General features: G+C 41.5%; 1 protein-coding gene across 1 annotated transcript; it reads right to left on the bottom strand.

Moving 5' to 3' along the window:
* Positions 1–26710: 26710 nt before the first annotated feature.
* On the bottom strand, positions 26711–55828 carry LOC135707783 (chondroadherin). Its single transcript, XM_065229665.1, has 3 exons — positions 55586–55828; positions 39959–40444; positions 26711–27457 (listed from the first exon to the last, which is right to left on the bottom strand). The coding sequence occupies exons 1-3, from the start codon at positions 55700–55702 to the stop codon at positions 26711–26713; spliced, it is 1350 nt and encodes a 449-aa protein (XP_065085737.1). The 5' UTR covers positions 55703–55828.
* Between the last annotated feature and the right edge of the window lie 16261 nt (positions 55829–72089).

Raw genomic sequence — 72089 nt, 5'->3', positions numbered from 1 at the left:
AAATGGTCCTATCTGTTTTGATCGATTCTCTACATCGACTTTCGCTTTATATAATCACTGCTATGCAAGCGATTTCGCGCTTATTGTATCGCATACACGGTAACCGCAAAATACCCAATAATGACTACAAAGTAAGCATTTTCGAGGGAAACTGGGACTGGAACATTGGGTATTTTGTGGTTACCGTGTAGTTTGATAAAGGAGGTTCTTATCTAGCGTCCAAAAAGTCAAATACAACAGGGAAAGGTTTTGCAGCTGAGTTATTAACGAAAGAGAAAGTCGATGAAGAGAATCGATCAATGCAGATAGGACCTTTTGAAATGTTTATCTAGCATTTATCCAGCTTTAGGTAATGCATTTTAACCATATTCTGGGTTTGTTCGAAATTAAAACATTACTCATAATTAGGTTTACTGTTTTAAGCGTGTACAAAAAAAAAAAAAAACAACTGTCAAAACAATGATTTTTTTTGGTGTTCGTGACCTTATTTATTTACGGAGTACTCCATCTCACAACCTGGGTCTGGCGAAGTCGAATCGCAGCCAGCTTCAGACACTATCCAAGACGCATTGCAGCAAGCTTTACTCTGTTCGAACGGTTGTCAAATTGATAAACAAAGCAAATGTGTGCAAGATTGTGAGTGACTCTCTTGAAATATCGATTGGTAGTTTTCACAACTATATTTGAGCCTGGTCGAACAGTAACGTGCAAACAATTTATGAACAAAATGCTGATGGTCTTCCAGACGCACCTCGGATTATTGCAAATCACAAATCATTAACATTCCGGGGTCTACTAGATGCACCCTAGCAGATCACAAACCACTGACACCAATATTTCGGCGGTCTTCTAGACACGCCATTGTATGTCGATTTCCGATGGATTTCGAGACACATCCATCTTTAAGTCAAACTGCACAGACTGCACGTTCTTCAGTGGTCTTCCGGACACACAATGTTTTATGCCAGTCTACGAAACGGTTTGGATGAATTCTCCTGTGGTCTTCGAGATGTTGCTTGCATCGTTCTCAGTCATAAACCAGAAATTTGAACAATTCGACAGTGAGCATGCATAAGGGCCTATACGCGATGATCGATTCTCTTCGTCGATTTTCTCTTTTGTTAATAACTCGCTAGATTTAACGTTTCTCGGTGCGTTTGCTGTTGCTTTTGATAGCCAATACAACTTGTTACTACTCTGCATTGAACAAATTCTAGAAAAATGTTTCGCTTAGCTGTAGCAATGCAAAGAGAAAATCGATGAAGAGAATCGATCATCGCGTATTCGCCCTTATGCATGCTCACTGTCGAATTAATATTAAATGCTTTCAATTAAAAGCTCCGGTGGCCTTCCATACACACTTTGCAGCATTCCTAGCCACAAAAAAAATATGCCACGAGGTTTCCAGTCAAAGCTCCGGTGGTCTTCCATACACACCTTGTGGCGTTTTCGAACTACAAACCAAAACAATCTACACATTGTTTTATGCCAGAATACGCAATGCTTGTTATCAATGCTCCGGTGGTCTTTCAGACACACCTTGTGGCGTTCCATAAGCCAAATTTTACATTTTGTTCGGACGAAACTGTATAAAAAATGTGATTCCGTTTATAACAGACCCAGGAATGACCTGGCAGTGATTGCCAATTTGAAGTTCTGCCATCACACTTAGATTATTTTACCGAAATCTGTGAAATTTTACCGACATCTCAACAGCTGAACGTCGCAGATATTCGGTGAAAAATTACAGGAAATCTGTGAAAAATCACCGAACCGTTCACCGAAGGTTCAGCTGTTGAGATTTCGGTAAAATTTCACAGATTTCGGTGAAATAATCTTGGTGTGATTGATTGAGGAATCCGATTACAGGCGTCCACTCGCAATGACGGTACGATGAGAAAGATGACGAGAGACGATCGCTGCGTGCTCTCGTAGTCTGCCGTCAGATCTGCTCAGGAGCGCGCAGGGTTATGTTCGTAGTAAGTTGTGAGTGGCTAGCATATCTATGCGGGGATATTCAATACCGCAAAATTACCTTTATCTTCAGGAAGAATTAAGGTCTTGAGGAGTTTAATTTTCACAAATAACGAGCTCAGCTGAACAGATTGGATCTCCCATGATGGAAAACCAACCCATGTAGCCGGGACCGAATGTCCTGTACAATATTCCTGCTTTCACTGTTTCACTGATTCGGATGAGCTTCCCTCGTGAGTCGTGCGGATCAATATGCACTTGAAACGAAAACTGATAGAGAACGGAATTTATCTGGTCAAATTCGATAAGCCTAGTGTCATTCCGAAAGCGGTGCCTCCCAACGTTAGAATGGAATGCTTATGCAGCATGCAATCGAAGGTCAATCTCTGCGTGAGTGATGCTGTCGTATTTCATACTGTAGCGAAATCTACTGCTGCAACTGCAGATTAATCAGGCACTGCATGAACACGTTCCCCGTGTCCCAGAAGCTGTGCTACTTTGGTGTAGGAGTTCAAGCTTGATCTTGACTTGAACCGATACGTGATGGTTGTCTGAGGGTCATCAGAAGAAACTAAAAACGGTTTCTCAACTGCACTAGGATCTGCCACAGGAGGGATTATGTGGACGTAAGTTTTAAGTCCCTTAACTTTTCTTAAAGACCCCTATTTCAAAATTCCCTTTTCGCTGCCCACAGCTTGACTCATCAACGTCAAGCTTCCCAACCTCCAAATCCTAGATGAATTAAAACTTACACTGTATAATTGATCTCCGTAAGAGTACCGCTGACTTCTGCAGTTCCACGACATCCAATTATCGTTCCGAGATTCGTTTACACTGGTCGTGGATCGGTCAGATTTCATCGCTGAAAACCTCGTTTTCCCTCTGTTGCTTGGTAGCTAACTTTTTTTTTTTTTTATCTTGCACTACTTTTTTTGTAGGTAGCATAGTTCTAGTGGCACAGGAATGGCTAGTGAATTTAATTAAATTTGTCATTTTGATAAATCAGCTGTAAAATGTATTCGTTATTTTGTTTTGAATAAATGTTTCTTTATCAAACTATTTTTCAATTTAAACAAGAATATTAAACAGCAGACAAAAATGAATTTCTACAAATAAATCATGTGTATGCATTTCACATATATGTCTGTTTTATGCTTTTTTCACACATAAACCAAACCAAAACTTAGTTCGAATTCACTCTCTCTTTATATCAAGATATGCGTCGGTCAGGAGAGTTGCGATTTAGTGTAACTTTTAATCTATTTAGATTTTAATATTTTTTGAGTGTGCAGTCGTGGTAAGCACAGTCTGTAAAGAATTTTACTATTCGCGCTTGTTGTATTATATTCGCTCCCTGCGCCGCCACACGGAGTGTACCGCTCATTGTGTGGATCGCTTTCTCACAGATTAGTTGGAAAAGCGTGTGCGAAGTAAATGGGAGAACCACACACTCTTTGTCGAGTGTTGTGAGATGCATGCACAAAGTTGCTTTGCTAACGCTCTGAGGTGCTTTCCAGCCCTGCATGCATGTATAGAAAAACCTCTTAAAAATACTTTATTGCCAAAGCAGGAACATTGTAAAAATACTTAGAATATATCATTACAATTATGGCTGGTAAGTAACTGAAATAGCTGGAGCGCCTAGGTTACAATGAAATGTAATTTAATCTGAATTTGGAACAAATAAAAATAAATTAAATAATCAGTATAGAGGACCGTTTGATATAGAAAATGTCTTACTTCTGCAAAGTTGCTTCAAATAAATAGTTCTACAACTTGGTCAATCATTCTGCTGGTGTTATATTTTGTTAGAAGCTTAATTTGTGCTAAGTAGTTTCAATATCTGTGCTATGTTCTACACAAAACTCCAATTTTTAGAAGAATCAATGAGCTAATGCATGATTCAGGAATTATTTGTGAAACCCGCAGATAACATTTTGGCCTGTATTCTCCTACATCTCTCCACATAATCTCTCTCAAGTTAACTAAGAAATGGTTGAAACCTACCCGTAAGCCTTCGCTAGAATTGACAATTGAAATGCTTTTTGAGTCTCTTATCTACCTTTTTTCCTAAGGCTGTTATGCTCGAGAAATAATCATGCAAAGTATTTCGACGAGCTAATTAATTTCATCACTTAACATCCCATCCAAAATTCCTGTGAACTTTGGTAAATCAAAAGTACAACCTGCAATGATTTAAATTTCATTACCACTGGCACTGGAAGCGGCAGGCTCACGACGCTGACACCGCCTGGCGGCCAATTTCAGCCATTTGTTTCCACGGAACCAGTTTGTGTCGATAATGAACGAATAATTAATTATTGATAATGGGTTAAAACGAACGATCGACACGCTGCCGGGCTGCCACACCACTAACCACCCCCCCGTCACCCAAGTCGTACTCGGGTGGGATGTTTCTGATTTTCGTTGGAATTGGAATTATTTTTTTTTTCATCATGCGTCCCGTATTTCGTTTCCATTTCACACATACAGTCCCCTACAACACATCCTCGCGCGGACATAAATACATGTATGAATTCACATATGAGTTTCCCAGCCTTTTTCGAACCTAATTTGATTTAATTGATACCTCACCTCGCTTCGGCTTTCTGCTTCGCGCCCGATCCGTTGGTAATTCTTGCTTTATCCCTCAGGCATCTTGCGTTTCACTTTGTCATTCGGTTGCATATGTCCTCGTGAGTCAGCAACCTCAGTGCTTCCGAACTCTTTTTTTTTCTTTTTCTTTTTTCGGGTTATAAATATTTCATCCGGTGCGTATACCGGCCGCGATGCGTGGCTGATAATTTATATCCTATAATTATTATTTACAGTTTTTTTTCGTTTCCACTTGTTCCTTACCAGTTTTTTTTGTTTGAGTTTCGTAAATTTTGTACAGGGCGCAGCAGTAGGCAGATAATTTATGAATAAATCATCCGGTTTGCATAATTAATTTGGTCGAAAATAAGCGCACGCGAGAAACTAGTTTTTCTCCGTTTTCCTTGCGTCTGGCTGCAGTGCGAGTTTTTATTTCATTTTAATTTCATAGATATCCATACCATACCATGAGAGGCTTTTTATTTGGAAAACCAATTTGCACTTGCTTGTGTCAGGGTAACGGAAATGAGTAACGGGATTATATTTTTCCTCGTCCAAATGAATGGGAAGGTAATTTACTCGTTTTGGCAGTGATTTTTTTTTGGGTGAGTCATACCTCGCTCGTTACTTTTATATGTATGTGTGGCTTGTGATTATGTATCGTTGCTCTTTACAGTAATTACAAATATTTTGTTTCCAATATCACACTTATTTTTGTGTAGCAGTCAGTTGCGGTTTCCAGATTTGAGCAGTTCCACGCCAAATGACGAATCGATCAGACTCGACGTTCTACGATTTGTGCTGGAGGCTTTGCATAATTCAAGCTGAACATTGCATTAGGTCCTAAGTAACATTGACAGATTTTCTCCTTGATTTTGTTTTCCGTCGATCTTGTTTTCCGTGCTCTGCAACCGACGCCAGGGAGGCAGCTCCCACACCTGGACCCTACCTATTGACCCATCAACTCATGAACCGGCTTTAATTCGCTTTCAAAGGAAGGCGTGATAAAAGAAACTTCTATCTAGCATCTAAAAGGTGTCACATATCAAATTGCATCACGAAAAAAAAAACGCTGTAGAAAATTACCCATTGGGTATTTTTTCTTGAAAATTTGGGTCATAGTAGTTTAGAGTGTATTGTTTACACTGTATTCTTATCGCTGTCAGTTTTTTGAAAGTTGGAAAAAATGGCGTCACCCGAAAAGCAACGTTGCGAATTGATTTTGCGTAAGCACCTGGAAAATCCTCAACTCTCTCATCAGGACATCGGAAAACAACTCGTGCAGTCAACGGTGAGTCGTGTGATTAAACGTTACTACGAAACTCTGAGCATCGAACGGAAGGAGAAATGCGGTCAAAATGGGTGTTCTATTAGTGATCAGGATCACAAGCGTGTCGTGAAAGCGTTTAAGCGGAATCCCAATGCTTCGGTCAGGGATGTTTTAATTATTTGTTTAGGTCAATCATTCACATTTGTATTAAAAATTCGACCATTTTGAATCCTGATTTTTTTTTTTCAAACTGGCGTATTTGACATTTTCTAATGCATCGTAGCACGGAAACGTCCCTTCAATTCGAAATGACGTCTGTGACAAAGTAAGGTAAAAATAAAATTAATAAAATGTTAAAAACTTTATTAACTTATTAAAAGTTTATTAACTGTAGCAAAAAATATTGTTCCATTGCTTTTGAAAATTTTCAAGTGTGACCCAGGCCTTAAACATAAAAAAAATTGGCATGAGCTTTTTTGATAAAAAAAAAAATCAAAAATATTGATCAAGATTTTTTTCTGTTAGTTAAGGTTTTAATACTTTTTTGGACTTTTTTTATCCTAAAAATTTCTAAAATATTTTTCTGTGTGATTTTTTTTCCAGGGAAACTTTTCTTTTCCCTGCAATTTTATCTCAAACGCCATTTCATTTAGAAATGATGTTGTCGTGCTACGAGTTATTGCGGAAATTTAGCACACATATGAACGATTACCCATCACAAACAATTATGCAAAGTTTCATGCAAATCGAAGAAGGACGAGTCAAACATTACTTGTAATTGCTATTTGGTCCAGAACTGCTGTTTTTATGTTTTCTTTCACTGGTTTTCTTTGTTTGATTTGCATTATAGCTAGCGAAGATTTACCTTGTTTCATGTTACGGTCTGGTTTGGAACATGTCTTTACTAGTGGGAGATTGCTTTTGGATTGATAGAGCTTTGCTTTAGCCTGAATAGAGCTTTCATCGGTGATTTTGATTTCATTTTATTTAACATAAGCGTGAAATTATAATAAGTTATCAAGGGGTAATCAACTGTGCACACTGTGCCGAAACACAGCATGGCACACTATTCGGCACTTTAGGACACACGTTGACAACTAGGATACAAACAATATAATATAAAACGGCATCACTATCGAGTGTTGACGTTTTGACAATCGTTTCTAAGGTTGACTTCTTTATTTACTCTATGGGGCTTCACATTGGGTTCGAGCTTTTCGAAAAAATCCAAGGATAAATTCTGTGAGTATTGTCTTATCTCTTCAAAACCAACAAAAATTAGTTTATATCATCCGATTCATAGCGAAAATCCCAGCGACTCGTGGTTTCAGCTCCAAAGTTCTTCCACACCATGGTCGGTCGAGAGGATCGATATGGCAATCAAGATGGCCCTCTCCAGCGACGGTTGGTCAAATGCTTGTAAGATCGCATTCTGTTGGATATGTATCAAAACCTGAGGATAATCCGACGCGAGTGATCGAGTCGAGCCATTTCAGGTGCCATGGGAATGCCGTAGCTAAAGCCAAGAAAAAGTCGTTCTTCTGCACCGTTGAGTGCTCTGAAATGCATGCTCAACTCAACCGTCAACAAATTAACAGCGATGAAATCATCAATGAGCTCAAACTGCTTGAACGATAAGTGAAGCAGGAATCAGCGCATGTTCGAATGGCTGTTGAACAGACCCAGCTACAGATGAAGTCACTAGTTGAGACGAGTGCACCGATTGAAAAATCTCAGGAGTTTCTAGCGAATCAGTTCGACGGATTGCGTGCTGAGTTTGTCGCTTTCAAGTGCGAGTTGACTTACTTAAAGGAGGAATGTTGCAGATCCAAGAAAAAGGTACAAGATTAGCAGAACAAACACCTCGAGCTTTCTCGAACGGTAGTACGTATGGAGCTAGACCTCGACAAGGGAAATCGTTAAACGCTTTCGAAAAACGCTGTGATGCTTGGAGTACTGGTGGTTGAAAACTAAAAAGCTGTGCAGCTGGTTCTGAAGATAGGCGAGATTATCAAATGCCACTCCATGTTACTTCCATTGTTAATGCGCGACGCTTGTTTTCTAAGAACAGTATTAGGGAGGATGCTCCTATTCTTGTTACATGCTGCACTGAAACGGTTAAGGAACAATTCTTCGAGTGTAAGCGGCAACACGGTGTCCTTCTGGCTTCAGCAGTGGTGGATAGTTTTGTCGGGATGACAAACAAGATAGCAATCAGGGATGAGATGACAGAGTTCGGCAGGGATCTACTTCGTGAGGCTAAGAAGCTGCAGGAATCGTATGACATTAAGTATGTCTGGCTTGGCAGAAATGGAGTAGTGCTTCATCAAGTAGAGAGAAAGATATACTATCTCCAATACCCACAACCAGGGTCTGCACCACATTCATATTGGCTTAGATGTTGTGGGATCAGAGTTTCCCATTCATGCAGTTTACCGACTACCGTCGTATAGAGTTTCTGGGTATTTAGAGAAATTAAACTCACTGTAGTCGTCGCATACGTGCAATGCATGCGTTATTGTTGGAAATGTAAACATACTATACAATCAAACCGATAATAGATTCATCCAGAAATAAATGGATCAATTACGTTGCTATAATTTCTCTATAACGAATTCATTCCCGACTAGACCTGCAAGTGGTAACATTTTGGATCACGTAGTATGCTCTGAGGTATAGCAATCAACAGTGATGAATTAGACTGTTCATTCGGCTGTGAGTGATCACTGTTGTCGACATCTTGTCGACGCTTAAATAGATCATTGTGGATAACGCAAAACTGAACGCAGCGTTCGTGGCTGCCCTATCTGTTCTTCCTCAAGGTGCACCGGAGGATAATTTGAAATACGTTGTGAGTCTATATCAGCAGCTGAAGGAAAATTTTTCAAGGAAAGTAACAATCCAAGCCAAGGTCAAAGGCTACTGTCCTTGGATGACCTTTGACGTTTGGAAGCTGATTCGTTTAAAAGAAATCGTAACACGGAACTTCAGGAGACATCCGGCAGATACTCACTTGCAGGAACTTTGGTTGCACATTTCCAAGTACAACAAGCCAAAAGCTTCGCGAAAAGGAACTACTACTCAAAACTTTTTCCACCTCAAATCAAACTAGTGTGTGGAAAAAGCTGATGGAACTTATCGGTCACCATGTTGAAAACAAAGAATCTATAAAACTACATATTGGACAAAATGTAACAACACATGGAACAACGGTCTCAAACACTTCTAATGAGTATTTTTGTACGGTTGGATCCCAGTAAGCCTCGACAATAAATAGTTCCCGTGACAGTTCGATTTTCTTACACCAAACCTCAGAGCAAGAAGTCACAAGTCAAAAAAAAATAAGTTTTCGCGTGTGGATAAGTGTAAATGAAGATCTATCACGTTTTAAGAAGTTTTTTTAGTGATATTGTTATTAACGCGAAAAGAGTTTTGAATAGTTTTGTGTCAACGAGTGCGAATTAATCTCCACGGCTATCGACCGTCCTCAGAAGTGCCCCCCCCCCCCAGAGGGCATCCGTGTTTTTATCACACATGGCTGGAGTAAATTGGATCATTCGGATGGACGGTTCCTATATGTTGGTTTAATTTAATTTTAAACAGGATTAGAATTTAAATTTGGGAACTTATCTAGCTTGGCAGTTGCCGATTTTGCTTACTGAGTAGAAGATCGTGGGTTTACTTCCAAGCTCCTCGAGAACAAAACAATTACTATGGTCGCACCGCCTGTTTAAGCGAATCCTGTCCCATCTCCTACCAAACTATCAAACTCCGTACCATCTATGGGGGCGTCGGTGAGTCACTGGCCTCCCGTTAAGTAGATGCTACATCAACAATATCCTTCCTTTACCCGTAACGGAGAAGATGGACGTGGCCGGCAATGGAAATTGTCATGGTTTTCCTGTTCTGAACTTTGATTGGAGAACTATTCACTCCCAAATAGTTTTCCTTAAGCAATCAGAATAAGAACGTTAAAGTTGATACATGACAGTTGCCAGTATGCAATCTACGAATTACTCCGTTACACACGCAACGCAACACACCAAACATCAGAGCAAGAAGTCATCGTGTTAATAAAGGATCTTGACATCAACAAAAGCTATGGTCCAGACGAAATTCCAGCATCCTTTATAAAGCTGCATCACAATGTCTTCTCTATTTTATTGCGAGATTTCTTCAACCATTCCATCTATACTGGACATTTTCCTGATTTCTTGAAGACTGGAAAAGTTATTCCCTTGCACAAGGGAGGTGACAGTACACTTGTCAGCAATTATAGGCCAATATAAATTCTGTCGGTACTAAGCAAAGTTCTGGAAAAGCTTTTGGTGAGCAGAATGAATGATTTCTTTAAAAGACATGGTGTTCTATACAGTCATCAGTATGGATTCCGCTCCGGATCAAGCACTGTAACTGCGGCCAATGAACTAGTTGATTACATTTGCAACGCGTTGGACTCCCAGCAATCCATGGGTGTGCTTTTTCTGGATTTGTTTTCTATGGTATTCGGGGAACAGCAAACACTTTGATAAGAAGCTATCTATCATCAAGAATGCAGTACGTAGTTGCAAATGATGCCTGTAGCAGTATTCTAAACACAACTGGAGTACCTCAAGGAAACGACCTCTCTTATTCTTGATATATGTCAACGATCTTCCTAAAATTGGGTTGCATGGGAAGCCACGTCTTTTTGCAAACGATACGTCTCTGTCATATGCATCTACTGATTCGAATCAGCTTATCCAAATGACGGATGACATGGAGAAGTTGCAGATATACTTTGCCGAAAGCTTGCTGTCTCTCAACACATCAAAAACGAAGTACATGATTTTCAAATCCACCCGGTCTAGACCACATGTAAACCTTGCTTCAGTTGTCAACTCTGAAACGACAGAGAAAGTTGAACCATTCAAGTACCTTGAAAGTTTTCTCGCCCTGAATGTTTCCCTAGGTATTCTTGCCAGTCATTGGTTTCAATTGCTATGGACTCGATGGGAAATCCACAACTTAATGCCCATACAAGTCCCAGTACTGCAGGGGGATGTCGATACGTATTAACTCCAAATATTCCATCAGATCTGGACCGATGTACGATTGCATTACCCAAACAGTATAGGATTTATAGGAACAGATCGATGCATTCAGAAATGCAAATACATTCTATTCCGTGAGTACACCCCATCATCAACGATCCAATCTGCACTCGTGTGTTGGACTAAAGGGTGATACGGTCAAAATTTGGTCAATATCAACTTGACGTATTTCTTTCAATTTTGCATTTAAAAAACCTGAACACCCCTTATTTTGAAGGTGTGTGTGTGTAGAATGTTGCTCCTATTTTGATTTTGGAATTCACTCTTCAGTTGTCAAAATGCCGTCCAAGCAAGAAGAGCAGCGTATCAAAATTTTGCTCGCGCTTCGCGAAAATCCGAGCTACTCGCACGCAAAGTTGGCAAAATCGCTAAAATTTGCCAAATCAACCGTTACAAATGTAATTAAAGTGTTTGGGGAACGTTTGTCGACAGCCAGGAAGTCTGGATCGGGGGGAAATCGAAAACCGGAAGCCGCTGAGACGACAAAGAGAGTTGCCGGTAGTTTCAAGCGAAACCCTAACCTCTCTCTCCGAGATGCCGCAAATAAGCTGGGTGTATCGTCTACAACCGTGCATCGAGCCAAAAAACGAGCCGGAATATCGACTTACAAGAAGGTAGTGACTCCAAATCGCGATGATAAACAAAATACGACGGCCAAAGCGCGATCCCGGAGGCTGTACACGACGATGCTGACGAAGTTTGACTGCGTGGTAATGGACGACGAAACCTACGTCAAAGCCGACTACAAGCAGCTTCCGGGACAGGAGTTTTATACGGCAAAAGGAAGGGGAAAGGTAGCAGATGTTTTCAAGCACATGAAACTGTCAAAGTTCGCAAAGAAATATCTGGTTTGGCAAGCCATCTGTACCTGTGGCTTGAAAAGCAGCATTTTCATAGCTTCCGGGACTGTCAACCAAGAAATTTACGTGAAAGAGTGTTTGAATAAACGTCTACTGCCTTTCCTGAAGAAACACGGTTGTTCCGTACTGTTTTGGCCGGATTTGGCATCTTGCCATTACGGTAAAAAAGCCATGGAGTGGTACGCCGCCAACAACGTGCAGGTGGTTCCCAAGAACAAGAACCCTCCCAACACGCCAGAGTTCCACCCAATTGAGAAATACTGGGCTATTGTCAAGCGGAACCTAAAGAAGACCAAAAAAACTGCTAAGGGCGAGCAGCAGTTCAAGGCAAACTGGCTTTCTGCGGCGAAGAAGGTGGACAAGGTGGCTGTACAAAATCTGATGGCAGGGGTCAAGCGTAAGGCCCGGCAATTCAGATTTGGAAAAGCGGAAGCCTAACTGAATATTTTTCCTGAATTTTATACTAATTGAACTTGAAAAAGAAATTTAATTTGATTTTTTAAATAAACGATTTCACCGATTTACACGTGTTTTCCCTTGACCAAATTTTGACCGTATCACCCTTTACAGTGCAGAGTATTCGCTACTGCGAAGGCTTACAGGCATACCGCACCAGTAGGCAACCAAATCGATCACTCCAGCACTGTATGACAACGTGCTGACAAAGTCCGGTGGGTGAGTGTTCACTCGGCTGTCAACAGAAGCAGGCCACTCTCGATGTGTGTCACACGATCGTCTGTTTACTCGGCAGCATCCATTGTGTGGTCCTCCTCATTGTTCTTCATTAGCAGTTCTTTCGGTCGATGCGTCGTCGACTTTGGAAAGCAACCGTTTCGTGATGAGTGTGTGAGTGCTGATCATGTTTTGGGTCCATTGCTGCAATGGAAGCGCTCTGCCCCCGTTGGCGATACTGCCATACAATGAAACCACTGGAAGCGGCTGCCATGAAGGTAAAAGGTACAGCCATCAAAACGGCAGCTCATATGAAAAAAATGGTGGAAAAAAATCGCCAAAACAGTGAACGAAAACAGTTGTGTGACGCTTGATGGGTCGTATAAAGGGAAAAGTTCGAGAATTCCTTCGAAAGCGTGACGAATAACTTGTTTTATATTTTTTCTTAAATATAAGGAATAGTATGCACTTGAGTGAAAACCGTTTTCAAATCCGTTAAATCAAATCCGGAATATACCCAAGTGATGTTGTTCCATTACTAAGTGGGCCATGCTTTAACATTTTTAATTAGTGGATTAGCTGTTATCGAAGCTAAATTTTCGGATAGCTGTGCCAATCTCTGCCCTTACATGGCGGAACGAATACCAATGAAAAAACAAAAACAAAAGAAAAAATAGATATTTGGTAGGTCTTTTTTGTTGTTGTTGTGATGAGCTCTTCGTTTCAAAACATCTGCATTCCGCAAGTCAAGCCCACTGGTAGTTTTGATTCTGTTTTTGTTTTCATTTTCATTGGAACAATATTGCTTCTCTTGATTTGTTCCTCTTTGTTCTCCGTTTAGCTAATTGCATGGTGATTCCTGTATGATATGTACACTTGAGTATTTATGAATTATGTTACTGTAGGTTTGCTTTGTTTTCTTCCTTAACTACTTCTATCAAGCTTTGCCAAACTCAGATATTGACCATAATTACACTTTTTTTTTTAATTCTGATCCCAGAACCACACGTGGCAAAATATATATTCATTGCACGGCTTTCTAATCCTATGTATAGTGGTTAGCGGTTTAACATAAATAGAAACTGATCTCTTTTTTTTTGCTAATAAATTTTATCGGGGGAACAGGGAAACCAGTAACATTCAACAAACGGGTTTTTCAATGGAACGAAGTCAATACAAACGTGGATCGCACTTTGAGCAAAATTTCCATTCATCAGTCGTTTAAGCGTTTTAATTTGAGTGATTCCTTTTTGATATAATTCATTCGATATAATCAAAATTAATTAACAATGAACCTTTGTTTCTTTCGCATTTATTCAAACAAATAACAATCATAACATTATTGGATAGGATTCCAAGTGCGGGGGAATATGCAGTTGATTGATTGCAGTAGCAAATAATAGCCTTATTTTAAACCTGCTTTTTACTGACCGTATTCTGTGGACGATGGAAGGAATTGTTCTGAAATGAGTTTTATGCATGTGAATGGAGAATAACTTCCGATGAAGTGAAAATGTATGTATCGTTCGTATCACTTGTCCAATTTACAGTTACAACAGTAGGAAGGGGTTGTCATCTAATGGATACTCAATTTTATCTGGCTCTCTTTTTATGCGAGCCATCTTTATTGCATTGCAGTTGCGGAGCCTGAGCGAATTAAATTATCCATTTGGCATATCCCAAATCAGAATGGCTGACACCGATCAATCATTGTATTGATCGTGGAGAACAATGTGCTATTTTCCAACTCCAATGGCATGCAAAGTGAGTGAATGCTAATAAAAATTACGGTCCTCCTCGAAGCCAATAATTAAAATAAAAACGACAATGGCGAGTGTAACATATTTTCCTTTTTTATGACGCGGCATATTGCATTTTCTGTGTGCGCCATCAATTGTGGTTTCGGAGCTATTTCCAGGCATATTTTCCATGAACCACGGTTTGATTCAATTCGAGAAGCAGTCACTTGTCACTGATTTTATGCCAGGATATTAAACTTTAAAGCGAGCTTCATTTTAATAAACAACCCCCACGCTTCGATTACCGGTGATGAAGAATTTCGGTGAGTTTGAACTTCCGACTCTCGTCCACAGACTAGTGTGCTTTTTAAATTTTAACTACATAGTTGAATGCAACAGACTGACTACCACCGGCCGGGTGGTTTGTACTTACAGCCATACTTTTGGCCTCGCACCTCTCCCGGGCAAGTTCGAACAATTTTAACCCTAGGACAGAGAGGGAGCAAGTGGTATCACTATTCCCACTTGCACACCCGGATGGACAGTAAAGTTGGACGAAAAATGGTAAACAGGTTCTGCTGCTGGGAAAACCGTACCGTTTGCACCGGGGACCACCACATAATAAAATTCACCCCAAAACCACTCTAATTCTGCATCCATTTTAATTAAAAACTAGATTTAAGCTACGCGCTGCCGGGTGCGGAACACGAACAGTGAGGCAAAAACAAGTTCGCTGCTGCCTGGTGGTTACTTCACAAACTGCAGTCAAGTGGACGCTTCATGTAAAGTTAGGGATAGCGGTCGTAATTGCCCGGTTGGTGGCGGTTAAAGTGCAGTTGGTGAATATTTATTAGGGTGATGAACTTTGGCACACATTTTTTACTCTCATTCTAGCAATATGAAGCACAGTTGATTTATGCAATTTCTGTGAGTCTAGTGTCATTTTGGATTCAAAGTGTAGAAAAAAAAGCACGGTATAGTGAAGAGAAGCTATAAAAAAACGATGAAATGCTGCTTATACTTTGGAAAAATGCACTTTTACTGCGTAGCTACTCAGCTTTACTGTCCGTGTTTTTGATGTAGACTACGTGCTACAGGAAGGTACAGAGGGTATACCAAAAAACTAAAATTGCAACCGTCATGAAAAGTTGTTAGGTTTTGAACGGTTCTAACATTGTTATTTGAAGATGAAATTTAAATCCAAATACACCGATCGATAGGAATTAACTCAAAAAATCTGCTGAAATAAACATTTTTAAAATTTAGCATAAAAACTTTTGAAAAATGAGCTAATAAAAATGATACTTGTTTTCACCACATCGTTATGCTTGAACACGAAAAGTCAAAAGAGTAGAAGGGTCTGTGCCTAGGGGCATGAACGGAAGCTTGACGTAAGACCGCTAGTGGACGGAATAAATGTGAAGAGCATTAAGTTCTTTTAATTGATCGATCATCTTAACTCTTAACTCTTTCCGTTTTTGAATTGTATGCGTACCAAATTAGCAGAATTTTTTTTCAAAGAGAAAGTTGATGAAGAGAATTGATCAAAATCACTTGCAGCCCTCCTTCCAAGTTGGGTTACAAGCTTACAACTCTGGAGAGCATTTTGTGTGGTTGATGGGGGCATGTCGTTCTGAATATAAAGATAAATTCTATTCCAACTCTTTACTGGCTTTTTGGTCCTGAAAAGGGCCGTTTTGTTGCCAAAGTTGGTGTTGATTTAACCTCCAAAACCGTACAGAGTGCGTCTCTGTCACTTCAAAGCGTAGATGCCATCCATGGCCGCTTACGCTTTTCGTGTTCAGTGCAGGTGGTAGCATCACTGATCTTATTTTCCAGGAACACCTTCAGCACACCTCGTAGATCAGACCGGAGATACGTTTAACACCCCCACTGCGAACCAGACGACGGATGGCGGTTATCACGAAGAACCTTGCGATGACGCTTGGCGCCTCTTTTAACAAGACCTTTTTCTCCTTTGCCACGACCATGCTTGGCATGCACAGTTGTACACACCAACTTCTCATTTGTTAATAACTTTTTACTCAGTTGTTGAAATTTAATGTTCTTTAAAGTAATTGATAGATTAGGATCATAGTTTACTGTAGACATGTAAAGAGTAAGTAAATCTTATCATTTGAATCAACACCAATGAATTTTTACACTTATAGTCCGAGATGAGCAGCGAGCATTTCTCACATAATTTTTGCAACGCAAAATCAAATACAGCTTATTACTAAAATTAAAATATCACTTTTTTACGTATTTATAAGAAGCTTAAACTCTATTCTATCGACTGCTTCAAACAAAACTATGCTTCATCAACTCTGTGCAAAGTTATTATCAAATGAGCATTTCGTGAGCAAAACTGTGTATGCCAAGAATGGCCACGACCAGTCATTGTTGCTTGTTCGGTAGAAGAGTGGACTACCTAACCTGTCAAATCTGCCACCACCTTCCTACTGCTGGTAATGCTGCTTCTGCTGCCTGTTCACCACGCCGTCCGAAGGGAAAATATGAATTGACTTGACTTTAAATGACCTATATTTCTTGAATTTGTGTGGCTTACATGCATAACTTATCAAGTGACACAGATGCATCTTTTCAACTTTAGTTCTATTGAGGCTGGACAGCAGTGCTCTTTATATCTTTTCAGGTTAAAGCAGAATTATGTGCAACCAAGTAGTACTCGATTATGATGACTGGGTTTGGGAAGAACGTTTATTTCATGAAAATAGTGATAAATTTATCACTTTTTATTTGTACATTGGACAATGCTTGACATTATCACTTTTTCAATAGTTTCTTGTTAAAAATCGTCAGTTGGAAGCATTGCAATTGGTGCGTAGAAATATTTCTGATCGATTGGTGATAAAATTATTGAAATTGGTCCAGGGGCAGCTAAGTTATTAATGTTCAAAATCTTTCATTATTTTGTTTCATGTTCCATTTTCTCAAAGTCTACTCCCATATAGAAATCACAGACGTAGTCCTACGTCAAAAGAGCGAGCCTCCGCTCACTCCAAATAGGTCTGATAAGACTAGAAACTTTGAATAAAGCTGAAAAGACCTATCTGTGTCCCTTAAGGGGTAAGTCACTCAGCACATTGTGCCGAAATTAGAATCGGCACAGCTTGGGCACATCCATCGGTACACCTTCGGTTAGCCTTCAGCACACTTTCGGCACAATATTGTAGGCATTGAATTGTTGTAAATAAAATAGAAGCACTGCTGGACAACTGTCGTTGAAGTTGTTCACAAAATTACATGCTGTTTGACTGTTTCAGGAACATCCTCTAATTGAGTATACCAGAGGAACTCAGACCAGCAGTTCACTTATACAGCTATCCCTCGAAGAACGGGCTACCCTCTGAGTTGCACCCACCGCTTTTCTCGGCCAATGGAGAACTAGTCACTCACAGAAAATCAGAGCGCTCGGTTGAAAATTCACCGAGACAAAGTGGTGGGTGCAACTCGGTGGGTAATGCGTTCTTCGGGGGAAAACTGTAGATTTAAATATGCAATGTAGGTTCTAGAGTGGGCTCAAGAGAAAGAGGCAGTTAGTACCGCATTAGTGCCCTTAGTTCAAATAATGCTGCAACTCACACAAAACAAACTAAAGCAGTTTATTCATCATCCCCTATAGTCGGTCTCCAACAACGCTCCCCACCGGTTCCAATTCTTTCTGGCCGCTGATAGACCGATGCTTTTCACATCATGAAAAGCTAGGTTTCTGTTCTACCTTTGAGGGCATTATAAAGCACTCAAACACAGGACTTTTATTACCCTATGGAACACAAATCACCGAAATTTTGCACACCCTCCACTTCCCGCGTCATCCTCAATCCAATTTATCCTTGCGATGCCAAACCAAAACATTCAAGGTGTCAGAAATACCGGGTTGCCGGGATGGGTTTTTTTTCTCTTCAAACAATCGCTTGCTCTATGACCGGCACAATCGACACACCTGCTGCACACTTGAGGCACACTGACAAAAACTATGACTAAAGATTGGTGTGTGGAGTGACCTACCCCTTAGTGTTCCTTGAAATTTCGTACCACACAAATTCAAGAAATAAAGATCATTTAAAGCCAAATATTACCTCCGCTCATTTTCGCAGCGGATGGTGCTTTAAGTGGTACCCGAAGCAAGTCAGCGGTAAAAGCTGTAATATATCCCTCTGCTGTCGTGCAGTGGACGGAGTGATGAGTAGATCACCTTGACAACCTGCATTGTTTTTGCATTAAGCTCAATCCGTTGCTACACTGTACCAAAGCATCATCCTCTGTTCGAATGAATCCTCAGACCATTCAAATCGAAACTTCGAAATCGTTTTTTCGAATGATAGCTACAATCAGGTGAAGGTTGTTTTGACATCAGATGATGCTCTTCTAGAATACAGGATGAACATCAATAACAGAAGCGAACGGACCTCAGTTGACATACGTAATGCTCTCTGTAGAATTATTGTCATCCCAATTTGAAAAGCATGTGCTATTGGTTCAATAATTCGATCGAACGTCATTTGCTGGTCTGAGCTGACAAACGATGTGGAAGCAAAGTCACCGCTATCAGAGGTGGTACGAACATTGGTAAAGCATGGAAACCGAAGATTGCCTATCTCGTGGTGGAGGATGTTACCTCTACCAACAAACGATTTTTGTATTTATGATGATCCGAAATTATATTGTTAAAGGGCTCGAGTAATGCAAATAATCATCCGAAGTATTGCGGATGGTTTCGTTCAGTGTACCCGATATCCGATCCGACTGGTGGTTTTCTATATTTTTCTCGCTTTCTCATATCAAGCTTGGAGAGCCGTTTCTTGTCACGTTTGTGATATTAGAAGCTAGGTAATAGCTTCTTTCGTCGATCTACCTGTAAATAGCTGGGAATGTCTTAAGGTGATTCCTTGTAGAGTCCACTAATGGCTGCTAGGTAGGCTATACATGCGCTTCCACTTTGAATTTTCAATTACACAAATCTCGAAAATCAGTGCCCCATCTCATTTGAATGGTGCACGTGCCGTAGAAGCTAATATATGTGCACTTCAGGTTTCGAAGTGGTTCCGAGAATAAGGATGTCACAGCGATTCACCTTAACATGGCCGTTAGGATGCAAAGAGAAAGTCGACGAAGAATCTGTCAAGGTTACTTAAGACCTGATGCATTGTTCAGCTTGATTTGTAGAGAGTCGATTGGATGATATTGGGCAGGCGTAGGATCAGTGCCAGCCTTCTGACTCGGATCGAACAATCGGTCCTTCTCAGTACTACCATTTTTTTTTTCAGAAAGAGCAAAGCCCAGGGAAGTTTCCATAGTTACGGCCGTTGCGTTGTAGAGATAGCTTAGAGCCTTCTGGAAACCAGACTGTAGGCCAAACTGGTGGCACTTCAAGTCAGAATGTGCCAGTGGCGAGCGATGAGAGGATTCCAAGTGGCAGTATTTCGCTTCCGGTGGTGCAGAAACTCAAAGGACGGGAGAACTACGTGACCTGGACCTTTGCGATGCGGATGGTGATGATCAGCGAGAGACTCTGGCGCGCAGTAGATTCCCCGGAAGGTGTTCAAATCGACCAGGATTTGTCAGACAGGGCGTTGGCAATCATCTGACTTAGTATTGAACCGAACAACTACAGCCTTGTCCAGCGGACCAAGACTGCGAAGGAGGCCTAGAACAGTCTGAAAATGGCGTTTCAAGACTGCGGACGATACCGGAAACTTGCTGAGGAAGTTGACCAGGCTGGAGCTGGAAGATTCTTCGCCCGTCGAGGAGTACGTCGACGAAATCATGTCCACGAGCCACAAGTTGGGAGAAATTTGTTTCGTGTTGGATGATGAATGGTTGTCGCTGATCCTGCTCATGGGCCTCGCAAAGAACTACGAGCCCATGATCATGGGACAGGATGCCACAGGTATCAAGGTCACGGCGGATATGGTGAAATCGAAAATTCTTCAAGCCGTCGCCATGGATACCAATGTTAAGTCAAGCGGTTCCAGAAGAAGAAGAAGGATAAGTCCGGTGGCACATGTGTAAATCCGAGCAAGCGCTTATCAACAAGAAAGAAGTCGCGGAGAGCATTTTTGTGGCTAATTCAACCGAATTACCTGTTCCGGCCGTCGGCAGCGTCAAACGGGATGCCGATGTAAGTATGTGTAGTACTCTAGATATCTCAGATGTTCTGTTCGTTCCAGACCTAGCGCTCAACCTGCTCTCGGTGAGCCGTATTTGCAAAAAAGGGTACCGGATCAATTTTTCGAGGAACTTTTGCGAGGTAGCCAGAAAGTCCACCGGTGAGGTCATCGCGACCGGTAAGGAGGTGGATGGGCTTTTACAAGCTGAAGCAGTTCAAGCCAGCCAGGGCATTCGTGGCAGAACCCGGGGAGAATCTGAAACTGGGGCATAGACGGTTCGGCCACCTGAATCTGGACAGTGTGAAGCGTTTGCCGTCAATGGTTGCAGAAATCGAAGTCCGTGGCCAAGACATACCAACGTGCATCGAGTGTGCTGAAGGTAAGCATCACAAGCAACCGTTCAAGTTGGTGAGTAGGCAATCCACTGAATTTCTGGAGCTGGTCCATTCAGACCTATGCGGACCAATGGAGAAGACATCGCTAGGAGGAAGCAAATATTTGACGATGCCAGCCGGATGATACGCACTTACTTCCTGAAATCCAAAGCTGAGGCATTTAATGCATTCGTGGAATTCAAAGCGTATGTCGAGAAGCAGACAGGAAAATCTATCAAGCGTTTGCGGACCGAAAACGGAACCGTGTTTGTTGGAAATAAATTCGAGTAGTTGTTGAAGGTATGCGGCATCCATCACGAGACCTCGGTTGCCTACAATCCGCAACAAAACGGACTTGCGGAAAGGATGAACCGGACGATCGAAGAACGCGCCAGATGTTTGCTCTTCGATGCTGGATTGAACAAGCGGTTTTGAGCTGAAGCAACCTCAACGGCGTTGTTCTTGAATAACAGATCGCCAACAAAAGGTAAGAAAATCACACCAATTGAAGAATTCACTGGAACGATGCCAGACGTTTCAAATCTACTAGTTTTCGAATCGAGGGCGATGGCGTATGTCCCAAAAGTTAATCGGAAGAAATGGGATCCGAAGTCGAGGCCGTATATCCTGGTTGGGTATGCTGAATGTTCCAAAGGATATCGAGTGTACGACTCAACAACGAGGCAAGTATTCGTGAATCGTGATGTGATCATCCTGAGCCAAGAGAGGGAGCACCCGGAGTGGACCGGGAACCAGAGCATCTCGAGTTTTGGCCTCCGACAATGATGAAGAAGACGATTATGATGCAGTTGCATTGCAGCAGTTCTGTGCGCTCCCTCCGTAATCAACTCGGAACGTTTCTCAACCTACCACGAGGCGCAGCGCGAGGGAGCGCAAAGTACCAGGCAAGTATTCTGACTTTAAGGTGACGTACAGTATCCTTCCTCGGAATCTTGCCGTTCCACAGGACCATCATGGCCAAGAGCAGCCATCGACGTTCATCACTGCGCTCCCGTCATGTTGGACCGCAACACGATTCTGGACTCCACAGATTGCTAGCGAACCCGAGACGCGTCAGCAGGCATTGGAACGACCGGACCGCGATGACTGGATCGGCGCAATGGAGGCCGAGCATAGGTCGTTGTGCGATAACGACACATGGGACCTTGTCGATCTACCGGCGGGACGGAGAGCACTCAAAAATATGTGGGTGTATGCGCTGAAGACGGGTCCGAATGACTCCATCGAACGACATAAGGCCTGACTGGTGATTAAAGGGTATTCCCAAATTAGAAGCCGAGGATTACGACGTAACGTATTCTCCGGTGGTACGGTATGCAACCGTGCGCTACCTCTTGGGAATGGCGGCCAAATACGATCTGCTGGTGTGCCAAAAGGATGCGGTGACTGCATTATTGCAGTGTGAACTTCATGGAGAGGAGATCTACATGGAACAACCGGAAGGGCACGGGCATCGACGAAGGTGTGCTGACTCAAGAAGGCCCTGTACAGGTTGAAGCAAGCGAGCTGTATCTGGAACCAGAAGGTGGATCGGAAACTCAAGGTGATTGGGTTCCAGCGATCTAACTATGACTCCTGCGTGTACTTCCGGTTCATGGTGATCATCATTTCTGTCTATGTGGACGACTTTCTACTGTTTTCCAACAATCAAGCCCTGGTGGACGAAGTCAAGCAACAACTGTGTTCAGAGTTCCAAATGAAGAACTTAGGGGACGTCAAGCACATCTTGGGACTGCGGGTCAATCGATCCGATGGAATGGTAGCCATAGACCAGGAGCATTACATTGACAAACTTCTGCAGCGATTCCGGATGGAATGATCCAACTCCGTATCGAAACCCCTGGACGTGAACCAAAAGTTGACGAAAGTGATGCAACCCGAATCTATGGAAGAGAAAGAGAAGATGAGAAGCACTCCGTTCAAGAAACTCGTCGGTGGTTTGCAGTTTGGGGCGCAGTCAAGGGGTTGGTCACTCTACACAGTGTGCCAAAATCAAACTTGGGCACCCGCGGGCGTCGTCATTGACGCTGTTTGGCACCCATGGTTACAATTTTTATGATCTTTAAAGTTACTGGCAACACTGAACTTTTACTGCGCTCAGTGTGCATGTGTCAAAATGTGTTATTGATGTTGCCATAATATAATCGAATTATTTTCAAAACAACCGTGAATCTCCACCAAGTCTGGCCATGGATTCTCAAAATCGTTACACCCGTGACAGCAGTCGCATCCACATTTCCTCCCAGACAAAGAACAGATGACAGCGGTATCTTGACCTGACCGAGGTTTCCGGCCATGGCTAAACGAACTAGCGATGCAGCTCTCACGGCTGCGGCTGCTTCCAAATCTGCTGCTGGTCCGTCTTTTTTTTTAAATGAATTTTAGAGGAGACGGACCAGCAGAAGGAACAGCAGCAGCAACAACTAAAGCAGAAGCAGCCGCAGCCGTGGGAGCTGAATCGCTAATTCTTGTAGCCGTGGCCGACGCTGGAAATCTCGGGCCGGTCACGACAAGCGGTGCTTGAGTTTTATCGGAAAGTCAACCAAACAAAAACTATACCATTCGAACTGCTCGAATACATCCATCGCCACCGCTACTACACCACCAGCACTTCATGATGGCGTTCACCGCCAGGGCTACGCTCGGGAACTCCACCAATCCGGAGGAGTAAATTTCCGATATCAGCGGGAACATTCGCACTTGCGACGGGTGGCAGTCCTTGATGGTGAATGCAATCAGTAGCAGATCGTCGGACGGCATACGGGTGGGGTATTGAAGAAGTGGAGAATGCGATTTTTGCTGGCCTGGGAAGTGATTGTTCTTGGAGGCGTTGTAGACCTTGAAGCTGATCGAATTGTGCGGAAGGGTGTACATGGTTCGACAGTGATGGCGTTCCCATCTAGACCATGGCGGCACCCTCTTTGGTCTTCAGGAACTTTATTCTGACAACATTTCCATACAGGAAGGACATATTGAACTGCTTATCGGTGTTAGCTGTGTTGTTATCGAGTCCGTAGACCATCATCACTGCGCCCTATTGCTGTGCGGGTTGAATGAAGTTGACTGGTCCGTTTCGGGTCAGCGGTGCGTCCTTCATCAGTCCGACGTGTGTTCCGGCCGGTGTTGGTTTCCAGTTCTCCGACGGATGATACTCGGGCGGTAACAAATTCGGTGCAAATCCTCCGCTGGCTCCCAGAAGGACTGGTCGACTAATGATTGACGTTCGTTGTGCGGGGTCGGCCTTCCGCCGAAGATGGATGTTTTTGAAAACATTGAAAATCAAAACAAAAACAAGAGCTGTTAAAATACCGGGTTGCCAAACAAGGCATTATTCACAAGCAAACAAAAGTCAGTTCAATTACTTCTTCTACTTCATGGCACTGCTTATACAGCTGCGGCACACTGAGGTACACTGAGAAAAATGTTGGCGCAAAGTAAGTGTGTAGAGTGACCACCCCTTGGGCGCAGTGCACTCAGTCAGATATCAGCCACGCGGTGAGTGTCGTCAGCAGCTTCAGCCATGAACCTGGAGCAGCTCACTGGACGGCAGCCAAACAAATTCTACGGTACCTGAAAGTTACAAAGGTCTACAAGCTGGTGTATCGGGCCAACTACGAGCAGAAGTTTCAAGGATACAGCGATGCGGATTGGGCGAACGACGTTGAAATTCGGCGTTCCATTACCGGCTACGTGTTCCTGTAAAGTGGAGGTGCTATTTCTTTGAGCTCCAAGAGGCAGTCCACCGTAGCACTTTCCACCACCGAGGCTGAATATAGGCACTCTCTTCTACCACTCAGGAAGCGGCATGGTGGAGGGGATTCCTACAAGAGCTTCACGGTGTCGAAATTTTCGTTCCGATCACCTGCGATAACAAGAGCGTAATAAGTCTGGCGGAGAAGGATGTCGGCTACTCTTCAAGAAGCAAGCGCATAGACATAAGGCATCATTATGCACGAGATCAGTGAGATGGTAAAGCTATTACATTGAATTATGTCCCATCTAACCTTCAGGTAGCATATATGTTAAACGAAAGCACTAGCGAACACAAAGCTGTTTGACAATAGAAAAAAATGTTAGGAATTCAGGATTTCCCGTTCAGCGGAACCGGTGGTGTAGTGGTAAGCGTGATTACCCCTCACCTCATTAGGCCTGGGTTCAATCCCAGTCGGCGCCACCGGGATGTTCTGAGGCATAACCTCTCTGATCACGCCTTCCTTCGGAAGGGAAGTAAAGCCGTTGGTCCCCGGTTCATGAGATGATGGGTCGATAGGAAGGGTCCAGGTGTGGGAGCTGCCTCCCTGGCGTCGGTAGCATTGGTGCTCAGCATGGAAAACAAGATCGACGGTAAACAAATCAAGGAAAAAAAAAAAGATTTCCCACTTAAGGGGGGATGCTAGAACTTAGTAAGCGTTGGTATAATTGTTCAATAAAATTTCATTCGTTACTTGCACTCTAACTTGAGTAGACGTTTCTATCAAGATACTTCTTCTGTGTCCGTTTGGTTTCGTGTGGGCGTTTCTGCTTACCGTTTTTTGGCTCCTCATACAGCGCCCAGCTGAATATGATTTGTGAGTGGGACTTGATCAAGTCGTCCTGATTGGATTGACAATTGCTATGTGTAGGTGCCTTGCTACATGAGTGGTAGTCTCAATTGTCATCATCATCATCACTGAGCTGGTTACATCACTAAAATAGTGCCAATTCACAAGTGTTTCGAAGTTTTCAATTTGTTTAATCAAATTTTTAACTTTCATTCGGTTGATTTTTTTTCTGTTGCCAGCTCGAACAGTTTGCTATTATTAACTGTAGAGAACAAAAAGTTCTGGCACTTTTACCAAGTGCCGCAATTATTTCATAATAACCATCGAGTGCACCCACAATTATTGTTGAGCCAATTCATTTTAAAAGTGAAACTCAAGCAGAAAAAAAAAACAATCAAAAATAAATACTGAAACCGGTGCTACCGCTACTATTGCTGGTTAGTGTGGTTGCATTCCGGCGTGAAAGTCACGAACTGTGATTTAAACACGCACATTCCACTCCAAACGATGCAATAATTCCACCTAAACCCAATGCAAAACTAAAAAAAAAAACATACAACATAAAACAACTGTTTGAATAGCCAACCACCCCTCACTCCCCGCTCTCGTCCGGATTGCTCCGTGGTCATGTTGCACTAATATTGGTTGCGCTGATCTCCGGCCACCGGATGATGATTCTTCAAACAACAAACAATTTCTATGATAATTTTTCCTGTTTAGTTTAAGCTTTCGAGAATTGCTCGTCGAGTTTATATTTTAGCAAAACAAGCATTATTGTTTCAAAATTGATAATGTTCAATCATAATAATCCGAAAAAAAAATGCATTATTCAAACGTGTCAGCAAATCAACTGCTACCCGTTTGCCAAGCGATAATTGCGTCGCCCAATTTGCTGCATCGAAATTGCTCCCCATTTCCGGTGCAAAGCTTTTGCAGTTTCGTGTCATTAGTTCTAATCCCGCGCGCTGCAGAATGCGCTTCCTTCAATTCGGAGCGGGACCGACTGGGTTCCGCTATTATTTGCTACTGGCTTCCTACTACCTAACAACACAACACTGTATCTATAGTTTGCGCCAATTACAAGCTGCATTCGTAGCGCGCTGTTTTTTGCTATTGTTTCGCCAACTGCATTTTCCCCGCATCCGGAGTCGTTGAAATTAGTTGCACAGCATAATTATTACAGTCGTTTCGCGTTTATTCTACATTTGTAACGGTGTGGGGGGTCGTTCCATGTCAAAGTACACACCGATGATTGGGTTGCGACCATTTTAGGATATTCTGGTCTGACTTGGCGTGCTCTTTGACGTGGAACGACGCAACGGAAACTATCCCTTTAGCCTTCGACCCATTTCCCATCGTGGAAGCGTCGGGAGGACATAATTATCTAAGCGTGACAACTAAATATACACAATCGGAGGCGATGCAAGCCTATTAAGTTCAACTGATTTTCAGTCTGAAATATTTAAAATAAGCTAACAGTGCCAAAGCGTAATACAGGTGCAGCAGTGCGACGGTTGAATAATTGATTCTATTCCACCACCAGCCGCACCAACTACTGCTACTGCTGTTACTATTGCTGCTGCAGCAATTCCCACTGGCGCTGCTTTCCGGGCGTCGTCCTCGGCCGCCCAGAAGAACGGCCAAATAGTGCTGCCGAGTGGCCGCTCCGGACGCTTCCAGGTTTTCACGCGTCACCTGCTCGTGGCACCGGCCGATGGCGAAGATATCGATCTGGCTCATCTGCAGGCCGTTGACCTCGAGTGGCGAGATGCAGTAGTTTTTCGAGAGGAAATCCTCTCCATTGCCGTAGGTCCCGTTCGCCACTGGGCTCTCCAGCAGGGTGTGAATGTGGCAACCGCAGGGGAAATAGTTACCTACCACGTGCAGTTGGCTGAGCCCTTCCAGGGTGATGCTGCCCGGTTCCGGTGTCTCCAGTAGATGATTGCCCTGCAGCCGGAGCGTTTTGATGTGATTGGCGTACGTGATGTTTAGCTCTTGGATGGCATCTATCTTGTTGTTTAGGATGTTGAGCGTGTCGACGTGCTCCAGCCCGTCGAATGCGTTGGCACTGATGACTCCGAGGTCGGATTCCTGCAGCGACAGGATCTTCACGTTGGTCAGGCCGCGGAAGGTGTATGCACTCACCTCCGTTAGGTCCATGAAGGAGAGTTTTAGATAGCCGACCTGATGGGGGGAGTGAAAAATAGGGGAGAGAGAAATGCGTTATTGGGTGAATGAAAAGTTTAGGGGGTTAGTAGTTATCCTATTTTGGGCTCTTCCACAGAAAGGAGACAGTCTTGAAAATGGTACAGCTGATTAACACCTTAGAAGCTGCAAATTATTTTATAGCTGTCATAGAGTAGGGGCTTAATTTTTTTAATAGTGATACATTTCTTCAGGCCACCCTCTAGTTCGATTCAATACCCCATGATATGAGTCTATGCAAAAAATGGAAATGATTGATCGATGTTTATAGGTCGCACCAATGCACCAATGGACAAAATCGAAACAATGTGTTAAAATTCAATAACTTCGGTGCTCGCTGGAACAAGAGACTAAAAAATAGTCATTCTTATAGAAAATGTCTCAGAAATCGATTGGAGTGGGTTTCATCTTGGGCACGATAGGGTAAGTTGGGGTTTTTCACAGTTTTGCCCTAAAATCTCCTATTTTGCATGATTTAAATGCTGTATCTCAAGACCCTGACTATTTAGACGGATGATTTCTTCGGCAAAGTTGATCAGGAGGTCAAGGACTGTTGGATGATAGACAGAACAATTCGGAAGTCCTCCACTAGGTGGCGCTAGTGAGCATTGAAAGTGAATATATTTGTGCTGCTGTATCTCAAGACCCTGACTATTTAGACGGATGATTTCTTCGGCAAAGTTGATTAGGGGGTCAAGGACTGTTGGATGATGGACAGAACAATTCGGAAGTCCTCCACTAGGTGGCGCTAGTGATTATTGAAAGTGAATATATTTGTGCTGCTGTATTTCAAGATCCTGACTATTTAGACGGATGATTTCTTCGGCAAAGTTGATCAGGAGGTCAAGGACTGTTGGATGATAGACAGAACAATTCGGAAGTCCTCCACTAGGTGGCGCTAGTGAGCATTGAAAGTGAATATATTTGTGCTGCTGTATCTCAAGACCCTGACTATTTAGACGGATGATTTCTTCGGCAAAGTTGATTAGGGGGTCAAGGACTGTTGGATGATGGACAGAACAATTCGGAAGTCCTCCACTAGGTGGCGCTAGTGATTATTGAAAGTGAATATATTTGTGCTGCTGTATTTCAAGATCCTGACTATTTAGACGGATGATTTCTTCGGCAAAGTTGATCAGGAGGTCAAGGACTGTTCGATGATGGACAGAAAAATTCGGAATTCTTCCACTAGGCGGCACTAGTGAGCATTCGAAGTGTATATGTTTGTGCTGCTGTATCTTAAGATCCTGACTATTAAGACGGATGATTTCTTCGGCAAAGTTGATCAGGAGGTCAAGGACTGTTGGATGATGGACAGAACAATTCGGAAGTCCTCCACTAGGTGGCGCTAGTGATTATTGAAAGTGAATATATTTGTGCTGCTGTATCTTAAGATCCTGATTATTTAGACGGATGATTTCTTCGGCAAAGTTGATCAGGAGGTCAAGGACTGCTGGATGATGGACAGAACAATTCGGAAGTCCTCCACTAGGTGGCGTTAGTGATTATTGAAAGTGAATATATTTGTGCTGCTGTATCTATCTCAAGATCCTGACTATTAAGACGGATGATTTCTTGGGCAAAGTTGATCAGGAGGTCAAGGACTATTGGATGATGGACATAATAATTCGGAATTCTTCCGCTAGGCGGCGCTAGTGAGCATTCGAAGTGTATATGTTTGTGCTGCTGTATCTCAAGACCCTGTCTATTTAGACGGATGATTTCTTCGGCAAAGTTAATCAGGAGGTCAAGGACTGTTGGATGATGGACAGAACAATCCAGAATTCCTCCACTAGGTGACGCTAGTGAGCATTGAAAGTGAATATATTTGTGCTGCTGTATCTCAAGACCCTAACTATTTAGACGGATGATTTCCTCGGCAAAGTTGATCCGGGGGTCAAGGACTGTTGGATGATGGACAGAAAAATTCGGAATTCCTCCACTAGGTGACGCTAGTGAGCATTGAAAGTGAATATATTTGTGCTGCTGTATCTCAAGACCCTGACTATTTAGACGGATGATTTCTTCGGCAAAGTTAATCAGGAGGTCAAGGACTGCTGGATGATGGACAGAACAATTCGGAAGTCCTCCACTAGGTGACGCTAGTGAGCATTGAAAGTGAATATATTTGTGCTGCTGTATCTCAAGACCCTAACTATTTAGACGGATGATTTCCTCGGCAAAGTTGATCCGGGGGTCAAGGACTGTTGGATGTTTTTTTGGTAAAATTTAGAGTCGGTAGTTTTTGTTTAGGATTTTTATAAAATATTCATACAAATATCAAAGACAAATCTTCTTCTAATCGCGGTTAATGCTATTGATTATTTAGTAACATGAACAAAAACAGATTTCATCAGTAGTATGTCTTGCTTTACATTAACGCATTTCCACGCTTTTACTAATTTTCATTCAAGTTCAATTTAAATTGGTTTGGAATCCGTTGTTTTTTGAAAATTTAGCGCTTCGCTCAACAGGTACAATTTTTCCGAACTGTTAATTTTTTTTTAATGTTCGACGGTATCGTATTAAAAACGTTTCTTCGTTAATTTATGCTGCTTTCTAAAATTAAGCACGCACAGGGATTCTTACCGCGAATAAGCTTTCAAGCCACTCTGCATTCTTCTTAAAGAACCGATCCTTACTGTGGGTTTTTGACCATCGCAACAGCCGCAGGTGCTTTCGACAGTGCCCTAGACACAAAGTCAAGTAAACGGTTTTTATCTCGACCAGACGCAAAATATTCCTCAACGATATTTTTATTTGACAGCATTTTGCTTAATGAAATTCAGTGGAACACACTTAACACCACGTAAGAACTGCACTACACTGAGCTACTGTCACGCAAGAAACAAGAGTAAACAAATAATTCTTTTGGATTGGGTTTCGATGACGACATTTTCACGTCAAAGTGGTCTTCGTGGTCGAGTGGTTAGCGGCGTCACCCGTCTAACAGCTATTTTGCGTGTGCCATGGAGTGAGGGTTCGATTCCTGCTCCAGCCGGTGGAATTTTTTTAAATATATAATATATACAATAATGACCCGATTTTATCAGCCCCCTTCTTGAAAATATTTTCTAATATTCTACGAAACCCATGAGCTATTTCAATGGTTTTATTGCACCAAAGTTTACCCTTAACATCGATCAAGAAGATTAATGGAAAAGATTTCGAATTATGGATATAGGAAATTACTGAACATTAAAAGAATAATGCGTGAAGGGATGATAAAATCAGGTCATTACTGTAGTTTATATTTTAATGGATATTAAGAGACCAAACTTGCTTATATGTATAGGAAAAATCCCAATTTATTCACCCATGGTCTGACCCTATTTACACTCAATATGACTACCAATGATCTTATTTAAAATTCCTCACGTCATTTGATGTGGCACATGATTGATTTAAAAACAGTCAAATCTGGCCACTTCCCCGGTGCAACCCGGAACATATCCGGATTCGGCAAATCTGGTTCAGGGTACTAGATATCATTGTTACTGAACTTGTTTTCGAATTCTGATGTTGTGTCGCATGATGGGTTTTGAACTTACTCATAAGCTGGTTATTTTCCCTGAGACACTAAGAACTTGTTCCGGCCGTATCTCCGGAATTGTATGACCAATTTTGAAACTATTCCGTAGCGATCTATGTAATCATAATCCCGAGCAAAGTAAAATATCAAATTGATAACAAGTTCTCACTTTTCATCACTTTTTGACAATGTCCTGCAAAATACCTCAGCGGCGAAACCTGCCCAAACATGTTGAAGGAGTTACTGTGCATCGTTTTTGATCTATTTGGATGTATATAAGAAGCTCAAGTGACGTTCTAGGTCATCCAAAGCATTCTGTAGTTAAGAACATGTAACAACCAAGGCCTGCACAATGTCCTCAGCGTCAAAACTTGCTCAAACATGTTCAAAAAGGTTCTGTACATCGCTCATGATCAGTTTGATGTATATATGATGCTCAAGGTTCACCAAATTGTCCTTGATCTCAGATCAAATAATGTACCAGGTCAGTCATAACCGGTACAAGGCTCTTACTGCCGTGAGATGACAAAGTGACGTAAACGCCACCATGGTCAATTTACACTTTTCTTCATATTCATAATCTATACCCTAAGATACACCAGAAAACACTCTCTTCGTGATAAAAATGTGTTTTGGAAGCCTGGAGACAAAGTGACGTAACCATACATTTTCGGAGAAAGAGTAATATTGTGACATGCGCAACTCACATGTCATCAATTTCCAAAAAATCATTTCAGTTTTCAATTAGTAACAAGCATTTTCCCATGCCTCACTCGGACATCGAACTCCTTACGCAGCAAGTGCATGGAGCAGTTCGATGAACGCTAAAACGAATTCAATAACCCATACTCGGCGTCTAAGGATATCGTATTGCTTGTCGCCAAGGCGCACTCCGGGCAGCCGATATTCCTAGTTGCTAAGCCATTTTCAGCGCAACCGATTTAACCAATTTGCCTTCTCCAAACTATCTCTCTCTCTCATTCTCTCATTCTCTCGTTTGTTAATATCGATCGCTGATTGGTGATCGTTTATATAAACTGTCACATAATGACTTCAGGTGTCTCCCGTAGGAAAAATGTGTTAAGGAATATAATTCTGAATAAAGATTATTATTGTTCTAACCACCAACGAGTGCGTTTGTGATTTTCGGAAAGATATCAAAATCCAGAAGAACCTATAGGGACAAAGTGTCCCAAGTTATAACAATATGTTTTCACTGTTTCTACGGATAAGTGACGTCCACGGTATAAGAATGTTGAAAATTCAAAAGAAGTTTTAAACAGTGAGGTTCATATTTTCCGCTTAATTTTGACATTTTTTAACAGAATGAAAAAAAGTTTATGCACCCAGATCCATGACTATAATGCACATCATTTTCGTTGTAATTGATGGTGTATGAGATGTTCTAGGTTCTCCAAGTTGCTTTGGAGTTCAGATTATTTGATCTACTGGATCAACAATGAACTGCACATGTTCATAAAGTTTCTGCGGTTCTTTTTTGATTTATTCTGATTTATAATCAAGGTTCTCCAAATTGTCTTGAGCTCAGATCAAATGATTTATCTGATCAACCATAACTGATACAAGGTCCTTAGCAACTAAACATCTCCAAGCAACATCAATTTAAGGTGTATTAGAAGTTCAGATTGTTGTACTTGCCACACAATATACACATGTAAAAATCGAACAGGCTTGGAAAGCTTTCAATTAACAACTGTGGAAGTCCATCTAGAGCACTAAGTTGAGAGCAGGCGTTAAGTTACAGTTGGGACGTAATAGCCAGAGAAGATCATGATAGCACTAACTAGCGGAGGAATTCCGAATTGTTCTGTCCATCATCCAACAGTTCTTGACCCCCTGATCAACTTTGCCGAAGAAATCATCCGTCTAAATAGTCAGGATCTTGAGATACAGCAGCACAAACATATACACTTCGAATGCTCACTAGCGCCGCCTAGCGGAAGAGTTCCGAATTGTTCTGTACATCATCCAACAGTCCTTGACCTCTTGATCTACTTTTCCGAAGAAATCATCCGTCTATATCATCGGTATCTTGAGATACAGCATTCAAATCATGCAAAATAGGAGATTTTAGGGAAAAACTGTGAAAAACCCCAACTTACCCTATCGTGCCCAAGATGAAACCCACTCCAATCGATTTCTGAGACTTTTTTCTATAAGAATGACTATTTTTTAGTCTCTTGTTCCAGCGAGCACCGAAGTTATTGAATTTTAACACATTGTTTCGATTTTGTCCCCAGTGTGCAATGGATTGAAGTTTGTATGGAGATTTTAGTGAATTACTATGGAAAATTATTGAGTTTCAGTTACATTACTCTAACTTTTGTTGTAGTTATTCAAACGACGAAAATTTTTGATATATGGTTGTCATGACAATGATTAACAAGCCTGCTGCTGTGATGAAATTCGTGTTGTTGTCTTCCATATTTTCATCGGTCAATCTATCCTATTTCGTATTTTTTCGCATTTCTGTAAAACTGATCGTTACAACAACAGGCTCATTGTCATAGCAATAACATGTGCAATGTTTTCAATATTAGAACCAAAACTAGGGTGACATAAGTGACTTTTATATTCTTCCATAGTAATTCTCACCCACATTTAAAATCATTTGTGCGACCTCATGAGTGACCTGCTCATATTTTGAGGTTATGAATCGAACTGGATGCACGGCCCATAAGAAATTTAATACTTTTTCAAAAATGAAGCACGCTAATATAGAGGTAGAGTTAACAATCGAAACGACAACAGGGTGTCGTGTGTAAAATTTTTGAAAACCCACCCGACCGAGAAATGATTTGCATAAAACGTAAGTACTTCTTTGAACGTAGCTTTGGAAGATATCAGAAATTCTCGTCGGAAGTTCTCTGTACTTCTTGTCGTAATTTCTCTAAACTTCTCATCGTAATTTCCTTGAACTTCTCGTTGGAAGTTTACTGAACCTCTCCTTGACATTTCTCTTTTTTTTTCCTCTGTTCGGGATTTAACACTACTGCGACCAGTAATTTGAGTCTTTAGTCTTTAGTTTAGTGTATGTCGTATTACTCATTCACTATTGAAAAATGATGAAATATTCGGTTTTGATACTGTTGTTATTCTTGCCTTCGTCGCAGGGAATCGATTCTAATTGAAAGATCCCGCTATTTGTACCTTTCGGAGTTAGAACACCCTCCAAAGGCGCGCCCCTTTGTCAGACAAAATTGGATCCTTAGCAACAAATTAAACAATGACACCTATAATGACCATGCATCAGAACCCTAGTCTTAACCACTTCAAACTAGGGAACAACGAATAGAAGATTAGGAATCACATAAGTGAAGACTAACTCAGTCCAGGCAACCCGAGGACTTATCACAATCAACAAGGCATAAAAAGTAACAAGGACTAAGATGTGTTCCTTTGATTACTGAAAAATTCTGTTCCCCTAGTTTGAAGAAGTCAGGACTAGGAATCGTTGGTAGATCTTACATCGCGTAACGTACCACGAAAAGTTGATCTACGTTACGAGCATTTCTCTTAATTCGTCGTAAATTTTCTGAACTTTTCGACGGAAGTTCTCTGAGCTTCTCCTAGGAAATTCTCGGAAATCATCCTCTGAACTTGTAGTAAGAAGTTCTCTGAACATCTTGTTGGATGTTACCTGAAGTCGTAAGTTCTCTTATCTTCTCCTCGGAAATTCTTTGAACTACTCATCGGATCTCGTCTCGTCGAAAGTTCTCTGAACACATCCTCACAGGTCCTCTGAAATTTTCGTTGTTAATTTGCTAAAATTCTTGTCGGAAGTTTGCTGAACTTTTAGTGACAAAGTTCTTTGAATTTATAGTTGGATGTTTTCTGAACGTCTCCTTGGAAGTTCACGAAACTTCTGGAAACTTCCGAGAAGTTCACGGAACTTTTGACAAGTTCACCGATCTTCCGACATGTTCCGACGAGAAGTCCTAAGAACTTGTGACGAGATGTTCATAGAACTTCCTAGGAAAGGTTCAGAGAACTTCCAACTAGATGTCCAGAGACCTTCCCTGAGATTCTTTCAGGAAGTTCTCTGAAATTCCTCTCGGAACTGCCATTTGGAAGTTTGCTGAACTTCTCCTCGACAGATCTCTGAACCACTCGTCAAAAGTTCTCTGAAACTCTCCAGGAAAATTCTTTAAAATTTTCGTCGAAAGTTCTCTGCACTTTTTATCGGAAGTTGTTAGAACTTTTCCTCAGAACTTCTCTTCAGAAGCTATCGGAACATATCCTGGGAAATTCTTAGAACTTCTCATCGGATCGGAATTTCTCTGAAATCTTGTCGGATGTTCTCTTAACATCTTCCTGGAAGTTTCCTGAATTTTTCGTTGGAATTGCTTAGAGCTTTTCGTCAGACGTTCTCTGAACTTCTCTGAATTTCTTATCGAAAGTTCTCTGCACTTTTGCGCTTCTGGTAATTTCATGGACCTTCCAACAAGCTCTCTGATTTTCCTACAAGTTCTCGGAAATTCCGACAAGCAAACAAAACTTCCGAGAGGCTTATGACAATTTTCAGCAGTTCATGAAATTGCAGGGTTCACAGAATATCAGAAAATTTCATGGAATTTCAGCTTCTCCTAGGAAATTCTCGGAAAATATCCTTGTAAGATCTCTTAACTTCTTGTTGGATGTTACCTGAACTTCTAGTCGGAAGTTCTCTGATCTTCTCCTCTTTGAACTAATCGGATTTTTTTGTCAAAAGTCTCGTCTCGTTGGAAGCTCTCTGAACAGATCCTCACAAGTTCTCGAATCTTTTCGTTGTTAATTTGCTAAACTTCTAGTCGAAAGTTCTCTGAATTTCTCGTCGGAAAATCTCTGAAGCTATCGATCTCGTCGGTCTCTAAAGTTCTTGTCGGAAGTTTGCTGAACTTCTAGTGACAAAGTTCTATGAATTTATAGTTGGATGTTTTTTGAACTTCTCCTCGGAAGTTCACGGAACTTCTGACAAGTTCACCGATCTTCCGGCATGTTCCGACGAGAAGTCCTTAGAACTTGGACGAGATGTTCAGAGAACTTCCGATAAAAAATTCAAAGAACTTGCTAGGAAAGGTTCAGGGAACTTCCAACTAGATGTTCAAAGACCTTCTCTGTGATTCTCTTCGGAAGTTCTCTGAACTTCTCCTCTGAACTTCCTCTCGGAACTGCCCTTTGAAAGTTTGCTGAACTTCTCCTCGACAGATCTCTGAACCACTCGTCAAAAGTTCTCTGAACCTCTCCTTGAAAATTCTTTGAAATTCTCGTCGGAATTTCTCTGCATTTTTTATCGGAAGTTGTTAGAACTTTTCCTCGTAATTTCTCCGAACTTCTCTTCAGAAGCTATCTGAACATATCCTGGGAAATTCTCAGAACTTCTCATCGGAAGTTTTCTGAACTCCTTTGCGAAACTACCGTATGCATGATAATGTTTGCACCATCGTAAAAATAAGGTTCCCGTTTCACCTGTGCATACAATGCCTTGCTTTTCTTCCGGTAACCCTGTTCACCGACGAGAGCATGTTTACCATCGATCCCGTATCAAATTCCAGAACTGACGAGCACAATAACGTGTATCTGACCAAGCATCCTGCAAGCGTTATGGTGTTTGGATTGGTGGCTTCCGATGGCAAAAAAAATGGACCCGGTGTTCATTCCAGAAGGCGACAAGGTCAACACGGAGGTCTACATCGGGATTTTAAGTAAGTATGTTCTTCCGTGGATCAGTACGGTCCGAAGCCCAATGTTGTATTTCAACAAGATGGGGCTCCGTGCCACACCTCGAACCGCACTCAGAAGTGGTTGCAGGAACATCTTCCGTTCTGGGCGAAGGATATGTGGCCGCCATCCAGCCCCGATCTTAATCCGCTGGATTACTCAATATGGCGCGTAATGAAGGCCAAGGCCTGTTCTAAACGCCACCCGAGTACAGCAAGTTTCAGACAAACATTGACCCGTACCTGTAGAGAAATGGATCCAGACTACATTATTAGAACCTGCCGTGCATTCCGGAAGCGTGTGGAGGCCGTAATTGCAGCAAGTGGAAACTCGATCGATGATTAACATAGTTTAAGACTCTGAGAAACATCCCCCCTTTGAATAAATAAAAAAAAAAACTCAAAAACGAAATTTTTGAGAATTTTTTAAATTTTGAAATTGCTCAATGATGCAAACATTATCACGCATACGGTAGAAGGCTGAACAAGAGTTGGAAAAGACTGTTACTTAATGCCTTAAAAAGCTTATAATTGATATAGCTGTAAAGCTTTCGGCTGATTAAAATCACCAGATTTAGATGTTTAAAAGCTGAACAAAGGTTAACGTGGTCTATGTACAATAATTATTCAAACTAAGGCTTAATTAAAATCGTTTAAGCAATACTTGTTAATCATCAAATTGTTACCTGGGTAGTTTGAATAATTGTTGTACATAGACCACGTTAACCTTTGTTCAGCTTTTAAACATCTTAATCTGGTGATTTTAATCAGCCGAAAGCTTAGCAGCTATATCAATTTTAAGCTTTTTAATGCATTAAATTACAGTCTTTTCCAACCCTTGTTCAGCATTCTAGTTTTATTTAGAAAAATAAACATAATGGAAGACCGCTTCATATCTTATATATTTGTAAGGGACTGCAACAAGGTGCTGACTAATTGGATTTAGATATTTATATTGATATTATAAATATTAAAATTACCTTTGCATTTCGGGATTCGAACTGGCAGTCGCTGATTCACATGCATCAATCATACCTACGGGATCATTTAATCATATGTATGGCAAAAGGTATGATCATTAACTTGAAACACGTCAAATTTAAGTTGAATAACAGCAACCGGAAGAGTCCTATGCATTCCTCTCATTTTCAAGAGTAGTTAACACAATGTGGACACAAGTGCGCGATTTATTTCGATTTAGTACCATAATTCAGTTATATTATGCTCCAGGCTATTCCTAAAATGCTTCTCTACCTTGTCTCTACTGCTGCCGCTGCTTGGTATTAGAAAGGTAGGCAGTGAATTTAGAAGAACTAAAAAGCCGGAAATGCAACGAGTAACACTGGCTACAGTTAACAAATCAGGCAATCAAAATATTTGTAGTGCATTGCTGATTTGTGGAGTAGTGTTAAGCTTAAATAAGGCTTGTTCAATCATTAGATCAGCTAACTTATTGAGGTTGAATTATGGGGATACAATTAGCTTCATGCGCTACTAATCAACTTTATATTCAGTCTGCGCTTAATCAGCTTTGTACACCTTAAATCAACCAATAATCAGCTTCTGTTCTTATTGTTCAGCTTGAATTGTTTCTTAGGGAACTTGTGTAAAGTTGGAAAGAAACTTAAGGACAGTTCCAAGGAAACTTCTTTGAAGTTCCTCGTGAAATGCTGGGAAGTTTTCAGTTGTTTTCTCAGAAATTGTTGGAATTTTTCAGCAGTTCCCTCGGAGCTTCGCTGAACCTCTGAATTCCTCTCGGATATTTCTGAAGTTCCCTTAAAATTTTACGAAAGCTGTTAGAGAAAGTGCTATCGGAACTTATCTTTAGCCCTCCCGGAGCTTTCCCAAATTTTCCTTGGAATTTTCTTGATGATCATCTAGAACATGCTGAGAAGTCCACCCTAAATTTCCCTCTGCACTTCTCTCAACATTTTATTGATGTTGAATCTGGGTACACTATAGTGGTGATAACCTCACAATTATGGACCACCTCCATTTGATTAACACGCTCGACTGACTGATCCATAATTGAGTTTAGCTGAGCATCCATAATTATGGGGTCAGTGTACCTAAAGTTCCCTCTGAAGCTGTCTTCGTAAAACACGTTTGAAATAGTTGAAGATGCTAATTTGAAATTAGCATCTTCAACTATGAAAATCGTTGACTTCACGCAGAAGTAATACTAAACATATAGTCAAAGTACGTTTGAAATGTTCTAGCGTCATCGAAATAATTCATAACCACAAGACTTCCCTCCTGCAGTAGTTTCCCGGACGGATGCTCAATCAACCCACAAGATTGATGCAGAGCCGAAGTCGGACCGTCTGACACTTCACTTCCAGTCCTCACACCACAACCGCCAGCCGCAATCGCGTTCAGACTGTTCTAGTTCTGCAGGTTGTGGCTATTGATGTTCAGATCTGACATGCCCAATTCGATGCATTGATGATTGGGCAGACTTGATCAAGTCCTCTGACGAAACCGGCCGCTTGACCGTTTTGTTAATAAAAAGATTACGCAACGGCAATACGTAGCCCTTAAAATTCAGTTTTCCAGCAATCTTTTACCATACGTATCCATAAAAAAAAATCAAACTGCTCACTTAAAAAAAAATCATGTAAATTTAGGTGCTCTGAGAGTGACATATACGAGCGTCAATTTTGACATAAAGTTGAACGTACTTTTCGTCGAGCAACGAACTTTTCAGTCTCGGAGCACTTAATATTACATGACATGTTTGTTTACGTTTCATTATTTATGTCAAAGACGGATTCCGTCACGTGTAAAAGTAGTTATTTCTAAGTGTGTGCATTAACGTGTCTTTGTCGTGAACGGATTTTATTAATATAAAAGGTGTTTAAAACATCAAGATTTGTACTACAAATGTGCATAATTTCAGATGACTATTGCACTTCATGAAATATGAAATTGGTTCACCGTACTACTCATCCAATCTGTACCTTGAATAGGTGATCAACAGCAGCCAACATTTGAGAAATTTTGCGTGGGACGCTATCAAAGAAATTTTGAGAACCGCTTATTTAGCGAACGTTCTTAGTACAAGCTTAGGACTTCTCATCTGTCGGTTTATTCCATTGAACAGAGTGGTAAACCTTTCTCCCTAGTTCTTAGTTCAACAACAATAAATTTATCTTCCAAACTATGGCAACGAGCTACACCGACGATGTAGCTCAATCGAACCAGCTCCCGCTTACGTGCAGTACTTACCATATCCAGTGCGCTGAACGCATCCTGCGAAATGTTCCGAATCCCCGATGGCAACACCAGTCGTTCCACCGATACCAGGTTGGAGAATGCATTCTTCTCGACCACTATCGTGGGATTGTCAGCCAAATTGAGCCACCGGATCCCGGCCGAGCCGGCAAAGGCGTAGGCTTCGATTCGCAGAATCTTGTTGTGCTGCAGCGTTATTTCCGATACGTTCTGCAGCCCGGCGAACGCGAACGATGCCACCGTTGCCAGTGGGGTGTGCTGAATGGAGAGGTGTCGCAACCGAGGAAGCCCCCGGAAGGCAAACGGTTTGATCGTGGTGATATTGTTCCTATCGAGCGACAGTTTATGTAGGGCTTTCAGTCCTACAAATGCGTCGCTTTTAATTACCAGAAAGATGTTCTTCTGCAGTGACAGCGTTTCCACCGTGAACGGCATGTGGGTGAGTGGAATTTCCCGCAGTTCGCCACTGTTGCACATGACCTGCGATGTTTCCGTGTTGAGAGTGGGAGGAGAGATGGAACGAGAAAGCAAAAGCAATCGGTTAGAGGTCATTCGTTTCTAAAGCTGGGTATGTGGATGATGAACTGGAACTCAGTTCTGATTAATATCGATTCCAAGAATATACGGTTATTGTGATCAATTTGGTCAGGAAAGAAAATTCAAGCCCCATAACATCCAAGTGAGTCTGACCCAATTCTTCAAGGTCGATCTATTTCCCAAACACTGCTCCGTTCAATATAATCTCCGATTGAAGTTAACTTCTTCTATCAAAACCGGAGTTCAATGACGCGTACCAAGCTTCGATAACGTTCCCAGCAGAAAAAAAAGCTTTCAGAACAGAAACAAGCTAAGCTACCAACCAACCTCGATATCATAGCCGACCCAGTCAACCTCAACCCTTTCTGTGTCCTTCTTTCACCAAAAGAAGCGATTTACTAAAATTGGAAAACTTTTCACACAAAGCCTTCATCCTTCGCATCGGTTATCCCAAGTTTTGATCCTCCGACCGGACGCAACAACAGATGTCATAATTTGAAATGTTGATTCGTTCCCATCTAATCACGGGCCAAGCTTTCCTTTTCAGGAATCCTTGTAAGCACTCTCCGCTCTTAATACGATGGCCCATTCTCGGAAATTTACTCCCCTTGCCTTCTAGGCGAATGGAGACGCTCGACGAAATTGAGGGAACGGAATTAGGGGCAGACGTTTGGACAACCCTTCTCCACATAACTTGCATCCTTACTTAAGCGCCCTTACAACCCACCACCACCTCGCCTCTCAGGCTTCGACGACCGTGTTGAAGCATTGTGACCTACGGCAAATGTGTTCCTTCCGACAACCGATGTTTTTCGTATTTCCCCATCTCCGGTTCGGTCGGGTCGGATGAAGGAAAGGAAAGGAATTCACCTCATAAAAGGCGATAAAAAGACTATCCGATTTAGCTCCGGCTCATTTATTATTCAGGGCAAAATAACGATACCTGGATCCCACCTACCGCCGACGTCGCGCCGATTGACTGCTGCACGCCCTTTACTTTACTTTTGGAGGGGAATTTTACCCTGCACCAGCCAGGGATCATCCCATTCTTTTCAGGGATGACGCGGCATTTTTTCCTAGGCAATACCTTTTACTGGAGGCTTTCTATCGGATCTAGCACTTGGTTTTTTTTGTTCCGTAATTCGTTTCGCAGAAGAGCATGGGTCATGGAAATTTTGATTCAATTGCATGTAAATTAATGATGATCATGACCAGATTGACTTTCTGTCTAAGTTGCAGAGCCCTTATTGGGAAAATTATGGTAATACTCATAACTAGAACTGCAGCTCATGTAAGCTTGTGTCTATTTTTATTGGCATTTCAAAAAGATCAAACTAAAATATACAATACCTCGAATGTCACTTCCCCGAACGCCAATGTGACAAGAACGAGCAGCAGACTGAAGTGAACTCCAACATCAAAACTACTTTGCGGATTTTCGTCACATTGCATGTAACGGTCGTCACTAGTGAAACTCGTAAAACTTCTCAAATAGATCAAACTACATCTTAATCGCATCTTTCGCATTGTGCACATTATAAGTAAAAAATATTACCTCCGTACTCACCAGATGGCGAAGGTGTCACCAAAACAATAAAATCCTGCGGGGCGGAAAAATGCTTACATTTTACCAAACTCAACAGAGATTTGGCTACCAATTAGCAAGATGCGTTTGATCGATAATGTCTATAATACAGGAAAGATCGAATATGATTTTCGCTGGAAGATATACTATTTACATATGTACCATTTGCATGTTTTTTGGAATCAATTGATTGATTGTCAAAGGTTATGTTGAAAACATAATTATGATTTGCAAAATTTGGAAAAGCATGTTGTATCTAGGAACACCAAAGTAGCCTTCACATAGGACTACGAAAATTTCAAAAAAAAAAATTTGACTTCAAAGCAGGAAACTAGATATTTGATCAATCTGCATTCCAGGCGAGAAAACAGTAAATGTACACACTTAATTTTACTTATCGAATCTCGGAAAAAATGACGTTTGGTTGCTGAGTCTTGGAAAATGATTTGCCGAATCCCAGCAAACAAACGTCATGTTTATTGATATCTCAGTAAAATTTATTGCCGAGCTGACGAAAACAAAACTAAGTGCGTACACTGGCGTGCGCAGCCTTCTTCATTTGGGGGGGGGGGGGGGGCTGTCTACCAAAAGGGGGCGCTTCATAGCTTTGAGGGCGCCAATAATTTTGAAGAGTTAATGTTTTCTTACTTACATTTTCCTTCAGCTTTCCAGATTTTCACGATTTTCATTGAACAATTTCAACACAATTGAAACAATTGAATATAAACGCCGTATTTTCAATGGCAATGTGATAAATAAACATAAATTGATAATTCATGGAGGAACACTTTTAAAATTAAACTGATTTTCACCAGAAAAAAAAATGTAGATTGGTAGGGGGTGGATAAACTTTTTTTGCATACTGTACATGCTTTCACTAGCAATGTTATTCTGAATTGTTAAAGTTGCTTAATTTTAGTATTACATTTTTACTACATATACATAAATTTGTATAACATTGCAAACGCTTTCCAGTTGTATTAGTTGTATTGCATTATATAATTCCAAATATAAAAAAAATATGAAATTCAATTAAATACCCCTAGCGCTCCTCTGTTGCATCAGAGAAATTTGAAACCACGCATCTAATTTCCTCAGTTTTCAAATGCTCTCCAGAAGCATGCATATCATCAAATTAAAAAAAAAAAATTAATACTTTTACAGACCCCTATCACCTTTTGTAGTTTCGATGACATTAAATCCAACAATCACAATTTAATCATGCATTACAAAAGTCTTCCAATTGGTTAAGTGTCATAAAAGTATGAAATAATATTACAATAAACACCCCTAGCGCCCTCTGTTACAAACCAACAACCAAAATTCAGGAAACAAAAAAAAACAAAATCAATTACAGACCCCTCGCGCCCCCTGCTGCTTTAGTTACATTAAACCAAGCAGTTCCAATTTCATCAAACATTACAAACGCCTTTCAGTTACATAAATGGTTTCAATAAAGACTACTAGCGCCCCTGTTAAAAATCATTAATTACAATTACAGGAAATAACAAATTAAAATAAAATAAATAAATCTTCATCTTAAAATGAATACCCCTAGTGCCCCCCCCCCCCCCCCCCCAGGAACATTAAAACCAACATTTCCAATTTAATCAACAATTATACATGCTTTCCAGTTGCATCAGTATCACCACCAAAGTATAAAAAATATCAAATTCAATTAAAGACCTCCAGCGCCCCCTGTTACAAACCAACAATTCCAGTTTCAGAAAATAGAAATTAAAAAAAAATCAAATTCAACTAAAGACCCCTGCGACCGTCAAGGAAATTAAAAGCAAAAATTCAAATTTCTTCAAACATCACAAACGCCTTCAATTTGCATTAGTATCATTAAAAAGAAATAAAAATAAATACTCTTAGCGTCTCATAATGCAAACCATTCAAACTTAATGAAAAAATCAAAACACCTTCCAGAAGCATGTATATCATCAAATAATTTTTTTTCAAATTAAATTCAATTAAAGAACTCTAGTGCATCAGAAACCCCTGTTGCACCAGAATCAAGTATTTCAATTTCATCAAACATAACAAACGCCTTCCAGTTGCATTGGTATAATCAAAGTATGAAATAACATAAAAATAAAGACTCCTAGCGCCCCAGTTGTAAACTAACTATTCTAATTTCATGAAACATTCTGACAGCATTCAGAAGCATGCATGTCATCAAAGTAAAAAAAAAAATATTGAATTAAATCAAATGCCGCTGGTGCCCTCCTGTTGAATCAGAGATATTAAAAAACGCACTTTCAATTTCCTTATTTTCCAACACCTTGCAGTTTCATGAGTATCATCAAAGTAAAAAAAAAAACAAAAAAACAAATCAAATTTAAATTAAATACTCCTAGCACCCCATGTAGCTTGTTGTAATTTTAAAATAAAATCATAATTTTTAATTCCTCCGTCGAATTCGCGTTGGCATAAAAATTAGAAAATAAATCGAGTTTTAAAAGACCACGCTTAACCGATTATAAATCAAGGAATGAAGTAAATTTTTATAGTCACCTTAACACTCTTCGGTCGTTAGTGACTTGTGAATGAGATTTGAACCCGTGACTTTGCCGTGAAAGGTATTGCTATTAACAATTATGCCCTAGTCGTCCTCTCACAATGAAGCTTCCAGAGCGAAGCTTCAAGAAGTCTCTATAGATGCTTCTAGAATAATTTTCTACACAGCAAAACATTAATATCACATCAAACCGGATGCACTTCAATTGTGATGAAAATATGGTATAATAATATTACTTGCCAAAAAGGACAAAATTATCACTAATACAGTGCATGAACTGACATTACGCTACTTTTACTGCATTTATTTATTTTTGTGGCCATAAATATTACATTAGATTTTCGATATGGTTGAAGTGCATTTTTTTGCTGTATAGGTGAAACTGCTAGAAGAATCTTCTTAAGATATTTCGCTGTGAGATTTTTATTCTCGTAACCACATTGAAACCTTAAGTTCACAAATATCATGTATAGCCTACGTGGTGGTCGTTTGTGAACTCTACAAGGAATCACCTTAGAAAATCTTCCAGAAAGTAGCGTCTAGAAAAAGAAGCTTTCAGTAAGAAGTAAAATAAACTTCCAGATCCTTCTCTCAGTCTATCGTTAGGGGGTTCTTAGCTCGACAGCCTCTTGAAATTAGATCTGTGCGCCGCCGCTGCCGACGATTTTCATACGCCGCTGCCGCCAATGAAATTGAGCCGGCGCGCCGCCGCAGTAAAATGGTTCACGCCACCGAATAAATTTATGTCACGCCGATAAAAAATCCGTAACATCTTTTCGGTAAAACGCATCTTGAACGCGTTGAAATAAAGGGAAATAAGTCTAAAATACACAACTGGGCAAACATTTAGTTTCTTTTCTTTTTTTTCTTTAGGATTAATAATTAAACTGAAAAAAACATTTTTATCAAGAATTTTATCTTATAACAGCGATTTCATTTGATCACTGTTCTACAGTGGAATTGTCGAAGTCTTATTCCTAAATTAGACTCATTTAAGTTTTTAGTTCACAATAATGATTGTGATGCATTTGCTCTTTGTGAAACTTGGCTCTCTTCAGATATAGATCTTCCTTTTTATGATTTTAACATTATTCGACTGGATCGTGAGGATTCGCGTGGAGGAGGGGTGCTTTTGGGAATCAAAAAGTGCCATTCCTTCTATAGAGTGAATCTTCCACAATTTACAGGTATCGAGGTTGTCGCATGTCAGGCTATTATTAAAGGTAAGAGCCTTTGTATTGCTTCTGTTCATATTCCTCCTAGAGCCGTTGTTAATCGAAAACAACTTTCAGATATCTGTTCGGTACTTCCTGCTCCACGGTTGATTATGGGAGATTTTAATTCCCACGGTACAGGCTGGGGGGAAATGTATGATGACAACCGTTCTACTATGATATATGAACTCTGCGACAGCTTTAATATGACAATTCTTAACAATGGAGAAGTAACACGTTTGGCTGGTCCATCCTCAAATGGAAGTAAATTAGACCTCACACTTTGCTCTAACTCATTATCGTTGGATTGCACGTGGAATGTGATCCAAGATCCCCACGGTAGTGATCACTTGCCGATCAAAATTTCGATTGCCAGTGGGTTCAATCCTTCGGAATCCGTTAATGTCGCATACGACCTCACCCGTAATATCGATTGGACAACGTTCAAGACCGCGATAGAGGAAGCCGTGTCGTCAGTAGAAGCGCTTCCAGCGTTGGAGGAATATAACTTCCTCTCCAATCTGATCTTGGACAGCGCGCTTCGAGCTCAAACTCGACCGGTTCCTGGAACGTCTTTTTGTAGGAAACCTCCTTCCCCTTGGTGGGACCAGCAATGCACTGAGGTTTATCGTAAAAAGTCCGACGCGTTTAAGCTTTTCCGGAAACGTGGAACACCCGTGAATTTCGAAGCGTACTCTTCTCTTGAACGTGAACTCAAGAGCCTCATCAAAGCCAAGAAACGCGGATACTGGCGGCAATTCGTGGACGGACGCTTTGGAACGCGGTGCGAAGGATGCGTAACCGGTCTTCGAACAACGAGAGCGAGGAGTACTCAGATCGTTGTATTCTCAAGTTCACGCGAAAAGTATGTTCTGATTCCGTGCCGGCACAGATGATTCCTCGCGAAACGACGATTTCGGTAGACGAGATCAGCCAGCCTTTTTCAATGCTGGAACTCTCACTCGCCTCCCTTAGCTCAGTCGGTAAAGGCGCAGCTACAAAGCAAGACCATGCTGGAGGTGGCTGGGTTCGAATCCCGGTCCGGTCTAGGAATTTTTCGGGTTGGAAAATTTCTCGACTTCCCTGGGCATAGAAGTATGATTGGCCTTGCCACACAATTATACCAATGCAAAAATGGTACAGGCATCGAAAGCTGTCAATTAATAACTGTGGAAGTGCATCTAGAACACTAAGTTGATAGCACGCAATAAGCTAATATGCGATATGCAATAAGCTTGAAAATGCGAAGAGGAAGGAGGAACTCTCACTCGCGCTCCTTTCGTGTGGCAATTTGGCTCCGGGGGCTAATAGAATCAAGTTCAACTTGTTGAAGAACCTCCCACACGTCGCTAAGAGGCGCATGTTGAACTTGTTTTGTCAGTTCCTGGAGCTCAATATTGTTCCGGATGATTGGAGGCAAGTGAGAGTTATAGCCATTAAAAAGCCTGGAAAACCCGCTTCAGATCATAACTCGTATCGTCCCATCGCGATGTTATCGTGCATTCGAAAATTGTTGGGTTGAGACGAACCAATACTCAATTTGGATTCCGTAGGGGCAAGGGAACGAACGACTGTCTCGCGTTGCTTTCCACAGAAATTCAGTTGGCTTTTGCTAAAAAAGAACAAATGGCTTCTGTATTCTTGGATATAAAGGGGGCTTTTGATTCAGTATCGGTTGAAGTCCTTTCAGACAAACTCCACGCTTGTGGCCTTTCTCCATTAATAAATAACTTTTTGTACAATTTGCTGTCAGAGAAACATATGAGCTTTTCTCATGGAAACTCTACAGCTTCTCGATTTATTACATGGGTCTCCCCCAGGGCTCATGTTTAAGCCCCCTTCTGTATAATTTCTACGTCAGAGAAATTGACAATTGTCTAAGGGACAACTGCACGTTGAGACAACTTGCAGATGACGGAGTAGTGTCTATAACAGGACCCAGAGAGGCCGACCTGCAAGGACCCTTACAGGATACCTTAGACAATTAGTCTACTTGGGCTATTCAGCTAGGTATCGAATTCTCCACGGAGAAAACTGAGTTGGTCGTTTTTTCTAGGAAGCATAGCCCAGCACAACCAAAGCTTCAACTTTTGGGTAAGCCGATCACTCATTCCATGTCTTTCAAATATCTTGGGGTCTGGTTCGATTCGAGATGCACCTGGAGATCCCACATTGAGTATCTGAAGCGGAAATGCCAAAAAAGGATCAATTTTCTCCGAACAATTACCGGAACGTGGTGGGGAGCTCATCCGCAAGATCTTCTAACGTTGTACAGGACAACGATTTTATCGGTTTTAGAGTACGGTAGTTTTTGTTTCCAGTCGGCGGCTAAAACGCACATCATCAAACTGGAACGGATCCAGTATCGCTGTCTTCGCATCGCGTTAGGATGCATGCACTCGACTCATACGATGAGTCTCGAAGTGTTAGCGGGCATGTTGCCACTCTCTGATCGGTTTTCGGAATTATCCCTCAGGCTCCTCACCCGTTGTGAAATTATGAACCCACTGGTGATTGCAAACTTTGAGAAGCTTCTCGAGCTGAACCCTCAAACTCGTTTTATGTCATTGTACTACGTGTACATAACACAGGATGTCAGCCCTTCGCAGCATAATCCCTATCGTGTTTGCTTCTCCGACTTCGACAATTCTGTTCGTTTTGATTTATCTATGACGCGGGAGATTCGTGGGATCCCTGAACATCATTGTTCCATGATTGTTCCGTCAATTTACGCTGCAAAGTTTGGCCAAGTTGATTCCGCAAGATCGTTCTTCACAGATGGATCATTAATAGAGGCGTCCGCTGGTTTTGGTATTTATAACGAATTTCATAGCGCCTCTCGAATGCTTCAAGCTCCCTGTTCCGTATATATTGCTGAGCTGGCGGCTATATTCGATACGCTAGAAACGATCGCCTCACTTCCACCAGATTACTATTTTATTTTTACGGATAGTCTCAGTTCTGTCGAGGCTATTCGCTCCATGAGGCCGGTAAAGCACTCCTCGTATTTTCCCATGAAAATACGAGAGCTTCTAAGTGCTTTATCTTTAAGATCTTTTGTCATCACCTTTGCTTGGGTCCCATCGCATTGCTCAATTCCGGGCAATGAGATAGCGGACTCACTTGCTAAGGTGGGCGCTATGCAAGGCGATATTTACGATCGACAAATCGCCTACGATGAATTTTTATTCATTTATCGTCAACAGTCACTCGTCAGCTGGCAGAATAAATGGAGCGAAGGAAGTTTGGGACGATGGCTATATTCAATCATCCCTGAGGTGTCGAAGTGTCCTTGGTTCAAAGGTTTGGATGTGGGTCGAGACTTCATTCGTATGATGTCTCGCCTCATGTTCAATCACTACTCGTTAAACGCTCACTTGTTCCGTGTTGGGCTGGGGGACAGCAATCTCTGTGAATGTGGACAAGGTTATCAGGACGCAGATCACATTATTTGGTCTTGTGCTAAGCATCGTGGAGTCAGATCTGAACTGTGCGATTCCCTTCGGGCTCGAGGTAGACAACCTAATGTTCCAGTTCGAGATAATTTGGGTAGACGCGATCTGGAGTTTATGAAACTTATATATGTTTTCTTTAAGAATATTAACCTTAGATTGTAAGTTTGACTAACCTTGTGTTTAGTTTTTGTTTTGTTCGTGTGGTTTTTTTTTAATGTTTGTTTCTGTAATAATTGTATAATTACACTGTGGATACCAAATTGAATAGGAATAAGTTCATGTTTTAGGAATAATGAAATATTTGTATAGTAAATCATTGCTCAAACCTCCTCCTCCCTCTCCCCATCCATAAAACTGTAAATCTCTACTAACCTCGAGATAACCGCGAGTAATCAGTTCAGTTCCTTTAAATCTAGACTTAAGACATAAATTATGTATAACGCAAATGATAACTTGGCTCTGTAAAGTTTATTCGATTGAGCCTGTACAAATAAATTAATAAATAAAAAAAAATAAAAAAACAGCGATTCGGTATCGGTCGAAAGTGACCTCCAATTATGCATGTTGTTTATTACCAACAGAAGGTGCTAAACGACAAATATCAGACTTAAAGTGTTCATGTTCCGTTAGAGTACGGCAGTGTGAAAATTGTATATAGAGTACTCTAAAGGCGCTATCAACTCTATAGGACTTCCATCTCCTCATTCAGTGTTCATTCGGCTGTCGACAAAAGCAGGCCACTCTCGATGTGTGCCACGCGATCGTCTGTTTTCTCGACATCAACCATTGCACAGTGGGAATTTTTGCACCAAAAAGGCTTGAAATTGTCTTCCGCTGAAACCACACATTGTAACATATGAATTTCTTTCGGAAAAATTTCAAGAATTTTATTCTGCATATTTTCAATCGGCGCACGCTGTGATAAGTGCATATTTGGAGCCCATTTTGCCCCAAAATCCCATATTTTCTGTAGATTTTTTCCCATTATGATACTTCACTGATTCAAATAGTCAGTAACTTTTATTAGCAGTAACCAATATGTCTTCTAGTAGTCAGCTTGTGCCTTTGAAAAACTTTCAAAAACATTTTTAGGAGAGCATAGGGTCAAATAAACCAGATTTTTTAATAAAATATAAAAGTTTTCCGAATTTAAACTCAATTTAAAAAATTTAAATATGAGGTGCACAAAACACTCAGAAAGTGAATAACAATAGTCTATAGGACAAAACTTATTCAAATACATGTTTTGAGCGTATTTTCCCCTGGTATCTCATATCAAAACAATTCACTTTATTTGAAAGATTTCTGATGACTGAACAGTTTCTGCCGCTGAAATACTAACACGAGATTTAGGTTTTACTGAAGTAAAAAGAAATCTAAGCATCTAATGTGCTTGTTTGCATACTGTGTATGGACAAATAAATACATGTTTAGAACCGGATTAACCCCAAAATCCTCTATCAATTGAAAACCTTTAAACTGGTTTATTTCCATTTAGAAACCAGTAAGTGAGCTTTGATTAACTATTGGAAACATTTATAGGGAAATGAGGGTTGTTCAAATACACAAGTTTGCTCATTTTGGATGGCGTATTAAAAAATATATATGTACGCTGTACAAAATACTCAAAATACTGTATAATAGGTTGCAATAGTCTAAAAGACCAAAATTAACCATGTTTAAGTATAAACCTTAACGGCGCCGGTGGTGTAGTGGTAAGCGTGATTACCTCTCACCCCAGCAGGCCTGGGTTCAATCCCAGTCGGCGCCACCGGGATGTTCTGAGGCATAACATCTCTGATCACGCCTTCCTTCGGATGGGAAGTAAAGCCGTTGGTCCCCGGTTCATGAGTTGATGGGTCGATAGGTAGGGTCCAGGTGTGGGAGCTGCCTTCCTGGCACGTCGGTAGCATTGGTGCTCAGCACGGAAAACAAGATCGACGGAAAAAACAAACCAAAGGAAAAAAAAGTATAAACCTTGTTTTGCGGCGGTACCCTTGATACCTGATTTATTTGTTAAGTTACTTGAATTTTATGAACATTTTATAAGAATATTTGACCTGTACATTTGCGTTGGTATGAGAGTGACAACTAGTTTTTCTCTCTCTCTCTCTCTCTCTCTCTCTCTCTCTCTCTCTCTCTCTCTCTCTCTTTCTTTCTTACCTACGCTAATCTCGCCCGTGGACACCAAGCATTCTCAAGTCTGAATACAGTTTTAATCATGGTGGGTATTTACATGGTGATACCAAGTAAATAAATACGAAACTAACGATTTTAAATTGGCTACCTACTTGACTAGCCTATTAGTCCCAAGCAAACGATTAACGTACCCAATTCTAGTACCTCTATGGTAATACAGCTTTGTCACTAAGGTGGTCGCGGGAGGAAAAGTGCGGTTTTACAGCAAATTGTAAACAAACTCGGTCGCTGTCCCATATAAAACCAACATGGCTCAATCATGAATTTGACACATTAGAACACCTATATGTAGTCACCTTGGTTTTAATCGTGCGTATACTCAAATAGAAGTATCAGCTATGCTTCAAATTATAAAAGTGTATGTGATGTCAGCATTGCTTACATCTAAGTTGAAACCAATACCAAGGAAATGTATAATAATCCAGGATTTTTTTTTCAAAGTAAAAGAATGAAGGAATATATATTGTTCATGCTTGATATAGATTTCTTTAGTACAAGTGTATTTTGTTTTTGGCATAAACTTACTGATCAGTTCGGGAACAACAAGGCTGATTTTATTAAATTTTTAACAGAAAACTTTTATATTTTATTATAAAATCTGGTTTATTTGACCCCATCCTCTCCTTCAAAGGCACAAGCTGACTACTAGAAGAAATATTGGCTACTTCAGATAAAAGGTACTGACTATTTGAATCAGTGAAGTATCATAATGGGGAAAAACTATTGAAAATATGAGATTTTGGGGAAAAATAGGCTCCAAACATGCACTTATCACAGCGTGCGCCGATGAAAATATGCAGAATAAAATTCTTGACATTTTTTCTAAAGGAAGTCATATGTTATAATGTGTGGCTTCAGCGGCAGACATTTTGTTCTTCAACAGCAGTTCTTTCGGTCGATGCGTTCTCGACTTTGGAAAGCAACCGTTCAGTGATGAGTGTGTGAGTGCTGACCACGTTTTGCGTCCATTGCTGCAATGGAAGCGCTCTGACCCTCGTTGGCGTAACTGCCATACAATGAAACCACTGGAAGCGGCTCCAGTTTTGATGGAGGAGGCTTTTTGGATAGCGGAAGATAAAGTGTTTATTGTGTTGTACCTTTTGACTATAGTATAAGATTTATTGTTAGTGACCAAGAATCCTCGGCTCTGTAAAGTTAATTCGTTTGAGCCTTATCAAATAAAATAAATTAATAAACATCTCCTCATCCATCGTATAAAATGAGCACTTTAAGTCTGATATGTCGTTTAGCATCTCCAACTATGTAAATCGGTAACATCACGCATGTAGTAATACTAACATAATTAGTTAAAGAACACGAAGGCGGTTTTGGATGAAAACATTAATTTGCTAAACACCATGAAGTTTATGAAGAATCCCTTCAGTATGGAAGGCTGCGCTGCTTAAGGCTATAACGCCTGTAATACCGGTGGCCAAGAAACAATTCTGGGAATTGTTTCCAGAGAAGACAACCTCTCAACCATGATAAACTTTTGATTTTCTTCGAAAATAAATCAGACTTTTTTCGTTATTATTATACTCAAAACATTGTCTCAATATTACTTCTAAAAAGTAGAAGGGTCTGTGCCTAGAGGCACGAACGAAAGCTTGACGTAGGACCGCTAGTGGACGGAATAAATGTGAAGAGCATTTAGTTATTTTAATTGATCTATTATCTACTATCTCAACTCTTTCCGTTTTTGAATTGTAGGCGTACCAAATTTGTAGTAATATTTTTCAAATAGAAAGTTGATTAAGAGAATCAATCAAAATCACTTGCACCCCTACTTCCGAGTTTGGTTACAAGATAACAACTCTGGAGAGCATTTTGTGTGGTCGTTGGGGTCTTGTGGTTCTCAATATGGACAAACAAGCACAGATACATTCTATTCCAACTCTTTACTGATGTAAGCTTGATAGCCATGAAAAGGGCCGTTTTATTGAAGAGGACATCCATGGCCACTTACGCTTGGCGTGTTTAGTGTAGGTGACAGCATCACGGACCTCATTTTCCGGGAAAACCTTCAGAACACCTCGTAGATCAGACCGGAGATACGTCAGACACCGCCACGGCGAGCCAGACGACGGATGGTAGTTATCTCGAAGAATTTGCGTTTGGTTTTGAATATGGCGATGAGTGTGCAAAATATTACGCAATTCCATCCTCCCTATTCGCACGCGCCCGAGGATCGGAGGCGAATGCCACTTCGACTTGTTTCGTCTACTTACTACTCTCTGACGACTGTGCTGGGGAAGCAGCATATGCATGTAGGTAATTGGTGGATTTGTTGGTTGGCGTTTGAACAATGCTGGACATTTACCAGTTTTTCAATAGTTTCTTCTTGAAAATCAACATTTGGAAGCATTATTATCGATGCGTAGCCATATTTCTGATCGATTGGTTATAAAATTATTGAAATTGGACCAGGGCCAGCTGAGTTATTAACGTTCAAAATCTTTCTTAATTTGTTACATGTTCCATTTTCGGTTACATAAGAAATCAAAGACGTAGTCCTACGTCAAAAATCAAATGTGGTTAAAATTTATATGGAACTGATATGCTTTTATGAGCAGTTTTAGACACGCATGTCTCATGATTATGCACAATCAACTGTTTACCAGAGAAAATCTTCCATAAGAATAGATAAACAAATTGTCAACAGAGCAATATGGAAAAGACTAGAAGTCAATGATCAAAAATGTTGGTTTTCCCATAGTAATTTCCATATTAACTTCAAATGGTGTGTGCCTTGTTTGTTTCTTACTAAATAAGTTTAAATTTTGGACGGTTAATCAGGACCCGAGTTGGAATCGTTTGAGCACTGTGGTACGAACATTTCAAACTTTGCATAAGTCTACTGCCCAACACCGTTCTTTATTGTTGTCTCGTTTATGAGCAATTTCCATTTTGAACTGATCGACAAATTAAGCATTATTTCCCGGAGGCAGTCAACCGGGCATCTTCGCTCTTGGTCGAATCTACCTGAGCAGGAGAAAATATCTAATAAATACCTGAATTCTGAAATTTGGTATTGATCAGCATGACATAAGAGGTAAAATACCAAAGAATAATACCAAAAAAATTCATGCAAAATACTTCGCAAATAACAAAAAATTATATTTTGATACCAAAAGAATATCTGTGTGGAATTATTTTGGTATTGCATTATCATAATTTGGTATTGAAATGGTATTGTGAGAACATTTCTTTAATATTATTATTTGGTATTTTACCTCTTAGGTCAGGCTCATCCATACCAATTTTAGGTATCAAGATATTCGTTCCTGCTCGGGTAACGCATCAACCATATGATCAAGAAAAGCAAAGCCCGTTACGTTGACACTCACTCATACACTACACACATACAAAAAGAAGGTGCACAGATGAGACATATCACGTTGCATTCTTTGTTGGCAAAATCAAAAAAACAAATCCAACAGCAGTGTTTTATGCAAAAAAAAATTGGAACACATCTTTTCCATAAAAGGTGACTGCAGTGGAAACCGGAAAAGCGTTCTCCAGAGACAGATATCCATCCGAAAGGCGACAGCCTCTCGCCGAGCTTGGCCACAAAACATTTTTTCCGTCTGGGAGGTTGAGTTTGAGTTTCGGTTTGAGTACGTGCTCTGTTGTGTAGCCAGGTAGGTAGGTTCGTTCGTACCTATCTCCGGTATTTGCCACACAAGTGTGTCGGTATCAAGGGACTCGACGCGGGAAAAACAACAGGGAAACTTGAACCAAAACAGAAAAAATTCCGGGAAAACATTAAATCGGCAGGGTGGGAGGGTGCGTCACTTGTTTGTGGTGGACGCATATACAGCAACAAAGGAGAGTTTCTGATTTCTGCCATGATAGGCACTCAGGAAGACAAACAAAGCACGAACCAGGGATTTTTTTTAAAGGTAGAAATTTGAGCAGACGTTTGTCTGTCCCCTAGACGATAAAGATGCCGGTGATAATGACCAAAGGTTGACAATGTTTTTCAGGATGGGTAAAAATAAACTTGTGACAGTTTAAGCAATTTTTGACATACATCAGCGATCGCAAGGGAGATCGAATTTTGTATTTTGATTCCAACTTTTAACAGAGAAGCAGAATTCACCTTACCTCAGTCTGCGACAGGCAAATGCACCGGGACGGGCACTTTTTGGTGGCTAATTGCTCACATTCGTGAAATCGCCATAGGACTCCGATGTAGAACAGAACTCGCCAGACGACATTCATAGCTTCTTTTCGGAATTGTTCGTTGTTTTTCCAGGACAGCTGCTGCTGCCCGGTTTTATGTGGTGATGGGGAAAGTTTGTTTGGTTCAAAGGATTCTAACGATTTTCTACGTTTCCGCCGCTGTACGGTTCGATTCTTCTGGAGAATTGATGGTAGTTCGATTATTGGGGATTATCTGCAATTGAGAGAAAAGAAAAATCATTAGAAGCTGCGTTCACTATCAAGGACAGTTTTCGATGGCATCAGCAACGTCAGTGAACCGCTTGCCATTGCCATCATCATGAATAGTCAAACGAGTTTCGGTATCACTTCGCAAGAAAAGTCTCTTTCTTCAACCGTCAACCTAGACTTTTCAACAAGCTTCTTTGAAACTTGTCTTTTGTCCATCCTGATCCACCTTGTGCTTCAAAACGACGACGCCACGGCAGACAGCGCGCAGTTCGTTTGTATTTATTCAAATTCGCTTCTCTTTCCACCGTCGTCGTCACGTGCCCTCACGTCATGTCAACCCATTCTTCTCAATGCGACACCCTGAACAAGACGACGACGACGACGGACTGTGCTCGTTAACGAGTCCAAAAGCATCCCCCGCGGCCCCCGGTTTCATCATCCTTCTGGCAAAAGGGAGTGAAAAAGTTTAAATTAAATTGGAACTCTGTCAACATTTTCATCAGTAGGATGACTGTGGGGCGGCGAGCGTGGTGGCGTCGTTGGCGGACTCCGGCGGCGTGCTTTTGCACTCCACAGAAGGACTTGAATGACAACGAACTGAACTAGGTAGGTACGTACACTGGTAGGTTCTTCCGCAAATATAGTACTTGAACATGCTACCGGAAATTATGACAAAACCTTTTCCGGTTTGTTCTTCAGTTCGTCTTCGTATTTTTTTTTCTACTAGAAGATGGAATGCAACGTCTATTCACACCATAAAGAGGGGGCGAATTCGTCTTCTGGCTCGCTACTTTCGATAAAGGATTTTTTTTCTACTCTTTGGGTGACACTTTCTTCCTGCTGGTGGAAGAAAAAGTTTTAGATGTTATTTAAATTTAATGGGCACGAAATTATAATGGAGGAGTGAATGATGATACTGGATGATGTTTTTTGAATCCACTTTCCCGCTCCGAATAGGTGATCTACTACGCGGAGTTGTATCGGAATTGATTGAGTCTTAGTTTGTGGAACTGCCCCCTTACCCTGCTTAATTTTTTTATCCTTTTATTTTATTTGTTAGTTCAATATTCTTGATATGTTAAAGCTCAGTGCTGTGTTCCAAAAATGTGTAGTTGCACCTAATATTTACCTGCGCTCTTAAAATGTAAATCTGCCAAAAATAAAGATGCGTTCGTCCCTCGAAGTTGTTTTAAATAGTGTATTATCTAGTTGATATGGTACGTTGAAAAATATTTGTGCTTTATTGCTGCTGCACGATGAGTAGCACCGTACTCTACAGGTGGCGAAGGTGGCATTTGTAACACAACAGAAACCCGAGATGCAGAAAATCGCTCTAATGTTCCCTGAATATCTACAAAGTCCGCTTATCTTTATTTACTTTTTTTGTGAATTATTTTATTTGTACAGGCTCAATCGCATAAACTTAACAGAGCCAAGTTATCATTTGCGTTATGTATTATAATGTCTTAAATCTAAAATTAAAGGAATTGAACCGATTACTCGCGGTCTTCTCGAGGTTAGTGGATGGCAATTGTATGGATCGGGAAAGGGAAAAGGAGATTTGGAATATGATTTATGATTAAAAAATTTCACTGTTTCCAAAACATGTGCTTAATCTTATCATCATTATGTCAACACAAACACTCACAAAATACAAACTAAACACAAGGTTAATCATACTTACAATCTATGGTTAATAATCTTAAAGGAAACGTATATGAGTTTCATAACCTCCAGATCACGTCTAGCCAATATGTCCCAAACTGGGACATTAGGTTGTCTACCTCGAGCCCGAAGGGAATCGTACAACTCGGATCTGACTCCACGCTACTCAGCACAAGACCATAATGTGATCTGCGTCCTGGTAACCTTGTCCACCCCGAAGCACAACACGGAACAAATGTACGCTTAGCGAATAGTGATTGGACATGAGACGAGACATCACACGAATGAAGTCTCGACCCACCGCCAACCCTTTAAACCAAGGAATCTTCGACACCTTAGGGATGATCGAATATAGCCATCGACTCAAACTCTCTTCACTCCATTTATTTTGCCAGCAGGCGAGTGACTGTTGCCGATAAATTAAGAAAAAAATCGTTGTAGGCGATTTGTCGATCGTAAATATCACCTTTCATAGCGCCCACCTTTGCAAGTGAGTACGCCATCTCATTGCCCGGAATCGAGAACCCATGCAAATGGTTCTGTTGATGAATATCCCATTCTGATATTTGGTTTGTGTATGAGTAAAGGGATGTTTGTTTTTGTTACTGGCTTTGATATGGAGATTACTGACACCACGTCACGTATTTATAGGTGTTTTATCAGGAAGCTTTTATCTTAGCGAAGGATTTTCCGATGAAACACACGGCGAATGGGAGAGACCCGGGTTTGAGTTTGGTTTACTCATAGGTCGCTTGAGGTGCTGGAGGTCAGCGATGGGTAGGTTTGCCTCATGTTGACGTAGAACTACGTCTTTGCCGACTATACTTGGGTACAAATAAAAAAATATGTTTGGTGAAATCGTGTTGGGTTTTGAACGCTTGTAACTTTGTCATTTATAGATGAAATTAAAATCCAAATACCGCAATCGATAGGATACTACTTTATAAATCTGCTGAAATAAATACTTTTCCAATTCGTAGTTAAAACATTTGAAAAATGCGCAAATGACAGTTTTATCACTGTTTTCATGAACTAAACGTTTTCCCCAAACCCAGTCATCATAAACGAATACCATTTGATTGCACATCATTCTGCTTGAACCTGAAAAGATATAAAACAGCGCTGCTTTCCTGCCTCTGCTCATCATTCACTGCTTGATCGTCAAGCAGTCCAGTCCGGTTTCGTCCGCTCTCTCTCTTGAGTATTAGTTCTGTGACAGTATGGGAAAACCGCCGCGTGGTGATGCGGTTGCAAGCTCGTCCGGGAAGCGTTCCCGTCAGGAAATCGCCAACGCTCAGTCGGCCTCGAAAAAACTGCTGTCCAACAACCGGTACGCCATTCTGGAAAATGGTGATGAACCGGAAATAAAGAAGGGATTCCCGCCTGGACTTCGGGAAAACATCGAGTACTACATCGAGAAAGGCTTCTTGAAGTGCACCATGCGCCTGTGCTCTGAAGGCATCATGCTGATGGTACCAGCAAGGAAGGACTACAAGGCCGTTGAAGTGCTGCTGAAGCAGAAAAAATAGGAGTATTTCTCTCACGACATCGAGGAGGACAAGCCGCTCAAGGTAGTCGTGCGTGGTCTGCCCGATATGGAAATCGCCGCGCTGTCAGATGAGCTGAAGAAGAACGGCCTAAGGCCATCGCAAGTCTTCAGGCTGAATCGGCACGACGCCTCCCGCAAGTACCGTGACCAGCTGTATTTGCTCCACCTCAAGCGAAACACAACGTGTTTGAAGGACCTACAGTGTATTCGGGCGCTTTTCCACATCGTGGTTAAGTGGGAACGCTACCAACCTCGCCCCGGTAACGTCACCCAATGCTCAAACTGTCTCATGTTTATGCATAGGACCAAAAATTGCCACATGGCTCATCGCTGCAACGAATGTGGCAAACAACACGAACCCGAAGAATGCGAGAGCATGGAAAACGCCGATCCACAATGCGCCAACTGTGGTGCAGCACATCGAGCTACCAGCAAGTCTTGTCCGAAGCGTACGGAATTCAAGGAAATCCGCAAAAGGGCCTCCACGCAGAACCAGCCGGGTCGGAAAAAGGTACCGGCACGCAATGAGCAGAATTTCCCCGCCATTAGCCAACGGCGTCCGATTCCGATTCTTCCGCCACTACCGCTCAACAACCGTTTGGCTGCTGCTGCTGCTGCATCGGTACCGCCAACTGCTGAGGTGCCAAACCATCCGGCTAATCCGAGCCGTCACTCCTATGCCCTCCCCCGGGTCTATCGTGGCGTCGAGATGATGCCCCACCATCGCATGAAAACGAAGAGCTACTCACAACAGAGGAACTTATTACCATCATGGCAGAAGCAATCATCATCAAGCGCTCCTGCAAAACCAGAACCGAGCAGATTCTTGCTGCATCACGTTTCATCGACAATTATGGACCGTGAAACCATCAAGATCGCCAACTGGAACGCTTGCTCGCTCAAGAGCAAGATCATCGAGTTCGTTGACTTCCTCAACAAACAAAACATCGACATTGCCGTTATCACCGAAACCCACATGAAACCGGAGGTAAACGTCTACCTTCCTGACTTTCGGCTTCTAAGACTAGATTGAACCAGCTCCGGGGGAGGAGGAGTTGCTATTGTTGTAAGGAGAAACATCTGCTGTCGGCTTCTGCCGAGCTTCCAGCTGAAAACCATCGAAGCGTTATGAGTAGAAGTCTCGACTCCTGTCGGCCCTATCACCATCATTGCGACGTACTGCCCCAAGCTAATCGCCATCAGGGACGGGTCGGCAGCAGACCTCCGGAGGGACATCATCAAACTAACTCGACGGCGCGAAAAGTACATCATTGCTGGCGACCTGAACGTCAAACACCAGGCTTGGGGCAATAGTCGACGCAACCAAAACGGCATCAACGGCGCGCTACACTATATTAGCGCCGGACTCTCCCACCTGGTTGAGCCGGTCTGGCGTTCACTCCACCATTGACATCCTCATCAGCAACATGGGAGACAACATCTCGCTACCTGTGACCCATCAGGAGCTGAGTTCGGAGCACTATCCGGTGGTGGCCGAAGTAGGCTCATCTGTCAACCGATTCCAAGCTTCCCGACGCAACTACCATCGTGTCAGCTGGGAGCAGTTCCAACACTGTGTCGACTCCACTGTCGACTACGGTGTCCTTCTGGAGACGCCCAAAGACGTTGACCGGTGTCTGCGTTCCATCGAGGAGGCGATATCCCGGGCCAGGGAACAACACGTGCCAGTATCCAGACAGGTTAGCAATACTCTGAACCTTGATAGAATTACCAAATATCTCATCAGACTCCGTAACACCATCCGAAGACAATACCAGCGTTCTGGTTGCGTGTCTTGAAGACCCATTGCAATCGTCTTACAAAAACCATCCAAGCCAGGATAGTGGACCTCAGAAATCAAGATTTTGCTAACAATATCCGCTCTCTCCCAGATTGTGTAAAGCCCTTCTGGAAACTAACAAAAATTCTTAAAAACAAGCCTAGACCCATTCCACCACTGACCCCACTGGATCGTCCCGGCAACCCAGTGGTTCATCTGATAACTCCTGAAGAGAAGGCTGCCGCGATAGGTCAACACTTCGTCAGCTCCCATAATCTCGGACAAAACATCGTCAGCCCTCATGAATCTGAGGTTGCTGAAAATGCAACCAATATTCTTCAGATTCCTAACATTTTTCCAGAGGAATCCGAGATTACGGCTGACGAACTGTTGGCCTATATAAAATCATCTAAAAACATGAAGGCCCCAGGTTTCGACAACATCCTGGATCTGGAACTTTAATCAGTGCCTCAGACTTGGCTACTTCTCCTCGTGTTAGAAGTCAGCTAAAGTCATACCCATCCGGAAACCAGGGAAGGATCCGTCCTCTCCTTCAAGTTATCGACCATCAGCCTTCTCTCAGGGTTATCAAAACTGTTCGAAAGAGCAGTGTACCCCCGACTCCTAACATCTGCCGATGAAAAGAACATCTTACTCGAGGAACAGTTTGGTTTTTGGAAAGGTCGTTCGACCGTCCACCAGCTGACTCGAGAGACAAACATTCTCAGAAGGAACAAGTCTGTTTCGAAAACATCTGCCATGGCGTTGTTGGACGTTGAAAAAGCGTTCGACAATGTCTGGCATGATGGCCTGGTGTTCAAATTGCAGCAGTACGGTCTTCCAATCTTCCTAGTGAAGATCATAAAAAACTACCTATCGGACAGGACATTCCGAGTCTCTCTGAATGGCATCACATCGGATGCTTTCAACATCGGTGCCGGGGCTCCACAAGGAAGCATCCTTGGCCCTATCCTATTCAACCTGTTCACCTCCGATATGCCGGCTCTCCCTGATGGTGGATCGTTGTCTCTATTCGCAGATGACACATCCATTGTCTACAAGGGTAGGGTCATCGGAGCTCTGACTGCCATACTTCAGATAGGCCTAGACGTCCTTTCTGAATAATTCAACAGCTGGAAGATCCGTATCAACGCTGCAAAGACCCAGGTCATTATCTTTCCACACTCTAAATCCCCCAGACTTGTTCCGTCGGAGAATAACAAGATCTGCCTGAACGGCACAGTGGTGGAATGGTCCAAAGAGGTCGTGTACCTCGGGCTAACACTAGACAGCAAGCTTCTTTTCAGGGAGCACGTTGACAAAACGAAAACCAAGTGCAACATCTTGATAAGATCGTTGTATCCACTTATTAACAGGAAGTCAACCCTGTCCCTGAAAAATAAGCTTGCTGTCTACAAACAAATCATCCTCCCTGTAATAGAGTACGGTATGCCAATCTGGGAGATTTGCGCAAAATTCCATCACCTTTAACTCCAAAGGATCCAAAACAAGATCCTTAGGATGGTCCTAAACTGTCCCCCGCGGACTAGAAATTCTGAGATCCACTACCTGGATGGAATTCAGACATTAGAAGAACGGAGAGTATTCATCCTGGAAAGGTTCAGAGACACCTGTCTGAGATCAGGTCATACGTGATCTAGCACGTTAGGTTAAGTTATACTTGTAGTTAGGTAGGTTATCACTTTTTTCAATTCAAATAAAACAAATCCCCAAAGGGGTATTCTGGAAACTAGTTGAAAAACGCAAATATTAAATTAGAATATCAAATTAAACAAAGATGAAGAGCCAGATAAGCTAATCAATTAATATGATAAATCAATGTACTATGTACCATAATTAACAGAAATAAACATAGTTTTACTACTACTGCCTGTGCTCATCAAAGGTTTCAAGCACATACGATTATCTGCTTGACCGTCAAGCAGTTCAGTTCGGAGTTAGCTCGTGCTCTCAAGTTGTTCGGAAAGTTCGTTGCGATAGTTATCGAGGTGACACAGTCGGAAGAAGTGTTAGTTTGTTTACTAAAATGAACCATGCCCATTTTGTTATGGCAAGTTTGTTATAAGAAATGCTCATCGTGTTTATTAGCGAAATTCACATCAAAGATTGATTAATTGCGTAGAATATCAGTTGGGCACGGCATTTGTGACCAGAATACACCAATATATATTTTATGTTATATAGTCCAGTTGGATCACTCCAAGAACCATTTTCATTGGGTCGTTATCCGACATTCTTACAATGTGCCCAGCCCACCGTAGTCGCCAGATTTTTGTATTCGATCTAAATTTCTTAACTTACAAACCTGCTGCAATGATACTGCATCATTCAATTCTTTTCTAAAGTGATTCAACAATTTCCGAGTTAAATACAATCCTTTCAAAATTGTTTAAAATTTTTAGAAGTTAGACCAAACCAGAAACGATTCAGGAAATTCCCAACTGAGATGACACTTTTCAAAGCAGACTCAAAACTGAGTCTGAGTCTAAACTTTTCTGTTATGTTATGTTGCTGCTAGGGTGGGGTACCTAGGGGGCTACCAGGACAAACACCTCGGCGGGCTTGGCTAAGCAACGGCCTACCAATGAGGGTGGGTCATTCAACGACCTCTTTTGATGGCTAGCAGAGCTGGAGAACTATTTCTGAGTCTCAAGGTCGGCTGGAGTACTTTACTCGGCAAATCAGACCTCGGATAAGGTGTAGTAAAAAGAAGCTGGTGAAATACAATTTTACCATTTATTTCCCTAATTTAACATGGTGTGTGTGTGTGGGGGGTGTGGTGTGTAATACCTGACCGGCCGGTGGCTGCTGGAATTTACTGGTGGGGGTGATGGTGCTGGTGGTGGTGGTCTCGATGATGGTGGCTAGCTTGATGGCGGGAAACAGTGAGGCTGATGAAGACTCGGTGAAACCGTCTGGCGACGCCGGTCGATTAGCACAATGGCGGACTCTGGCGAACAAATGTTGGCTATGCTGAGATTCTGTGGTTCCAGGCTTGGAGATGGCAGACTTGGATTTCACGGGTGTGTGGAGACCTGCTCGGTACCATATGGGGTGGAACCCAAATCCTAATCTTACCGAGTCCAACCTCGGTATCGTCGAGAGGCCAGTTCTCCACCAAAAGCTACCCTCACAACTAACGGGTCCTGACTCTCTCTCTCTCTCTATCTCTATCCACTCCTGCTACTACGACACTCTTACTCTTCGTCACTAAATTTCTAACGGATTTTAGTTTATGCAACTGCTCTTGTTTGAGTTTACTTGGCAAGTCGCGGAAGAAGTTTCCGTGCTACTCGCCGTTCCCTTTCTCTGTACTCCTCGTACCCATTCTCCTATGTTCCACTGAACTCAATTTGTTGGCTCATCACCTATTCCAGCAGTTGGTAGTAAACTGTGGTAGTGTATAGTGTACTAAAACTAGGGGTATCAAATTGGCAATTATTATTCAAATTTAAATGGACATGCAGAATACGATAAACATACAGAAATACATCAACAAAGTTACAAACGGTAACAGTTATTCAATCCTTTCTAAAGTTGTCAAAGCTTTCCTGAAGTAATTCAACATATCCCGAATCCAAGCTTGTTTTCGCATTTTCTGAACATTAGCTGATTTAATCCGTATCCTAAATGAATCCAAAGTTTCTTGCATTGAACCAACTTTTTCTGAACTGAAACCAAGTGTTGAGTGATTGAATTATATTTAATGTTAGTCTGAGCTTTCCTGAAGTGATTTAACTAACGTACATTCCGCTTTTCTCGTACTTGTGAGATTCACATCCATTGAAAATTAGGCTAAGATTTTATAGAATGGACCTTGGATTTAAATTGACAAAACTACGTATTTTTGTTAAAATTTGGTTTTTATGTTCAGCCAACCAGCTGGCTCCTTCTTTTGAATATTAAACTTGGATTTTGTTGAATAGACCTTCCTGAATCCATACGTCTAGTTAGATTTTTTGAAGCACGCACAATTGCTGAGAAAACTGAGTTATATTTAGATAGGGAGGAACTATCGAAAACAGTTCATTTTTTATATAAAAACTGTTACGTTTGTGGTTTTCCACTGGATGGTTTACCCGGAACTTATCAATACCCAAAAATCAATTGCTTTGATCCTATTCATCTCCATTATTACCAATTTTCTTCCTTGAAAGGATACAAAAACTTATGCGCGGAATGTCTTGTTGATAACCCGAGAGTTACACATAATAAAGTCAACATTTGTGGCATTAGTGTCATCAATCACGGCTTCAAAGAAGTATAAGGCTAAAGCGAAGGCTATGAAAAATGTGAGCGTTTGAAATATACGGTTTGGATGTAATGTAAAACGAATTTTATCCCCCCCTCCCCTTGACTGGTGACAAAAGAAAAACTTGTGATTTGTTCCGGCCTTATATTAAACAATATTTTCCGGGAAAACAAATGAATGTCCCTGACTAATTAATTTCACTTGTCGTCCACTTTTTTACCTGAATATGCACCTAAAGCGAATTATTCCCACTTCTTTCAAATTCTATAATATAGAATTATATTATGTGGATTTTTATCACGTCCTACCAGCGAAACAGTGCCGTCTCTGGAAAATGGCCGGACGATCTGATTAATCTCACAAATACAATCAGGCCTACAATTCCACACCTTCTATAGACAGGTTAAGCCTTGATAGCTAGCTGGTTGCGGGAACTGATTACCTTGACAAATGTCCAAATAATACTTTTTAACAAATGTATGGTGGTCCTGAAAAGGACCGTTTAGTCGTGAGGGTTGAGTAATGCTGAGCTATAAGGATGTTCAACACGGATGAGGCTGGCGATCTGTTAATTGTTTGGAGCAGGGTTGATGCGCTAGGCATTGATGACCCACAGCTACTCACGAGGAAACTGATTTCGATCGCGGTGCGGCTTCTTCTTCCTTCTATGGATGCTCGCTGCTTTCAGGATGCCTTTCGTGGTGTACTGGATGTTCAACGATGGTCAACGCCACACGCTGAAAGCACTGCTGCCGCTGATGCTGCTGCTGCTGACGTTGACGACCGGACACACACGGTGATTGAATGAGCACCGTTCAGTGAGACAGGATCGAATTCGATTTTTAAATCTGTGTTAGGGATTGCGCTGTTTGCAGGTAATCGGTTATAATTTTGATCACCATTGCAACAGTTGGACATTTGTGTATTTTTCAATAGTGACCTATTGGAAATTAATAAAGTGTTCAATTTAGCAGATTGGTAGATAAATTTCCAATTCTTTGGCTTGTTTATTTAGAATTAAAATTCATCTGCTATTGACAGAGGTATATGTGACCTATTTTCGTCCTGGGGTCGATTTTGGTTTTTTTGAAATTTCACCCCCAATATGTTGCCGAAAGACGTAATCCTACGTCAAAACCGCTATATAATGGCACGTTTCATCGATATTGTGCGCATACATTGCAAAGGTGGCCGACCACTTCGTGGACATTTGGAAAGAGTGGAAAGTTTGCCACCCAGTTGGTGGCTAACTACGATCCTGTGCTGGAAAAAAAAAAAACTTGGCGGAAGGTGCCACAAATTGCCAGTACACAAGTAACCATATTCAAAATGACATGATTACGTCGTTGCACAATGTAATGTTGCGGAACATTGCAAAAACCTTGCCAGGAAAAACAGTGGAAATCATTGCAGATGAAACGAGCGATTGTGGCCACCACCGGCAGATGGCGATTGTCATCAGGTACCTATATTGATAATGATCGGCCGACGGAAACATTCGTGGGTGTGAGACGGGTGTTGCAAACCGACGCGACGACCATCTTCAGTACTATTGCTGAGGTCCTGACAACGATGTAGATTTCTTGGGAGCAGGGGATGGCAGTATCTTTTGACGGTGCCAGCCAGCTGGAGTACAAGCCAAGTGGAAGGACGAAAACAGCAATATACTTTTATGAAGAGCTTTGAGTGTGTTGGTTTATTTTCTTTTGACAGATGCGCGTATTCCGTCTACTACTTGCAGACTTCATCAGTGCCAAGTACTCAAAACCACTGATCAAGATTGGATTGATCAAGAGCAATATACTGTTTGTTCACTGCTATGCGCACTGTTTGAACCTTGTACTTGTTGACGCAGTGTGCATGCGAAAGGAAAATGCGATTCTTATTGGTCATTCATGCCGGTTTGTCGGTGCTATCACCACCATCTGAAGTGACTTCAGCTGAATCCAACCACCAAGGCAACAACATTACAGCAAATGTATCATCATTAAATAAGATGAACCACCACCGGAGCAAAAATAACATAAAATTAGCTAAATTGAACAGTAGGGAAACAGTGGTGGGTGGACAGCACCATCAACCACGCAATTTGGAGTACTCCCCATCCCCAGATTAAATGCACCATAGAAAAAGAATTACCCCCCCCCCCCTCAACAAGATTCCTGTGCACGCTAGTGTTCTTTACATCTGCCCCGGGCGATAAATGCGAGTTTTATTGGTGAAATTTATTCTGTGAAATTTGACACACAGAAATCTAAATAATGGTAAAAAGGTAAATGGATCATTAAACAATGACGATGTTCCTTAATAAGTAAAAAAGATCTCCTTAAAATAGATCGGGTTGCTCCTTAAATGATTGATCGAAATACGTTAAAAATCTTAAAATGCTCAGTAAATATTTAAAGTACGCTCCCTAAAATAGAGAAAATTGTACATTAAGCATTTGAAAATGCTCCTTAGTATGCACCGCTTTGCACCATTTTGAAGTGTAATTGTACCATATATCATCGGAAAAGCTGCTGTAGAAAAGTTAATGAGTACCATGAAATCAGCTGAAATGTTCAGTAAATCATTGTGTGCATTTGTGCATTTTTACTGAACATTTCAGCTGATTTCATGGTACTTATTAACTTTTCTACAACAGCTTTTCCGATGATATATGGTACAATTACACTTCAAAATGGTGCAAAGCGGTGCATACTAAGGAGCATTTTCAAATGCTTAATGTACAATTTTCTCTATTTTAGGGAGCGTACTTTAAATATTTACTGAGCATTTTAAGATTTTTAACGTATTTCGATCAATCATTTAAGGAGCAACCCGATCTATTTTAAGGAGATCTTTTTTACTTATTAAGGATAATTTCATCTGTTTTATTGAGCAAAAGTAGGGCTGCCTCTAAATAATATCCCTTCAGAGTTTTCTTAATCGGGAAATTCATCACATAGATTTTTCCAACTGATTTACCAACGCTCTTGCCTATCAGGAAAAGTTTACCATCATTTTTTGCCAGTCTGAAAACTAAAGCTCACTGCAAGGTACGCCACCTGCACAATACCTACGCCAGCCTACACCCCAAAGAAAGGGAGTCAACAAGCGATTGTACAACTCATCCTATAGTATCTCTGAGAAACTACGCTTGAACTGAATCAAATAATGCTTACCTCCTCCCATCCCGCAGCATCTCTTACTTTTTATTTGGATTATCTCATGAGTTGGCACAAAAGTTTTAGCCCCCCCACCAACCCCCCTTTCGGAAGGCGAAGAGGGAGAGAAACTCCAAGAAAGTGGAACAAACGAACGAGAGAATAGGAACTGCAGTTTATGCATATTGACTGGATGCTACCGGTGTACGGTACTTGTAGGAACCCAAGACTACTGTACCGTTCATTGGTTGGTTGGTGTGTTGGTTGGTTGGTTGGTTGTTAGCGGAAGCAGAATTGCTAGACGACTGCACACAATAGAAAAGACGTTTTCCCGAAGCAAACAGGGGAAATAAGGAAAATTTAATAAAGAAGAGCTATACAATCACGAGCAAATACGGCATGAGGGAGGGCTCATTGTGTGCTCGGGTGCTTTCCTTTGAAAGCAGGAGGGCAGCAAAAAGGACGGGTTATGGGTGAAAAATTCAGCAAGTCAAATTAATTTCCTTAAATATTTAGAATCAATGGTGAGTCGTGCAGGCTTCTTAAGCTGTATGCAAACTTTCACAATTCCAATTTTCAAAGATTCACTTCAGGAACATTTGCCTGTCATGTTTACACTCCGAGACTTCTCCGTCGTCGTCATGTGACTTTGTATGTATGCAGAACTTTGTTTCTTTTAGTCAAATCAAATTGGGATTACCATTTCAAAATCCGTACCTTTTACAACAGTCGTTTGTCATTGTTGGTGCTCGCTGCTTCCAGCTCGGTTGTCGTTCGTTTGTCGTCAGAGCTTCTTGATGGTAAAGCACCGCCAGAGAAAGGTAAATAGAGCTTTTGACCTGCCCCGACTGTGCTGAGAGCAAGACGTTCGTCGATGATGCTCATGGAAAGGGGTGAGTATGAGCTGCTTTCAGTCCTTTGCTTGAGTTTCGTATTTGGAGAAAGAAAAAAAAAACTGGTGGTTTGAGTTGTTGTCATTGCGGAAGGTAGTAGGTACCTTCACTTTTTGCTGAAATCATGTTTACTTTCGCTTATTCGTGCCTATTCGTATGTTAGTCGAAAAATTACACCCTGACTGATTTAACTTGTCACGAATAGAAACGTAGCTCAGTCTGGAACCGAACTGTAGGAACCAGGTGGGATCGAAACACGTACACCCAAAGAGGTGTATGGATTTCGATACATTTCTTAGGTGGATGAATTTCGGTCCCAAGCGGTACATGAATTCTACTCTTCGGGTTACGTGCTTGAAAAATGCTTACTCATTCGAACGTGAAATGGGATTGAAACCCGGAATTGTAGCACGAGTGTGAAATGTAGTTATAAATCATGATCAACCGGGAGGCAACTGCCTTGATTCCAGGCCTGAATTAAGATTTTTCGGATTGGAAGTAACGCAATGCACTGAAATCCAGACATTTAGTCCATACATCTAGACACTTTTTAAGGTTGATTATCACTGGTCAATATAGTGAATCTATGACAAAAAGTTCGAAATACAAAAGGTCGAAAGGACAAAACAATCGAAAGGACAAAACAATCGAAAGAGAAAAGGTCGAAAGGACGAAAAGTCGACAGGACGAAAAGTCTACAGGACAAAAGGTCTGCCGTATGTACTTTTGCGATTCTGAAGGTGGACAAATATTGCTCCACTCATCGCACAGTGGAGGTTATAGGGTCAAAAAGGATTACAATTGTCTGCTGCTGAGATCCCAATATGATGTTTTTTGACGTCTATGATTTCTATATGGGGGTACAAAGTGAAAACCGAAAATGTAACATGTAACAAAATGATGAAAGATTTTAAGCGTTAATAACTCAGCTGCTCCTTGACCAATTTCAATTGTTTTATCACCAATCGATCAGAAATATTTCTACGCATCTGTTGAATTTAAGACTTTATAGTTTGTCAAAATGTCCCTTTTAAAAATTGCACGAATTTGCAACTGTTGCTTGATGATCATCAATACTGTTTGTTGACAATCGTTTACAGTTTTCTGCTCGATACTTTTAACCGTTTTATTGAGTATAAATAGTGTTTTTATTCGTCCGACGTGTTTCGTTCATTTGTTTACCTGTTCTATTTTATTCCGCCGGTGGAGTCGGAGTAATCCATGATGGACTAAGGACCTCGCGACGCATGTTCGATAGCATTTTGGAGGTCTCTTCTCAGCCCGACACAGTCCCGTGTCTTGCTGCCAGCGATCATCTTAGTCGTCGCGGTCCTGTTGTCGAGTCTGCAGTTGAGGTCCTCCAGCCTGCTCTTCCAGGCAAGAACGTTCAATATCATATGCTTTCACTACCTGATCGACATTCCGTTTCCAGCGTGTGTCTCGTCGAGGACACTATTGGCTACAATACACCGACACTTAGTCCTCCACGACTTTTCTACGCTTCCTCTTCACACCATTCTCCAACGCAACCAATATCACCGCCATCGAACCCGGGACGCCTGACACAAAGCAGTACGGAAGCCCCTGACCCACCTAGCTCAGTCGCGCCTCCAGCCATCATCGAAAACCTGTCGCAGTTCTCTCGTTCCTGCCATCCAAGTTGTCCCGGCCCTGAGTCTAGCGCTGGCGATGGGGTCTTCCAAGCTGCCTATCATGGCAAGTATCCTATTAGTAATGGCAATCCACGCTCTGACGAATATTCAATCCCTAGGACTGCGCCTCTAGCAAGTAATGCTGCACCTGCTTCTTCGAATGTCCTGATGTACTACCAAAATGTTGGTGGGATCAACAGCTCTCTCGCCGAGTACCAATTGGCCTTCAGCAACGGTTCCTATGATGTTTACGCACTTTCCGAAACTTGGCTCAATGGACATACCTCAACGAATCAGTTGTTTGGCGAATCATATTCCGTTTATCGACAAGACCGTTCGCCTTCGAATAGCAACAAAACCACTGGAGGTGGTGTTTTGCTGGCTGTTCGCTTTAAATCCCGTACGCTCGACCCTCCTGATGGCTCGGCGGTTGAGCAAATATGGATCGCAATTGCCACTGTCGATGCAACACTCTACCTATGCGTTGTGTATATTTCCCCTGATCGAGTAAACGATGAATATTTGATCGAAAAGCATATCGATTCGCTTAACTGGGTGGTTTCGCAGTTAGGACCAAGAGACAACTTTATCATCCTAGGCGATTTCAACTTGAGCTCGATCTCTTGGCAGCGTAGTCCACATGGTTCCCTGTACCCGATTACATCACGATCCTCGATTAGCTTGGCATCACGGAAGCTGCTTGATGCGTATAGCACCGCTGGACTCAGACAAATGAGTGGAATTGCAAATGAAAACAATTAATCATGTTTTGTTGTTTTTGAGATCATCCACATCCAGAGGGCCAGTCACTTTCGAATGTATGGGAATGGTAGGAAACCATTTGGAAATGCATGAAAATTTTCAGTTTTTATTCATTATCGTCTTTATGGGCAGTTTTAGATGCACAAAAATTGCACGAGTACATTACTATGGTGATAAGGTAAACACTCGTTTATTTGTTTCCTTCTGTGAAAGCATGTTTAGTCACAAATCGTGGGTTTTCTGATATTCTCCATACTGCAAAAATGATTTTCCTACCACTGAAGGGGCGACATCTCTCGGATCTTCAGTATAGCTACTACTCAAATCACATAATTAATTGTACGCTTGATCTATGCTTCGTCAGTGAGGAACTTTGCGAGCACAGCACAGTTATGCAAGCTCCATCACCGCTCGTTAAAATCTGCAGGCATCATCCTCCTGTACTGATGGAATTCAAGATAAGTCCACAGCAACGCTTCCAAGATACATCTGAAAG

The sequence above is a fragment of the Ochlerotatus camptorhynchus genome, unplaced genomic scaffold (genome assembly GCF_037179485.1).
Source record: "Ochlerotatus camptorhynchus isolate MF236.1 unplaced genomic scaffold, CSIRO-AGI_Acam_v1.1 ptg000318l, whole genome shotgun sequence".
Taxonomy (NCBI): Eukaryota; Metazoa; Arthropoda; class Insecta; order Diptera; family Culicidae; genus Ochlerotatus; species Ochlerotatus camptorhynchus.
Note: the sequence above shows the minus strand (reverse complement) of the source record. Positions and strands in the feature narration are given on the sequence as shown.

Excerpts from the sequence above, each read along its gene's own strand:
- LOC135707783 (XM_065229665.1), bottom strand. The coding sequence starts at position 55,702 with ATGAATGTCGTCTGGCGAGTTCTGTTCTACATCGGAGTCCTATGGCGA. Across the intron at positions 40,445-55,585 it reads TTTGCCTGTCGCAGACTGAG|GTCATGTGCAACAGTGGCGA; the intron begins GTAAGGTGAATT and ends GAAACATCGCAG. Across the intron at positions 27,458-39,958 it reads CGTTCAGCGCACTGGATATG|GTCGGCTATCTAAAACTCTC; the intron begins GTAAGTACTGCA and ends TCCCCCCATCAG.